This window comes from Pteronotus mesoamericanus, unplaced genomic scaffold, assembly GCF_021234165.1.
Source record: "Pteronotus mesoamericanus isolate MK-2021 breed Mesoamerican mustached bat unplaced genomic scaffold, CSHL_Meso_final scaffold_137, whole genome shotgun sequence".
Taxonomy (NCBI): Eukaryota; Metazoa; Chordata; class Mammalia; order Chiroptera; family Mormoopidae; genus Pteronotus; species Pteronotus mesoamericanus.
Window position 1 is genome coordinate 3,650,742 of NW_026555306.1, and position 60,948 is coordinate 3,711,689.

General features: G+C 51.7%; 2 protein-coding genes across 2 annotated transcripts; both read right to left on the bottom strand.

Annotated features, from left to right (window-relative positions):
- Nucleotides 1-13,707: 13,707 nt before the first annotated feature.
- Nucleotides 13,708-21,651, bottom strand: DACT3 (dishevelled binding antagonist of beta catenin 3). The gene is made up of 4 exons (XM_054588493.1): nucleotides 21,403-21,651; nucleotides 16,407-16,503; nucleotides 16,102-16,254; nucleotides 13,708-15,107 (listed from the first exon to the last, which is right to left on the bottom strand). Exons 1-4 carry the CDS (start codon nucleotides 21,649-21,651, stop codon nucleotides 13,708-13,710), a joined length of 1,899 nt encoding a protein of 632 aa, XP_054444468.1.
- Nucleotides 21,652-28,163: 6,512 nt separating this feature from the next.
- On the bottom strand, nucleotides 28,164-59,503 carry PRKD2 (protein kinase D2). Its single transcript, XM_054588638.1, has 19 exons — nucleotides 59,426-59,503; nucleotides 58,552-58,970; nucleotides 56,404-56,542; nucleotides 50,900-51,031; nucleotides 47,856-48,010; nucleotides 47,532-47,754; nucleotides 45,932-46,009; nucleotides 45,687-45,840; nucleotides 44,767-44,884; nucleotides 44,415-44,492; nucleotides 42,778-43,036; nucleotides 41,066-41,118; nucleotides 40,854-40,926; nucleotides 40,253-40,359; nucleotides 39,319-39,480; nucleotides 35,520-35,618; nucleotides 31,266-31,533; nucleotides 28,839-28,924; nucleotides 28,164-28,592 (listed from the first exon to the last, which is right to left on the bottom strand). The coding sequence occupies exons 2-19, from the start codon at nucleotides 58,795-58,797 to the stop codon at nucleotides 28,380-28,382; spliced, it is 2,643 nt and encodes an 880-aa protein (XP_054444613.1). The 5' UTR covers nucleotides 58,798-58,970; nucleotides 59,426-59,503; the 3' UTR covers nucleotides 28,164-28,379.
- Nucleotides 59,504-60,948: the final 1,445 nt, after the last annotated feature.

Consider the following 60,948-nt stretch of genomic DNA (forward strand, 5'->3'; position numbering starts at 1 on the left):
AAGGACAGGGCCACAGGTGCTGCAGCAGGATCCAGGTGTCCTCAGCCCCCAGGGACAGGGCATGAACCAGGAGGGGGGCCCTTCCCAGGCCAATTAGTGGCGGCTCCAGGGAGAACAAGGAATTAAGATCTCGGCGGGAGGGGCGCAGAGGGGGCCTCATTAGGGCCCTGGCAGCAGCTGCCCCCTCCGCTCTCCTCAGGGAGCTCCCCCACCCCACCCTCCACCTCAAAGGCTCCTCCGCTCATTAGCAGCTTGTGGGGGGGGCATCCAGACAGGACTGGGAGAGGGGCAGAGAGGATGGAGAGAAGCACAAATGGAGGGGCCGAGGGAGGGACAAAGTGGCTGAGGCGCAGGAGAAATGAAGAGACTGAGGGGAAAAAGAAAGAGATGGAGAGATGGGGGAGAGATGAAGTGATGGAGGGGGCGGGGGGCGCAGATAGAGGGTAAAGAAAGGGACAGAGTGATACGGGGAGAGAGGCACCGAGAGGACCAAGAGGCCGAGGGAGGGTTAGAGAGGGAGATGGAGGAGTCCAGGAGCGATGGAGCGACGGGAGTGGGAGAGGATAGAGATGGGGAGAGGATAGGATATCTAGGGAGGGGTATAGGAAGGGGAGGGAAGAGGCACAAAGGGGATAAGGGGACAGAGGACAGGGCGGGGGGTGGGCAGAAAGAGGGCGATGGAGGGGCTGGGGGAGAGACAGGCTGATGGAGACGCAGGAGTATAAAATCACTCATTCACTCACTCATTCATTTCTCCCCAGGGATGACTGGCCAGCGTGGGGCCGAGGGATGATCTGCTGGGGCCAGAACCGGAGCTTCCTACCTGTTGTTGCTCAGGGCTGGGATGGCGAGCTGGTGGCGGAGGCGGGGAGGCAGCTCTGGGTCCCCCTGCCCAGCCCAGCCCCTCCCCCAGGGCAGCCCCTGAGGACCCGCCTCCGCCTGCTGCCGCCGCCACCTGCACCCCACTGCTTTCTCAGGCTGCCTTAGGTCTGTCTGCCTGGGTCCTAGCTCTGCCTGTGCGCCCTTCGTCTCTGTTTCTGTGTCCCTGTCCCTCCTTCTGTCTCTCTCCCAGTCTCTCCTCTTAATCTCTGTCTCTGTCTCTCTCACACACACTCCCTCCCTCCCTCCCTCAAGGGAGAAGACAGCCTCTCAAGGTGTGCCCCTCGCCCTGCTGCATTTATTCCGGTCACGCTCTTCTCTCCCAGGTGTGCCGCACAGCCTGTGTTTCCACCACACACGCTCTCCCACCCTGTCACACCCACCACCTCAGTGTCACCTCATCACAGATGACCCCTCTCAGCACACAGCCTCACACTCACAGTCCCTCGCCCAGAGACCCACAGCATGTCACACAGGATTGCCACACATTCACACAAATGATCAGCGCTCAACACACAGTCTCCCACGATGCCATAGTCACATGGTGTCTCAAAATGTCACACACAGTCCCTCATGATCTCTCAGTGTGTGACACAACATCACCAATGACATCAGTCAGATATAGTTTCTCAGAGCATCAAATGTACAAACAGTTTCACACAGTGTCACGCAATATTTCAAGATGTCACACACATACCCACATGCAATAAAAACTTCTGTCTTGCGCCCTCTCTCCGTCTCACACTTTCTCAGTGTCTCACACAGTGACATGTAGTTACTCAGGCAACCTCTTTGTCAAGGACTATATACAATATTTTAGAGTGTTTCACAGTTACAGTCATACATCCCACATACATCACACACATTTTTGCACAATCTCTAAATGTCATACAATCTTACATTCCCTGACACATGGTTACACAGTCTGTCCCTCCACTGTCATGTACAGTCTCTTGCTGAGCCTCAGCCTGGATGACACACAGCTGTCACCCTCCCACAGAAATCCCCCAGCACCGCACACTCAGACACACGAGGTGTCTCGTGCACTCTAATCTCTGAGTGCCCCGCACAGCTACGCACAGGCACAACGCTGTGCCAGTCTCCCACATAATCTATGTCACACACTGTCACCCACCATACTCACAGCTCATCCGTGCGGCTGACACATACTGTCTCCCACTCACGTGGCCTCCATGACACACACCCTCTCCCCGCGGGCCTCTCACACGGCCCTGTCGCGCCATCTCTGGGTGGGTCACACTCATTCACTCTCACACAACACCTGCCCGTGGGACACACACAGAGCGCTCATGCTCTCCTCGTGTGCGCGCTGCCACAACCTCTCACTCTCACATATGATCTCACAAACAGCCCCCCCAGCGGTGCCTCAGCCACACGCACTCTCACGGGGAAAGACTCACTCAAGTGCCCCACGCCCTGCTGCATTTATTCCAGTCACACAAATCTCTCCTGGGTGTCCCACGCAGCCTCTTTCCCTCACACACGCTCTCCCACCCAGTCACACCCATCACCTCAGTGTCACCCAATCACACCCAACCTCGTGGTAGCCCATGCAGTCACGTACTAGTAATCTCTCTCATCTCACATGTACAGTCACATACAACCTCTAAGTGTAACACACAGTTTCACAGTCAGGCTCTGGTTGTCACACATCTTACAAGTTCACATTGCCACACACAACCTCTGGCTACAATCTCACGGTGGTGCACACTCACACAGTCTCTTGGCGTCACACACCGTCTCCCGGGGTCAACCACGGACACTCAGTGTCTCTCCTGCATTGAGCAGACCCCCGCGCACGGGCGCGCGCGCTCAGCCCTCCGTCTTCTCCGTACAGACCCCTTCGGACCACATGGGGGCGTCCGCGGCCCACCGAGCCGGCGCCGAAGCCGTGGGAGGAGGTGGAAATCCGGAGGGCAAGGCGCCCCTGTGGGCCGGTTGGGGTGCAGGCAGTGGAGAGCGAGAGGTATTAGAAGGTGGAGGGATCTAGAGGGAGAGAAAAGAAGATGGACTGGGACACCCGGAAACAGAGTGAGAGATGCAAGGAGACGCAGAGAGACGCAGAGAGGCACAGGGTCGGTCAGACAGAAATTTGGAGAGATAGAGACCTAGCGATTCCGAAAGACAGAGACAGGCAGAAGGTTGCAGAGACAGAGACACAGAAGCATGAAGGTGCAGGAGTGACACACAGACCGAAATGTAGAGTCGGAGACAGGGACAAGAAATACGGACACCCAGACCGAGTCAGATGCGGGCAGAGGAACGGCACTCAGACCACGCCTTGCACAGGGCGCGGTGTTGGCGGCCCAGCCTGCAGAGGTGTGTCTCGGGGGCGTGGCCTCGGCGGCCTAAGGGGCGTGGTCTGGAGGGGCGGGTAGTTGGGGCGTGGCCTGGGTGGGGCGTGCCCGACCACCCCAGACGGCTGCGGGAGGGGCAGAGGCGGGAGCCCTTGGAAGAGGCGGAGGTAGGGCAGGAGCGTCTTTTCCGCAGTCAGCTCATCCCAGTTCGGTTTTTCTGACCTCGTCTGAGAAGGGAGACCGGCAGGAGCGGGACACCGGCCCATATCCATAGTATAGCCATTTGATAGGAGGGTGTCGGACCCCGGCTCCCCTCCTCCCCTACTCTGCGGGAGCAACGGGGCCAGGTGGGGGAGGGGAATCAGACTCACATCTGGAAAGCATCAGGCGCGCCGGACGTGCCAGGGCCCCGGCCCACTGCGGATAGGGGGAGGGGAGCGAGGGCGCCCTAGTTTCCCCGCGCTTCGCGGGGTCTGCCGGCGCCGGGGAGGGGCCTGGGAGTGCGCCCAGCCTCCGAGCCTCCCGCAGCTGGTTTTCATCAGCAGTTCGGGCCCAGCAGCCCCCGCGAAGGAAACTCAGCTTGGAGCGCGGAAGACAGGGTGACGACCCAAACTCCCCTCCCCCTCCCCATGGCGGCCAAAGGCTGGGGGAGTGGGGGAGGCGGACACTGCCTGAACCTAGCGTGACCTCCATTTCTCTCCAGGGCTGCGGACCTCAGACCTCTTTCCACTCTACGCATGACCTTAGTTTCGAAGTGGGCAGCGCTGGTCTGTGCCGCCCCAGTCTCATGTCACTGGTATTGTTGTCCCCATTTTTGGGGGCGGGGAAACCGAGACCCTGGATTAAGATTCAATTCTGGCTTGAATTATTCAAGAAGCGTGCAGTGAAGGCCAACAGTAATGCTAGGATGAAATACCAATCGCCTCCTGTGTGTTCCCACCTGGATGGCTGGTGGGAATCTCAAACTCAGCGCATCCAAAATGGAGCTCCGTGTTCCAGCCGCCAAATCCACTCCCACCTCAGTCTTACCCATCTCTGTGGGTCATTCTCGACGCCGCTCCCTCTCTCGCACCCCACAAATGATCTTGCAACTACATCACGCAGCCATTAACTACATCTTCAGTGGCTCTCCACAATCTGGCCAATTCTACCCTCCTCTGCTGCCCCCACGCTGGTCCAGCCACTAAGTTCTCCCGCTTGGACTAGTACAGTGGACTCTTCACAGGGTGCCCAGCGTCTACCTCTGTCTCCCTCAGCCGGGCACCATCAGAGCAGCCAGAGGGACCCTGTTTCAACGGAAGTCCCCCCGCAGTGGCAAGTGTTAGGGAGGATGTGGAGACTCTAGAACCCTGGGGCACTGCTCGTGGGAATGTAAAGTGCAGTGCAGCCACTTTGGAATACCGTGTGGGCAGTTCCTCAAAAGGCTAAACAGGGTTACCACATGCCTCAGCAGTTCCACGCCTATGTGTCTCTCCAAGAGAAATGAGAACATACATCCACAAAAAATTGTCCAGGAATGTTCATAGCAGCATTATTCCTAACAGCCACAAAGTGAAATCAACTGAAATGTCCATCAGCTGATGAATGGACAAACTAAATGTGGTCTATCCAGACAGCGGTGTACCATGTGGCAATAAAAAAAACATGAAGTACTGATGCGTGATACATCATGGATGAACTTTGAAAGCATTATGCTGAGTGAAAGAAGCCAGTCATAAAAATTCATATTTCATTATTTCATTTATGTGTCCAGAATAAGCAGGTGTGTAATGACAAAAGTAGTGCTTGCCAAGGGACGGGGAGATTGGAGGATGACAGCTAAAGGGCGCCGAGTTTCTATTTGGGGTGACAAAAATGTTCTGAAATTTACTGTGGTAATAATTGCACAACTCCCGTGACTATACTAAAAGCCATTGATAGGACATTGATAAAAGAAATTGAAAAAGACATAAATAAATAGAAAGGTATCCAGTGATTCAAAAAATTAACATCGTTAAAGTGTCCATATATTCAAAACAATCTACATATTCAAAGCAATGCCTATTAAGTTCCAATGGCATATTTCACAGAAATAGAACAATTCTAAAATTTCTATGGAACCACAGAAGACTCCAAACAGCTAGAGCAACCTTGAGAAAAAAAGGACAAAGCTGGAGATATCACTCTCCCTGATTTCAAACTATATTTCAAAGCGATAGCATCAAAACAGTATGGTATTGGCATAAAAACAGACATATAGATCAATGGAACAGAATAGAGAACCCAGAAATAAACTCTCACATATGTGGTCAATTAAATTACAACAAAGGAGCCAAGAATATCCAATGGGGGAAAGACAGTCTCTCCAATAAATTGTGTTGGGAAAACTGGACAACCACACACAAAAGAATGAAACTGGACTTTCTGCAGCTGTGAAGCTGGGATGATCCTGGCTGGGCCAAGCACATCAGATTTCATCCTCCCAGCCCTTCGGCCCCTCCCCCCCCAAAAAAAAGAATGAAGCTGGACCACTGTTTTACAACATACACAAAAAATAACTCAAAATGGATTAAAGACATTAGTGTAAGACCTGAACCCATGAAACTCCTAGAAGAAAACATAGGTGGTAAGCTTCCGAACATCAGTCTTGGTAGTGATGTTTTGGATCTGACACCAAAAGCACAGGCAACAAAAGCAAAAATAAACAAGTGGGATTACATCATACCAATAAAAAGCTTCCTTACAGCAAAGGAAACCATCAACAAAATGAAAAGGCAACCTACCAAATGGGAGAAAATATTTGAAAATCATAAAGCTGATAATCGGTTAATATCCAAAATATTAAAAAATCTCATAAAACTCACTAGCAAAAAAAAAAAAACTGATTAAAAAACGGGCAGAGGATCTGAATAGACATTTTTCCAGCAAAAACATACAGATGGCCAATAGATACATGAAAAGGTGTTCAACATCACTAATCTTCAGGGAAATGCAAATCAAAATCACAGTGCTATGTCACCTCACACCTATTAGAAAGGCTATTATTAAAAAGACAAGAAATAACAAATGCTGATGGCATGGAGAAAAGAGAATCTTTGTACACTATCGGTGGGAATGTAAGTTGGTGCAGCCACTGTGGAAAACAGTATGGGGGTTCCGCAAAAAATTTAAAATAAAACTACTGTTGATCCAGCAGTTGGATATTTATCCAGAGAAAATGAAAACAGTAACTCAAAAAGATAGGGGCACCCCTATGTTCATTACAGCATCATTTTCGAGAGCCAAGATGTGGAAACAACCCAAATGTCCATTGGTGGATAAAGGGATAAAGAAAACATCATACACACAAGAGAATATTATTCAGCCATAAAAAGGAAGGAAACTTTGCCATTTGTGACAACATGGATAGACCTTTATGATATTATGCTAAGCCAAGTAAGTCAGACAGAGAAAGACAAACACTGTATATCACTTACGTGGAACTAAAAAAAACACCTCATAGATACAGAGAACAGACTGGTGGTTGCCAGAGGGTGAGGAGAGGGTGGGTGAAATAGGTGAAGGTGGTCAAAAGGCACAAACTTCCAGTAACAAAATAAATGGCATGAGGATATAAAGCACAGCATGGTGACTATAGTTAATAATACTGTTATCGTATGGCCTATTTGAAAATTGCTACAAGAGGAGATCTTAAAAGTTCCCATCACAAGAAAAGAATTTTTTGGAAAAAAAAGAAGCCATTGGATTTTATATTTTATGTGGATGAATTTCACGGTATGTAAATTATATTTCAGTAAAACAGTTAACCCCCTCACCCACCCCCGCCCCCAAGAAAAAAAAGCCCAAGTCCCTCTTCGGCTCAGAATTTTCCCATGGCTCCCACCTCTCTCAAAGTAAAAAGTAAAAACCTCACCATGGCCCGTGAGACCCCGTATGACAGGGTATTCCCTCCCGTTCTCTGCCCTCATGCACTGCTCTAGGCATGCTGGACTCTTACTACTTTGCCAACATGCCGAGCACTATTTTGGCCTCGGGATCTTTGCACTGGCAAACCCCTCTGCCTGGGATATTCACCCCCAAGATATCCAAAAGCCACACTCCCCCTTCAGGTCACCGTTCAAATGTCACCTTCTCACTTAGACCATCCCTGGTCACACTTAAAATTACAAGCTTGCCCTGATCAGTGTGGCTCAGTTGGTTGGACATCATCCTGCAAGGTGAGGGATCGCAGGTTCAATTCCAGGTCTGGACATGGGGCACGTACAAGAGGCAGCTGATGGATGTTTCTCTCTCACATTGATGTTGCTCTCCTCTTTTGCTCTCCCTTCCTCTCTCTAAAAATAAAATAAGTAAAACCTTTTAATAAATAAGAAATTATGCACTTCCACTCAAGATGGCGGCATAGGTAAACACAGCTCTCCTCCTCGCACAACCACATCAAAATTATAACTAAAACATAGAACAGCCATCAGAATTGTCAGAAATCAAATTGAATGGAAGTCTGACAACTGTGGAATTAAAGAAACCACATCCAACCCAGACTGGGAGGAGGGGGTGCAGACACGAAAACGGCTGGTCCCACATCGACATGTGGTGGACAAAAACTTGGGAGGGATATCTCAGGAGCGAGGAGTCCCAACCCCAAACCAGGCCCTGCAGCCCAGGGTCCTGGTGCTGGGAAGATCAGTCCCCACAACTTCTGACTGCAAAAACTAGCAAGGATTGAGTAGGTGGGAGAAATTCCTGGAGCCCCAAGCAGTTCCTCTTAAAGAACCTGCACACACAGGCTCACCTACTCAGACTCTCCCTCTGAGTGCCAGCACTGAGGTAGCACTTTGAAAGGCACCAGTGGCATACAGGGAGAAACTGAAGTGTCTGGTATCAAGGTGAGAGCTAGGGGACAGCTTTCTCCCAGACAGGAAGGCAGGAAGAGGCCATTATCCCTTTTCTGAACCCTCCCCCCACAGAGCCACAGAGCTGGCAGGCAGGTGCCATATCTGAGGCTCCATCAACCTGGCTAATGCCGTTTGCCTCACCCTGAAGATCCCCAGAGACTCTGTCCCACCCAACGTATGGGCCCACCCAAGTCGCTTTTCCATATGAATGGCTGGTCTTGGCTCATGCTTCACAATTTCCTAAATCCTCTCAAACAATCAAGAGCCAGCCTCAGTGAGCCCCGAATCCCTGTACCACTAGGTAAGTGGCCCCAGACCTGGCACCAGCAGCAGCCAGCCTAGATTTACAGCTTTACTTCACCTGGGAATCTCCAAGCCCAGCACAAGTAGCAGCCATCTCAGGTTGCTTTATAGCTCAGGCAGGGTGGTCCTGGGAAAAACACATGTAGGGGCTGACCTTGGCCTGCACCACCCAGGAAACCCCAGATCCTGCACTCCCAGCGCGCAGCTACAGACCACATCACAGAACCACCACTCTGCCCCTGCACAGCTGATCCTCCACAGAGGGTGGAGGCTGGGGGTCAGTGGTCACAGCCAGTCCTTGCAGCTGACTGGACTGGGTAAATCCCTCCCATTGACCTGCCAACAGTAATCAAGGTTCAACTACAAGAGGAGGGTGTACTCAGCACATGTGAAAAGTGTACCTCGAGGACCCAGCTTGGGTGATAGGGGAGGCTGTGCCACTGGACCCTACAGGACACCTACTACATTAAGCTACACTACCAAGACAGGGAGTCATAGCTGCTCTACTTAATACATAGAAACAGACATAGGAAAGCTGCCAAAATGAACAGAGGAAAAAACATGGCCCAAATGAAAGAACAGATCAAAACTCCAGAAAAAGAACTAAATAAAACAGAGATAAGGAACCTATCAGATGCAGAATTCAAAACACTGCTTGTAAGGATGCTCAAGGAACTTATTGAGGACCTCAATAGCATTAAAAATGATCCAGTCAGAAATTAAGGATACACTCATTAAAATAAAGAACAATTTACAGGGAAACAACAGTAGAATGGATGAAGTTGAGAATCAAATCAATGATTTGGAACATAAGGAAGCAAAAAACAACCAATCTGAACAACAAGAAGAAAAAAGAATCCAAATAAAATGAATATAGTATAAGCAGCCTCTGGGACAACTCCACATCATAGGGGATGTCAGAAGAAGAGAGAGAGCAAGAAACTGGAAATATATTTGAAAAAATAATGAAAGAAAACTTCCTTAATTTGGTGAAGAAAACAGACAAGCAAGTCCAGGAAGCATAGAGAATCCCAATTATGATGGCTGCAAAGAGGCCTGCTCCAAGACACACCATAATTAAAATCCGAAATGTTAAAGAGAGTCTTAAAATCGATGAGACAAAAGCAGTTAGTTACCCACAGGAGAATTCCCATAAGACTATCAGCTGACTTCTTAAAAGAAACTTGGCAGGCTAGAAGGGATTGGCAAGAAATACTCAGTCATGAAAAACAGGGACCTAGAGGCAACATTGATCTGCCCAGCAAAGCCATCATTTAGAATCAAAGGGCAGATAAAGAGCTTCGCAGACAAGAAAAAGCTGAAGAACTTTGTCATCACCAAACCATTATTATAGGAAATGTTAAAGGGACTTATTTAAGAAAAAGAAGAAGATCAAAACCATGAACAATAAAATGGCAATAAATACACATCTGTCAACAACGGAATCTAAAAAACAAACTAAACAAACCAGTAGAACAGAGACAGAATCGTGGATACGGAGAGTGTTTTGATAATTGTCAGGGAGGAGGTTGTGGGGGAAGTGGGTGAAGAGGTGATGGGATTAAGAAGCACAAATAGGGCCCTGGCTGGTGTGGCTCCGTGGGTTGAGTGCCAGCCTGATTCCCAGTCAGGGCACATGCCTGGGTTTCAGGCCAGGTTCCCAGTAGGGGGCGCTCAAGAGGCAACTGCACAACATCCATGTGCAGTTGCCTCTTGAGCGCCCCCTACCTTCCCTTCTCTAAAAATAAATAAATAAATAGCCTGAGCTCTTTGACAGCCCGAAGTTAAATTCTGGCTTTGCTTTTGAATAACTTCAGGTCAACTACTTAACCTCTCTGTGCAGATCCTCCTTCGTCTGTAAAATGGGCCTAATAATAGTATCTACCTCCCCCTGCCCCCGCCATGAGGTTGTGAGAATTAAATGAGTCAAAGCGCTGACAAAAGAGTCTGGCATGTGCTCAATGAATCTTAGCTGCTGTTTTTTTATGAGTAAGTCCTAGAATGTTAAACAGGAAGGAAGGTCATCCATATTTTGACCAGGAGGCAACCTGTGCAGACAAGTCCCCACCATGGCTTTTCCACTTTTTGGCTTCAGTTTTGGCCTCTTTTATGGAATGGAGATGGGGCAAATATTCCCGTGGGCCTCCCAAGCAATGGCTTTTCCTGGCAAACTTTTAAAAATAACTTTGATTTATTAATACTCTGTAAAGAAATATGTTTATCCACACACACGCTAAAATGGAAGCTCCACAGGACAGAAACTTTTTTTTCTGTTTGTTCCTTGCTGTGTCCACAGTGGTTACAGGGCACTGGAGATTCAGGCGAGCACAGCAGGTCTGGTCCCTGCTCTTTGAGCCCCACAGGGACAGACAGGTGCACCCACCCATATGGAGACAAAGGTCAAAGCAGCAACAAATACCATCCTTTCAGACGGTGAACTTGGTGGCTGCTGGGTCCTAGTCCTGGCTCCCTACTGCTGTGTGACCAGAGCAAGTGATGGCCTCTCTCTGAGCCTCTCTATTTATCCATCCTTGAAATTAGTATAATTATTGGGCTTACGCAATAGAAAAATGGGCAAAGGGTATGAACAGGCAATTCACAGAAGAAACATAAGTGGATCAATCAGCAAACAAAAAGGTGTATCGCTTCAAGGAAATAGGGAGGGAGATGTGCTCATTAAAATAAGTTCTCAAACCATTGTTTGGTAAAGGGGTGGAAAAGTAGCTTCTCAAAAATTGTGGTTGCAAATGTCAGTTAAAGGCAGCCTTCCTAGTGGAAGGAAGTGGGGCATTGTCAATTACAAGTTTTAAGATGAGCAATTCTATTTCTAGGAGTGGATCCCACAGTCACACGAGGGCTGCCCTGAGAAAGCCCAGCCATTGTTAATATAACGAGGATGGTTTGCATGACATTGATGCAACATGACAGCCAAGGAGAGTGGACTGGAATGCACATGCGTGAACAGTGATGACGTCACTGTACTCGTTGGTGAGGGCGGTAGATGGCATTGAATGAGCATGTGTACTGGGTGGCCATCACGTTCAAAATGACTGAGGGAGTAGAGCAACAAATCTGCATCAAATTTTGCGTTAAGCTTGAACACTCCACTGCAGAAACTATTTGCATGATCGAGAAGGCCACAGCTATGGGCAAGTGGTGACTGGCAGCTTCATCAGGACAACGCACCCACTCGTGCATCACGTCTCATGCAGAGTTTTTGGCCAGACATCAAATTACCCAGATGACTCAGCCCCCCTACAGCCCAGATTTGGCGCCCTGCGACTTCTGGCTTTTCTCAAAACTAAAATCACCTTTGAATGAGAAGAGATTTCAGACCATCAATGAGATTCCGGAAAACATGATGGGGCAGCTGATGGTGATCGGGAGAACTGTGTGAGGTCCCAAGGTGCCTACTTTGAAGGGGACTGAGGCATCATTGTCCTAGATACAATGTTTCTTGTATCTTGTATCTTCTTCAATAAATGTCTCTATTTTTCATAGTCCATGGCTGGATACCTTCTGGACACACCTCATGCATAAATACACAAGGACGTAACTGCAGCAAGGTCTATAATAGCAAAGGAAATAGTGAGCTGACAATAGGGTTAGATGATGAAACTTGCTACAGTGGAGTCTCATGCAGCTACTGCAGTAATAGAAATAGATGTCATCTAAATTTAGGTTAAGTGGCCAAATCCCTAGAACAAACACCACTTAGCAAAACTGACACAGGAAGAAGTAGAAAAGCTAAATACCACTATAACTATCAAAGAAATTCAATTCTTAATTAACATCTTTTCCATAAAGAAATCTCCAGACACAGATGGTTTAACCAAAAAAATTGATAAAGAATGCATAGTTCAAATCATGTAAATATAGTTTTACCTATATACTAGAATATGTATATGCATATGTAGTTATATATATTTATATAGTTATTAGATCCATATACATATGCAAACACATGAAGGATGCACATCAAACTGATTATGATGACCCGAGATAGGGGACTTGGGACTATCCCTTTATCTATATTGTTTCTGCTTTTATGAAACCACATTTGTGACCAAACAAAACTCCACCAAAGGTTAGATTCATTGAAGTAAAATAGCCAATGGTAGGAAAATAATATTGAGACCCACCCTGACATCTACCATCTGGTTCTGGACACTGCCGCACCCAAAGCCCTGGCTGGTGTGGCTCAGTGGACTGAGTGCAGGCCTGTAAACTGAAAGGTCATGGGTCGATTCCTGGTCAGGCCACAAGCCTGGGTTGCAGGCCAGGTCCCCAGTTGGGGGCCTGCAAGAGGCAACCAATTGATATTTCTATCGCTCTCTTTCTCCCTCCCTTCCCCTCTCTCTAAAAGTAAACAAAATCTTTAAAAAACAAAGCAAATTGCTCAATAAATGTTAGCCCAAAGGAAAAGCATTTCTCCCACTTTAACACAGAAGTAGACTCCACCATATATGTAACATTGTGCATTTATTTACAAAGAGGTTAGAGAAACACACAGAATCTGGCCCCCCTGTGCACCGGGGAGTCACCATCGTCATAATAAATACAGCAATTTTTAGAAAAGAAAAAAAAATGCTGGATTGGAATAGCTGAGGGTCATCCTGCGCTCCCCCCACTCCCTCTCATGGGGAGGGCGGGGGCCACAAGATAGAAACCACCTTCCTTCCCCTCTTCTCCTTCCCAACCCTCCATAACTGTCCATGGATAGAGGTAAAAGAGTTATTCTTTCCAGGTGTTATCAACTCCTACTTGACCCTCAAAATCCCAAAGTCAGGGCTCCTTCCCTTCCCAGGGCACTCTGCGGGCACCGTCGGGGAAAGACACAGCGTCTCCAGCCGAGTGCCAAGAGAATATCCTAGGGGGTCCAGAGACATGGATGGGGGCACTTTGTGTATGAGGGGGCCGTATCTGGGCACGGTGAGGAGGCCTAAGAGGGCTCGGGGAAAGAAGTGAAGGACATCAAACAGACTACGTGTCTACACTAAAATGGGGAAATTCCAACGGAATTGCCCCCTTCAGCATACCATAGTACACCCATAGTACAGAGGGGTAAAGTGAGGTCCAGAGGGAGGGGGCTTCCGTGCCCACCGGCCGCAGAGCCAGCCGCTGAGCTGGGTCAAGCGGGGCTCCTCCCCCATTCCTCCCTACGCTGGAGGGGGAGCCTTTTCAACCCAGACTGCAGTGAACGCGGGCAGTGAGGAAGGGTCTTTGGAAACCGAGAAAATGGAGGTCTTTGGAAGGGAGGTGTGGAAGGGCCAGTGATTGGGAGTGTGGTAGAACTGAGGCTATGAAGAGGGAGCCCAAGCAAACCCCCAAACTCACACTGTAGTCATGACCTTAAGAGAACCCGAACGGAAACGCAGTATCTTTTTCTTGAGCGCGTGGGAAGCCTTGATCTTCACAAAGACTTTGGCGGGGCCGGCGGGCGCCCCTCCACCCGCACCACCTCCTGGCCCGGAAGCCGCGGTGGCTGCCACCAGCTGCTGCGGCCACACGAGGCCACCGCTGCCGTCTGAGTCGCTGGATGCGGAGCTGAAGGCAGGCGACTCCCCCTCGCTGGCACTCGATTCACTCTCCCCGTAGCCGCCGCCGCCGCCGCCGCCCGCAGGGCCCCGGCGTCCAAGGGGCCCCAGGCGCCCCGTCGAGCACTCGGAGTCGCTGCCCGCACAGCCGTAGAGCAACCGGCGCTGAGGAGCAGACGGGGATGGGCCAGGACCTGGGCCACGGGCGGCGGGGGCGCGGGGACGGCCGCGGCGCCCGTCGGCTGCGTCGATCTCGGCCGTGGAGCGCCAGCGGCGGCAGGACCCCGCGGCCTGCGCGGCCAGGGTGGGTGCTGGGCCGCGGCGGGGCCGCGGAGGCCGCGGCTCTTCCCGCTCCGCCGTGGGGTACTTGGGAGGCCCCGGAGGCACCGCAGCGGCGCGGCCCAACAGACTGGTCTCGGACTGGGAGCGCGCGGCCTTTCGAGCCCTGGGCGAGCCTCGGCGGCCCGAAGCCTCTGTCATGCGTCCGCGGCGGCCCGCGGCCCTAGGACGCTCCCGGGGTGGGGACTGCTCCACGCTGCGGCCCCGGGTTAGTGGTGGCGCTTTGCGGCGGGCCGCGCGGCCAGGGAGGCCGCGGGTGGCCGCCTGGGCGCCTGGGATGTACTGCGCCTTCACCAGGCGGCCCTCGGCCGGGCTGTCCGGGGGCGAGGGGACAGCGGGCGACGCAGCGGGCTCTGGCGCCGCCTCCGACTCCCATGGCGAGGCCCAGGCCCGTCCCAAGGCGGCCGGACTCGAGGGACGGCCCCCCGCGCGCTCCACTGGGGGCTCAGGCGCGGGCCGCGCGCCTCCGGGGGGCGGGGACGCGTCGGGCGGCCGCTGGCGCACGCTGTTCTGGCGCCGCGGGACCCCGTCCGCGCCCCCGGGACTGGTCCGGGGCTGGCCCGCCCCCCGGCGGCGGCGCCTGCGCAGGAGCGCCGAGATGTAGCCGTCCAGGGGCCGCCCCGCGCCCGGTACGTCTGGCGAGTCTGCCGGAGGACGACCGCAAGGCCGCGGGCTGCGCAGTGCCACGGCGTGCAGGGGGCTGGGCGTCAGGAAGGGCCCTGCTCGGGCGCGCCGCTCCGCTGAGGAGCAGGCCTCCGGGCCCGCAGACCCCGCGCCCGTCGGATAAGGGGCGGAGAAGGACCGCGGCACTGGTGCCCGAGCTCCCACCGCCTCGGGAGCGCTGGGACTGGCGTCTCCTAGGGTAGAGAAGCAAAATTTAAAAAGGAAGAGTGGGAGAGGCTCTCAAAGCCCTTCCTCAAAGAGCCTAACGGGGACATTTACCCCGCTATTGTCCCACTCCCATTAAAAACAAAACAAAAAACCGTGCTCTCGCCCCTTACCTTACATCAGATTCATAACAAAAATCTTCACAGTAGCCTACAAAACCCTGATTGGTCTGTCCTGCCTCTGCCTCTCGGGCCTCCATTTCCGACCCCTCTGCAGTTTGTTTATAGGCCTTTATGTCTAGGGCGAGTGACCTGGATGCGCACGCCAGTCAAGCGCCGGTCTCGGGGCCTTGGCACTTGCTATTCCCGATTCCTGCAACGCTCTTCTCTCGGGATATGTGACTGGTCCTCTAACTTCAGGGCGCCCTGCCACTCACATGGCGCAGTCTCAGTGATGCCCCCTCTGACCGCATTTCGTAAGACTGCAACCCTTCCCCACCTCAAAGGGACGTGCGCTAGTCCCCTTCCCTAATTTTCTTGTCATTGCCCAAGTCAATATCTAACACCCTATATATTTTACTTATCTTGTGTGTTACCTATTTCACCCACCAGAACGTCAGTTCTGTGAGAAGAAGGACTGTTTTCACTGCTGTATCCCTCATGGTTAGGATGGTGCCAGGGTAGCACGCAGCGGGGGGTGAGGGGGGGCAGGAACGTACTTGCATAAGTGAGTAACAGCAGTTCCTGATTCCTGAGAGGCTCCCCTGCGCCAAGTCCAGGGCCTTAAGGCAGAGGCTCACTGAATACTCAAAACTTCCCTATGAGGTAGGTGCTGTTATTAACCCCATTTTAACAGACAGGGAAACAGAGGACCAGGAAGAAGTGACATGCTCAAAATCACATGAAAGGGAATGTCACAGCCAGGATTCAAATTCAGGTTGGCCTGACTCAGAAGTGTGTGCTCAAAACCATCTTCTCACGGTCAGTTCCCTGGCTCTCAGGGACCCCACCCCACCCACCTTACCTAGGGACTTGGGCCTCTCGCTGGCATAGATGCCCCGGGGTTCAGAGGGACCCAGGCGTCCATAGGAGCCAGATCCAGAGAAGCCACTGTCCCCGCAGAATGTCGATGGTGGCGAGTCGGGACCTACTGTGGAGCTGGGGTCTTCATAGAAGCCTGGAGTGGGGAGAAGCGGAGAGACAATCAGGGGGCCTGGCTGGGGGAAAAAAGGTGGCCAAGCAACAGAGACAGGGGAGTCTGAGAGATGGGGGACAGTGGGAAACACTGGGGTGTCCCGGGCCGACCCCGGACCCTTCACCAATGCTCACCCGAGCTGCGCCCGCTCTCCTGTTCCAGGCCCCCAGACTCCAGGCTCAGGTCTCCCAGCTGCTGGCCCAGGTCCCAGATGAGCCCGGGCAAGGCCTCCTGAAGGCATGGCGAGAGCAGGACGGTCAGAGCCCAGGCTGCTCCCAGTCCTCTGCAGGCTGGTCCCCCATCCCAGGAGCTCATAGGCAGAGTTTCACTTCGACAATGAGGCTCTGTCTTCAAAAACTGTAAAAGCAGGACCTACATCCCAGGATTCCAACCCCCGCCCCCCTTAAGATCTCTGCACCTTCATCCCATGAAAAAGTCCTTCTGGCGGACTCCAGTCCTTCCAGCTGCAACCACGTCATTTCCTTTAAGGTGTGATGAGGCCTCAGAAGGTCCCATTCCCTCCCCCTCCCCTTCTCCCATCTGTGCTCATGGCCCCTCGACCCCTATTAAAATGTCCCTCATTGAGACTAACTCTGCTTCTTGCTGCTTCACTTCACTGCTAAAAGCTGGTGTCCAGGGCCTAGCGGGTCCCTTCGCCACCATTCTGCCTTCTCCCAGTCCTGGGCTTTTCCTTCTCGGATGCTCCCACCTTCCCCCATGGCCCCTTAGCCAGCAGGAGAGAGGTCTTTTGCAAACCTTCCTGAGTCCTTCCTGGTGCAGGCTGACCCCTTCCCTCACTTGGATAAAATAGACTGGCTAAGACTCCTATGTCTTTGCTCCTCACTTCAGAAAGGACACCCATGCCTACTGGGAAGTCCTTCCGTGAGTCTAGCCTCAGTACAATGAGCCCTGGCAGCTTCCATTGCTCCCGGGACCACATCGGCCTCCTGCTCTTGCTTCGTTAAGCCCCCAGGGCCCACCCACTGCTCCTCATCCTCATGAGAAACTTGTTGCATCTACCCTGGCTCCTTCTTGCTGGGGGGGTGAGGGGGAGACCATTCCTTATCAGGTGTGAATAAATGAAGGTGAAAACGCTTTGAGGGGAGTGTGACAGTGAGTTGGGTGGGACTAGGAGCTGAAACAACCAGACAGGGTCTTTGAGACACTAGACCTTAACCCCATTTTAGAAAACAGAGCCAGAGCCAGGAAGAGTCTCACACGGGTCTGGGTGAGGCCAGAGGTGGCGGCAGCCAGAGCTGACGGTTGACCCTCAGACAAAAGCGGCTTGTCTGGCCGGCGGGAGAGAGGGGAGGAGGGAGGAGGGGCGGGGAGGGCAGGCGCCCGGCCCTGCCTATTTAAGGCAGAAAGACTGGCCGACTCCCTCGCAGACCCCGCCCCCCCCCAGCTTCCCACTCCGTGTCTGCTCTCCCGGGCCCCATCCTCCCCTCCCCCCAGAACAGAAGCCCCCATCTGGGCTTGTTTATGGCAGGAAAGTCAACAAGACAGTCCACTTTGGGCTCCTGCTCTGAGTGTGCAGAGGTGCTCAGGATGGCGTCATCTTTGAGCAAAACCGGGCAAAGCAGCCGACTTGTGCAGCATCAGGGGTGGCTAAGAAAAAAAAATCAGAGTCGCCCAGATACCCAGTGTCACGCCCCCCACTAATCGCCCCCTTGCTCACTGCGCTAGCCACGCTAGCCTCTTCGCTGTTCCCTGCACATGTTCCAACCTCAGTGGCGTGGGTCCCCGCACCCCCGCTCCTGGCTCACTCCAGTGCTTCATTGAGAAACTTTGCTTCCCGATCCCTTCTTTGCAACCCTCTTTCCAAAATAGCCTCCCTGTCATTCTGCACCCCTGTACTCTGCCTTTTTTCCTCCATAGCAGAAATGCCCTCCTGGCTTAAAGTCACGTGGCAGGTTGTCGTTCGCTTACTGTCTCTGTCACTGGAATGTCAGCCATCCCCCCGGAAGGCAGGGGTGCCTGTCCGTTTTGTTCACTGCCGCATCCTCCCCACCTCCAGTGCCTAGAACGGTGCCTGGCACACAGTAGGTGCTCAGGAAATGTTCACTGAAGGAACGAGTATCTACAGTGGAATACTATACAACTGTTCAAATGGACAGAGGCAGTTTCTATATAGAAGCATCACCAAGACAGGGCGCTGAGTGGAGAAAGGCAAGCGCGGGAAGTGCATTATGAGAGTGGGTTGGCATTAGCTGGAGGGCATATTAAATCCTGAAATTCTGGATCCGCCCAGAGGTCCTGATTCCAATCCAGAGCCCCCCAAATTGCATTCCTAACAGACCTCCGTGCGACGCTCTAGTCCAGTGGGCCCACATTTCAAGAACCACTGGCCTAGTCTCTGGAACCTCACCCAGGAAATTGGAATTTGTGAAAAGCAAAGCAAAACTTTATGCTTTTGGTATGTAAACTGTTTCTCTCAGCAGCTGCACCAAGAGAGATCTGGAGGAACTCACGAGGTGACAGAGGCAACTTCAGGGGAGAGGGTGCCTTTAGGAAGTCAAGTGAGGGATAAGGGGGCTGGATGATAGAATGAAGTAGTTAAGGAGGCATAGCTGGGAGCCTAATCACCAGGGTTCAAATTCAGCTCTGGTGCTTCCCAGCTGTGTGGCCTTGAGCAGGTTACTTCACCTCTCTGAGCCTTGGTTTCGTCATCTGCAACAGGGAAACCTTCAGCTCCCTCTCTCATGGGGTTGTTGTGAGGATCCAATGAGTTAAAAACAACAGTTCCTTTTAAGCACTTAATAAATGCCAGCTTTTATTATTACATGAAAACTCTGAATTTCTAACAAGGAAAATATTAAATCATGTTTTACTTGTGTAATTCAAATTAAATGTTAAATTCTTCAGGTCGAATTTCAATTCTCTCACTGCAGGGAAGGCAGGAGTGAGGGGGACAAAGGGAGAGGCCTCCTCCGCCCTTGTGCCTGGACCCCCGAACACTCCTTCCCCCAGTCTATTCTAAGTCTGACCTCATTCTTTCCAGCTGCAAAAGGATGAATCTTTCAAAGACCAGAAGGTCTTTGGTCTGAATCTGGCTCCCTGTTTGTTTGCCCACAATGCTCGGTGCACTTGAGGTCAGCGAGCTAAGGCAGGTTTAACATGAGTATGGTTGAGGCTCCCCTCACATGCCCCTAGTCTGCGTCCAACTCCCTTTGTTTCTGAGGAAGTCCTTCTACAAGTCTAACTTAAGTTCTTGCTGGAAGGGGAAATTTTTCCTTGGTGGGAGAGAACAGGACCCCAACCTCCTTCCAGAATTCTTGCCTGTTTTCTCTGCGATACCCTCTTCCTGCATCCCCATCATTCTTACTGGAAACTAATGAAGTCTGGTTCAGTGTTCTTGCTGCAAAGGGAGTATGTTCCTGGGTGGGGGTGGGTGGAAGGGGTGAGCATCCCCCTCCTAAGATAGAGGCTCAGGAAGGAGTAGAGGCCTCCACCCCTCTTCAGAAGGGCCCAGGAACCCCCAACACCAGAGGGGTTTATATTTAGCGCGTCTCAGCTCCTCACTCAGTGCCGCTGTCTCCTCCTGCTGCCTGCCACCGCCTCCTCCCTGACGCTGGGACGGAGCTTTGCCTGGAGACTGTAGGGGGAAGAGGCCTCTCTACTACCACCTCATGGTTGGGGGGGGGCTGAGGGGCAGAGATGGGGAAGCTGAAGGGGGAAGGGAGAGGAGACTGAGGCAGACATCAGGAGAGACTGAGGGGCAGGGAGTAAGGACACAGCTTGCCCATCCCCATGCCTTCTCCCGCTCCTCTTAAAGGTGGGAGGTGTCTCCCCAAGCCCAGCCTGCAGGGTGTGAGGTGGGGGGGAGCTGGTGTAGGCCCCCACAATGCGTCTCTAACTTTGGGAGGGGGTGGGGCCTCCCACAGCTGTTTCTGTTTCCAGAGAAGAATGTGCAGGGTCCCACTCCCGGGCCGGGGGAGGGGCTGGGCGTGCAGCCTAGGAGTCTGGCTTCAGTCCCCTCCCCAGTCCCCATCCGAGGTGGGGGCAGTCGAGGTCAGCAGCAGAGAGAGCCCCCTCCCCCGCCACCTCGGCTCAGGTTTCCCCAAACGGGAAGCTCTGACCACCCACAGGCTTGGGGATGGGATCTGCACTAGGAGCTGGGGTCTGGGGCCTGGCGGGCTGGGGGGAGGGGAAGAGAGAGACAGGGACCCGGACATAGGGCAGGAAGAGAGAGGTGCAAATGTGCAAGAAGAGAAGAGCAGGGAGACAGAGAGAGTGAAACAGAGACACTTTTTAAGAGAGAGAAACACACAGCGAGTCACAGAGATGTGGCGGGGGAGTGTGAGGATCCCAGGTAGAGGTCGGGAGGATCAAGAGATGACAAGAGAGGGAGGGTGAAAGATGACAAGAGTAATTCTGGAGAGTTCTGCCTCATCTTCCCCCATTAGAGCACCCAGAGAGTCCAGAGGTCAGAGCCCCCAAGCTGCCTCAACCTGCCTCCTCTTGGGTTAACCAGGGTTGGGACCAGGTAGGAAAGGAGGGAAAGTGTCACAGGAGGGTCAAGATTACCGTGGGGTCCTCAGAAACTGGGAGCTTCCTCTCAGCAGTCACCCCTCCCTCTGGAGGCCGTAAGATTCCCACCTTCCATCTGGCCCCCTCCAGAGATCTCCAAGCTCACCAGGACTTCGGGGAGATGGAGCCCTGGTAGCCAGGGCCCAGGGTGGGGCATGCTTGGATCCCAGCTGTGTGACCTTGGGTGAGTCGTTTGCCCTCCCTGAGCCTCAGTTTCTTTCTCTGTAAAATGGGGACTGTCACCCCTTACCACCCAAGCTACAAGAAGACAACGCATACGGAACACTGGTCCCCGGGCTTGACACATACTTGGTGCTCAGAAGGATTTTCTTTGGGGAAGGGGTGGAGGGGACGGGGCCTTGTGCATCTCCAGAGGCTCCAGCGGAGGCAATGCAGTCCCCCCTTTCCCAGTTTGCGGGGTGGGGAGGCCACATCCCTCCCGCCACCCAGACTCCAAGGTCTGCAGCCCCACCCCCTGCCCTTCGCCCCTCCCTTCCCCCCACCGGGACGGGTGTATGAACGTCTAACCCAAACGGACAGACAGACAGACAGACAGACACAGATGGGTGCGGAGGGACGGACGGACAGGCGGTCCCTCACCAGCTGCTCTTCCAGGGCCGCTGCGGCCCGCCGCGCCGCCGCCGCATCTTCATCCTCGTCGGCGTCCTCCTCGTCCTCGGCCTCGGCGCCCCCCATTCCGGGCTGGGCCAGCCGCAGCGCCTGCTGCACGCGGTACTCCTGCCTCTCCCGTAACCAGTGCAACTCACAGAGCCCAGCCAGGCTGCCCTCCAGCCAGCCCCGCAGCCGGCCCCGCTCGGGGCTCACCGGGAACGAGAAGGCCCGGATCATGGCTGCGGCCCCCCGCCCCAGCCCAGCCGGGCCCCGCGGCCACCCCTCTCCGGGTCCCACCTCCCCGCCCCAACAGCCCGCCTGCCCGCCCGCCCGCTGGCCCGGCTGTCACCGTCTCATCTGCATAGACGCCCGCCCATTGGGCCGCCCACCCGCGCCTTATCTGCATGGCCACGCCTCCGGCCACACAGCAACGGTCGCCTATTGCTCGGCCATGCACCCGCCCCTCCAACACGACGCATGCTCGCAGCTGCCTACTCGCTGTGCTCTCAGGCGGCCTTGACACGCCCCCCGCTAGCCTGCCACTGGCCCATGGCCACGCCCCCCAGGCGTCACAATGAAATAAGCCTGGACTTGCTCCATTGCCATTGGTGCGTGCTTCCCCAGATCCCGCAGCTGGTTCCGCCCCCTTGTGGGCGAGCTCTGGCAACCATTGGACCGTCTATCAAGAGGGGAGGAGGTGTTCTATAAATACAGAATGGGTCCAGGAGGCAGCTGGGAGATGTCCCTCTTCCCTCAACCCCTCGAAGCCCTGAACAGGGAGAGGAACGGGTTAGAGCATCGAACCTTGATTTTGCCTCCTCTTCCAGGAAGCCTTCCGAAACATTCAGCTGTAAAACTAGAGGGCCAAGCTAGCTAAGATAAACAACCTCCCATAAAATTATACTTATAAGCAGGTCCGGCTTCAACTGAGTGCAACCAGCTTGGTTTTGATGTTTTGCTGTTACTATCTTGAAATTCTTAATTTTTGAACAAGGGGCCTCGCGTTTTCATTTCACATTGGGCCTCGCAAATTATGTAGTCAGTCGTGCTCCTCAGAGTTTAAGATCAGTTATAACTCAAATTCTGGAATTGTAAGACCCTGGGTGGAAGATCCTATGATTCAACCAGAACAGAATCTAAGCGTCTTTTGTCTCCCAGACGCTGAGAGGCTCTGCGCTCGCCATTCTGCGATTCCAGGGGTCTTTGTTCTACGTTCTAAGAGGCTTTGTTCTCAGCCTTCTAAGATGCTGTGTTCTCAACGTTCCATGCTCCTAAGAGCCTGAGCCTGATACGCGTTTCCAAGGTTCCCTCCTCCCTCTCTGGGCTCCGCGAGTGGGACTGGCGCCCCCTCAGGCGGCCAGCCTGTGTCACTACACGGAGTGTGCAACCTTCAGTGAGATCTAGCTCCAATATTCATAACCATTTCTCAGACAGTCCTTGACTGCTTAAAAGCCAGCGCTCAGAAGGTCACGTGAGAACCTCCCTCTTTTATGAGCTGAGCTGGAGGGATAGTGAGAATGAGAGAATGAGAGCAAAGAACGACAAGAATTAGCCCCAACTCTGCCACTTTCCAGCTGTGTGACCTTAGGAAACTTGCTTGACCTCTCTGTGCTTCAATTTCCTCATCTGTATAATGGAGGTCAGAATACTGCCTACCTCAGAGAGTTGTTATGGGGATTAAGTGAGATATTTGTCAAATGCTTGGAGTGTTGTCTTCCTTGTAAAAAGAGCCACAGAAGGATCTGATAAGCAAGTGAGAAAGCAAGCAAGCAAACAAACAAATAATCTAGAGTACAAAGGAGAAAAATAAGTCTGGACTTCAGTAGAGACAAACTTTATTCAATCACCCTCTTGTTTAAGACAGACCTAGACTGTGCCTAATGACCTTAATTTTCCAACATGGGAAGACAATTGGGATGGATGGAAGGGAGACCTGGGGAGCTTGCTCTCAAACCAGGTTGTCTCAGTAGTTAGTGTCTGGGGCGATGTCAAGATTGGTTTTTCATCCCTGCTGTTCGTGCAAGACCAGTTGAACCATTTGCTGTGTAAAATATTGGATCTCAAGCTGATACAGGGGTCCGGTCCACAGGCATTTGAAGATGAATATTCCTGGAAGATAAATTAAAATGGTTTGAATAAAGGAGTAAAATCAAGATTTGAGGCCAGAGGGCAGCCAGCTGAGAGGGTTCTGAGAAGGTGAAGAGAGGTCCTTGGTTGGTAGAGCCAGAACAGCAATTCTGCAGATTTCTTTGTTGTTCCTATCGATGTTCTTATCGATAATTACAATACCTGCAGAGTTCCTGGAAATGATCATGCTGCATTGCTTCCAACCAGAGCCCAAAAGTCCCTTCCCTGGCAGCTCCTAACCTGTTGTCCAAATATGGTTGGAGGCCATATTGAATCCTCGGAGTCCACCTCCAAGCATCTAGTTTCTTGTTCCAAGGCTTCATTGGATCCGAATGAATAAGGAGATCACAGTCATCCTGGATCTTGTGCTTGTGTGGCAATTTTCAGCTTCCTTAGGATTCAACAGATCTCTTATATTTGTGAGGAGTTGGGGGTTTCAGAGGAGAAAGAGCGAAACGTGGGTTTGGATTGAATTCGAGGGAACCAAGCTCTGATAAAGACTTTCAGGACTGGCCAGAGCGCAGGAGTCAGCCCCGGGGGCAGGTAGATATGAGCCAGTGAAATCCACACACGGAAAATAATGCATCATTGGCGGGGGGCTGGGGAGGGCAGGGTGGTGAGCCAAGTCTCATGGAGAAAATGGTCTTACCTATTTGAGTGGTCAGAAAGCAAATGGTGATTAAAGGTGGAAAACCAAGGAGAAGATGCAGGGACAAGACTGGGACCAGGAGATGAGTCACAAGAAGAACAGCGCCACTGACACCAAGAGAGAGTGTTGGCAGCATCGGCTGACTTGGGATGGTTAATATTTTGATAGCTGGAAACCTGGGCGAGTTCAGTGAGGAGGTGGTTCCTGCCATTCAGGTTGTTACAGTGTCATTTACTACATAAAAGGTTCGGTGATGAACAGAGACCGTGTCCCGCGAAGGGGCCGTTAGGGAGGCAGTGGAAGAAGCACAGAAACCCTGATTCATAGACGGTGGGAATAGGAAGAGGCTCTGGTAACACTCTAGCGGTGAGTTGGGAGGGGTTTTTGAGGAGGCACATGAGACAATGCTCAAGCCATCTGCAAGGATCCTATTTCCAAATTAGGTCACATTCTGAGATATTGGGGACGACTTCAACGTCTTTTTGGGGGAGACACAATTCAACTCATGTCAGGCCCAGAAACCATTGAAGTTGCATTTTAGTCTTGGGTAAGGATAAAATTAATGATGGGATAAATGCGTTCTGTGGATAAGGCTGCTGCTTCGGGTGCAAGGTCATGTCCTAAATTGTGTACTTCGGACTGACATAGTTGTAATTTGTCCCTGGATACTGTGTGTCCTTATGAGCAAGGGCTTGGGCGTAGATATTGAGTGTCAGTGAGTGAGCTGTTGAAATGAACTGAGCAGATAAGAAGACCACCCACATCTCGGATTAGAGAGGAATTGCAAGGGAAAACCAAATCTTTCAAATTAGCATTTAGAGTCCTAGGAAACTGGGCTTCAGTGGGATGCGGAGGCATAACCATCTGTCCGTGGGTATTGTTGACTTTCCCAGGTGAAATCAAGAAAAGGTTGTGAATGGAGATGAAGAGATATGTGAAAGAAAGCAAAGGATGCCCTAATGGATGTGGCTCAGTTGGTTGGGCGTCCTCCTGCAAAGCAAAAGTTCACGGGTTCAATTCCTGGTCAGGGCATATGCCTAAGTTGTGGGTTCGGTCCCCAGCTGGGGCATATGTTGGCTAATTACATTAGAGTTTATTTGGGTAGGAAATGGTGAGGAAGAGCTGAAGATACCAATAACAGAAGATGCTCTGAGTGACAGCATTAAATGAAAAAACAAACAACAGTTTGCAACAGTATCTACTGTGCACTCTCGTTTGTGTTTTTATTTTTTTCTATTTTTTTGAGGAAGAAATATAACTTCAGTGAAGTTTATTATATGGTAGCATACAATAGCCTATGAGAGCCAGGACACTGCAAAAAGTAGAAAGCTTACATTTTAAATATTATTTCACCTTTAAAATGGCATTTTATTTCCTTGTGGACAAAGACACTTAACATGAGACCTTCCTTCTTTTTTGTAAAATCCTCACCGAGGATATGCTCATCGATTTTGTTTTTTTAAAAAATCTTATTTTATTAATTTTAAAAAGAGGGGATAAGAGGGAGAAAGAAAGGGAGAGAAACATTGATGTGAGAGAGAAACATCACTCATTTGCCTCCTGTCTGCGCCCCAGTGGATGTTTTCTCGTTCTCTCTTTCTCCCTCCCTTCCCCTCTCTAAAAATAAATAAATAAAAGAAAGCAAAATGTTAACCCAGTAAAGGTGGCAGCATCAGAAGGCATAGAGAGAGGCTTAGGCTTGACCATTTTATTTAGGACCTAGAGGTCTGGGACTAACCACATGCCAATGGTAACATCGGGGTTTTTGATGGGGAAGACGGGCGTGTTGCAGGGGCTGCAGGCGGTGTCAGGAGGCCCTGAGTGGAAGGCCGGAGGCCCTGGGAGCCTCTGGTGTCAGTACGTGGTAAAGCAGTTTCAGGAGAGGCGTGAAAGGATCTATTGCCCCAGCAAGAGGTTCAGCCTCCGAGATACACCCTAGGTCTGCTGAGTTGGAGGCCCAAAGGGAATCAGGTGGGTTGCGTAGCTTAACTTTGTGGGCCTGAGGGAGAGGTCGATGGGTTATTTGCGGGGGGAGGCAGGGGTTGGTAAGGAAGGGTAGTGGACCAAGATGAACGGGGCAGTCAGGGACCGGGAGAAATAAACGTTCTCGTAAACATGAAAGGCTAACATTCCTGATTGATAGGACATCCCCTCTGAAAAGCAGTTTGAGTAAGAAGCTGTGCTGGGTAGTAAGGGACCCAACGAGACAGAGTGTCTTAGACAAGGGCAAAACGCATGGCAAATAGTGGCATCTCATCACAGCCATCGCGGCATACTTGGGGGGAGGGCCGCGAGATACCACCAGGGTCGGGTGGCCCCTGTATCTACTAAAACGGTGGCAGCAAGCCCATTAATGGGGATGGTCATTTCCCTGTGAGGGCTGAGGGGTGTTTAGGGACAAGAGAAGAAACTCTGCTGGGAGTCATCAGCGAGACAATTTTAGGCTCAAATTCCTTTTTTTATTATAAAACTGGACAGCCTCAAATCCAGTGTTCCGTTACCCTATCTACACGTCTCTGTCAAGATTAAGTTTTGTGGTATGCATTGGTCCTGAAAAAATGGATATTTTAAATCTCAATTTCGTTTAAGATATAGGACCTTACATTGTGTTGTGTGGATTTGATTTTATCTGCCATGACATCCTCATGATGTTGGGCTACCTCACGGAATTCTGTAATTGAGGCGCTTTCTTTTTTCCAGGTAACTTTATATTTCTGATCACTTCCCTAATTTCTGGTCTCAGGACAGTAAACCTAGAGGCCAAGACAACTGTCAAGGACCAGGCCTAAGTAGCCTTTCCATACATGTTCTAGCCCCGGTATGCCCTTGGAGATGGATTTGTCCCTCTGTCGTCTGGATCTTAGATCAGTTTTAGAGAGGAATTTAGGATGGAGTCTGCAAGACATTGCCCCCTAGTATTAGTTTGGGTTACGCCTCGGGGGTGTTCTGGTTCATTTGGAGAGACCCTCATTTGGCTGAGGCTCATTTAGCTTTTTCAAATCAAAGAGCTGCAGTTCCAGGATCTACCAACAGATGGACTCATTGATATAAATTGGGAAAACACGAAGAACAAGCTCCAGGTACTAACTAAACGAAGACACGTAAGTCTGAGTGCGACCAAGGTGTAAAGAGAATGTATCCTGGTGCACGCTCCCACATCCCTCGCCCTCATCTGTGGGACTGAGAGTCTGGCTGACAATGGGGAACTGGAGGGCAGGACTCAAACGCAAAAAGAGGCTCCCTCTGTCCCCAACCTCAAGGATTGGAAGTCAGCTCAGACTAGCTCTCCCTGACCCCCAAGCTCGCTGTCGGCTGCCCTGTCCTCCTGGGCTCCCCTTCCCAGCCCTGCCCACTCTGGGTCATCACTATCCAGGGACAAGCCTGTCTCTCTATGAAATGGTGGGCCACCTGAGGGCAGGGCCTGGGGTGTTTTGGTCACCACCGTGTTCCTAGCATCATCCAGCACGGTGTGGCAAATGGATAAACCAGTGAATGAGCACATTTAGTGTGTAGAAGTCATCACATCAATTTAAAATCACAAATATGATGTGTCAGGTTTATGCTATAGACCAGACCTCTGCCAATTGCATTGTCGTTATTAATAGTTGTGATTAGTAATAAAAACACCAAATATAAAATGCATCAAACCGGCCATGAGATTACTTTTCTCTGAGTCCTCCATTTCTCCTCCCCCTCCAGCCATATTTCTTCCAGCTCTCCTCCAGGCCTAACTCTTCGTCCGCGACTCTTCCCTCTCCTCCTTATGCCACCTCCATAGCTTCTCCACTTCTACTCTCCCTTTCTGGCAATCCTCACCATATCATCCACCCATTAGTCCTCTTTCCAAAACTCTTTCCGCTCGCTCCCTCTCCCCCATGTTTCCCACCTCCCCTCCATCCCGCCTCCTTTTTAGGCCGCCCTCCTTCCAGGTGAACAATCTGACGATACAAGAGGTGTGGCCAGAGACCGTGGCCAAAGGGACAGAGATGAGTCCGTTTTAATAGGTGGGGAATTCACTTTGGAAATGACTCCCAGCATCCCCCGCATGCTCCTCCCCCGGGGCGTATCCCACTCAGTTTGGGCAGAAAGTCGCTTCCTCTAGAGCAGTTCATCGCTGGGATGGTGTAGAGGGTCGCTTCCCGAGGCGAGAGGACAGCATTACGGACAGCCCGGGTGAGAGCAAGGAGCCTCAGAGGACACTGATGCGTTGAGCCAGCCCCTGCATCTCGTGGTCCTGCGGTGGGAGGGCCCCCCTGAGCTCCCTGTCGGCGGGCAGCCCCGGCCCGGGCAGGGGGTGCTCCGCCACGAACTGCTCCCAGCGCGCGTCGTCACTCTCGTGAGTTATGTACCGCTCGCCCATCTTCCCCTCCAGCTCTCGGAGGTCCAGCCAGGTCTGGTACTCCTAGGCCCGGAAAAACGCGGGTGAGCTTGAGGGCTGCACCGACGGCAGCCAATAGCGACTCAGCGCTAGGTACCAATGAAGGTGAAGACTTCACAACGGGACCAGCCAATAGAGATGTAGCTCCGCCCCCTTCCGCAGCCCAGCCAATGGGAGACTCAGCCGCGTTCCCCATCCACCGAAACGTACCACACCCTTCACTACTGTGCGGCCAATGAGCTCTAGTTCCAGCTCCGCCCCCTGCATCACCTGTAACCACGGGTGGCTGAGAGACTTGTCCACGCTGTAGCGCTTGCGCATCTTCACCTGCAGCAGGTTGTTGATGAGGTCTATGGCTGCGTGGGGAGAAAGACAGCTCAAGCCCTGCGGGGTGAGGGCCAACAGGCCGCCCCGGCTTACTTGCTGCCCATCCAGGCCTTCCTTTTGCACTGACCCAGGTGGCTCAGAAGCCTCACCTGCATCACTCACTCACCCACCCGTTTCCACATTAAATCACAAATGTTTCCCCCGTACACACGTGGCACATATACTAACTCCTATCTCTCTTCAAGCCTCTACCTCAGTTTCCCCATTCTTATGTCACATTCATAAGTTTGTCATATACTGGTACACACCGGCACATCTGTACTATTTTTCACTTAACACTTTTCTTTAAGCCAACTCATCTGCCCAAGTGTGAAGTGGAGAAAGCAAGATGAAAAACAGCATGTCTGGTATGCTACCATTTGTGTAAAAGGGACATGAGAGAATACGTGTCCACATGTTGCTTCCATGCATACAGAGTGGGGCAAAGGTAGTTTTACAGCTGTTCATATGAAAAACAATACAAGAGTTAACAAATAATACAAGAATAAACTGTTTTGCATGCTCGCAACGGTAAGCCTACTTTGGCCCACCCCTGTCTAAAAGAGATTTGTCATAGCCACTTGCCTTTGGGAAGAATGGCAGACATGCGAGTGAGAAAGAATTTTCACGGTGGGCCCTTTTGTGTATTTACAAATTTAAACCATGTGAATATTTAACCTAAGTAAAAGTCAATATAATTTTGTGAATCACTTCACTTTTTAAGGTGAAAAAGAATTTATGTAAAATGAAAACTTCACATCATTCTGAACAATGGAAATCCAAAGATCACGTGCCATGTCCACAATAAGAAAATGAAAATAAACAACGTGAGTAGGTGGTAGCCAGTCACCGGTTTCCTGCAGAATGCCAGAGACCAAGGCCCGTTCTTTACGAAAAGGATTAGCGAGTCTCAGACATTCAGGACCAGCCAGCACACTTGCCCGGGGCTCTCTCCTCGATCAGGAGCCTTGAAGGACAAAGGCCTCACTGTGTGAACCCCTCCGAGTGTGGGCCTTGTCTACATGGGCGCTCTGTTCTGGTCAACACCCCCAGGCTCCCTCCTGCACACCCATCCACTCTCAACTCCACTCACGCACGCTTGACAAACTTACTGAGCAACCTCTGAGCAGGTCTGAAGGCAACCTGAGGACCTCCAGGATTAACCCCAGTCAGTCCACATTCTCAGTGCTTACCGCTCTTAGGCCCACCACCAACTCTTCTCCTGCCCTGAGTAACCCTCATGTCAGCCCCCCACCCCGGCCTGTTCCATGAGGTCACACCCTTCTAGGGCCCTTACCCCTCACCCTGCTCACAGACCACTCAACAACCTCCCCTTCCCATGATCCCTTCTCTCCAACTTATCTCAGTATTCCCCGAATCTAGGACAGTCCAGACGGGGCACAGAGTAGGAACTCAGCATGTCCTTGTTGAATAAAGTCCTGTACTCCTCGTCCTGAGCTCCTGGCTACAGGCCCTACCCCTTGTTCTAACTTATTTAGAGCTTCTTATCCTAGCCTCACCCTGGGCCCACCCTGACAGACACCTAGCTCTGATCCAAGCAGGAGGACTTAAGTTTCCCAGGCAAGTGCCGAAGGCAGAGGTCCAAGTCACAAGGCCAAGTGCCACAGCGTGGCTGCAACAGCAAAGCCCCTTCCTGCAGACATCCTAGACTGCGCCTTGGTCCTCCCTCCCCTCTCCTTGCAGCCCACGCTTCTCCGCACCCTGGGTTTCCAGGTGTGACTTTGGTCTCTGGGCTTGCAGTGCTTTTCCCAGACAGCTTCGGAAACCCTCCAGGGCCCTGCCCCTCCGCTAGCCACGCCCCTAAACCAGCCCCCTCTGTCAAGGAACCCACCTCCCAGGCCCCAGTCCCTAGTCTACCCCAGCACCCAGCAAATTCATCAAGCCCTTTCGGGGTCATAATCCCAAAGACTACAGGCCGTAGCTAACACCTTGGGAATATCTTCCCCTGCTCCTGGCACCCCAGGTGTTTGGCTTCCTCAGGTCTAATCCCTCTTCTGATCTGATCCTAGACAGGCCACGCCCAGTTTAGCCCTCAAGACGCCAACCAAGAGTCTGTCTTAGAGCTTCTGGGCACACCGTTTCCAACCTACAAAACCTGGTCTAGGCCTGAGTTTGGGGCCCTGGTTCCATACACGCCCCCTGCAGTTTAAAAAATTTACCTTCCCCGTGGCCCCGCCCCATAGCTAGGCTCCGCCCATAGAAAAGCTCCACCCCGATTACACCAGGCTGTTTCAGGGCCCACCCCTCTCGTGGCCCTGCCTGCTCTTCCCTTCCAGCCCACCACAGGCCTTGCCCCAGGTCCCCGCACACCTCCTGCAGAGATGCAGCTCCAGGGACAAGCCGGGTACATGAAGGCGGCGTTCTGGATCTGGTCGTTGATGTCCTCATCCTCATTGAAGGGGAATGTTCCACTGAGGCTGACATACATGATCACGCCCACTGACCACATGTCCAGCGAGCGGTTGTAGCCCTGGTTGAGCAGCACCTCCGGCGCCAGGTAGGCCGGCGTGCCCACCACCGAGCGCCGGAATGACTTCTCCCCGATGATGCGGGCGAAGCCGAAGTCGCAGAGCTTCACCTGCCAAGGTGAGGGATAGAGAGTCTGAAAGGGTGTTGGGGCTGCATACCCTACCCAGTGTCACCTCTCATCACAGTTTTCTATTCGAACCAATATCAAATATCGGTTCGAATCCAAGCTCCTCCACTCACTAGCCAAGTGACCCTGGGCAAGTGACTTCTGCTCTCTGTGCCTCAGCTTTCTCATCTGTATGTGGAGGAGGAGGGTCACACCAGCGCCTGCCTCAAGGGTTGTCATGATGGGCAAGCTTACAGGACAATAAATGCCCAGCATGCTCCCTGCCACCATACCTGTCACATGGAACAGGTCTTACTCAACCTCCACATGCCTGTTTCTCTTTTGCTCAATGGAGGCGCTAAGAGCCCCTACCTGAAAGGGTGGCTGTATGGACTGAAAGAGTAAACCTGCGCCAAGGGTTAGGTGCGGTGACTGGCAGAGTGAGCCTCCGTGATCTCGGGCGAGGGACCTAACTTCTCCCAGCCTGTTTTGTCATCTGTACTGAGGATGTTAATAGCAGCTTCCCCTTGAGCTTCCCTGGCGATTAATGGGACTAGGCAGGGACACTGCTGACCGGGGTACCCAGGCAGTAACAGGTGTGTGTCTAGCACTCCCTGGTTGGTGGTGGCAGTCTAGAGTCATGGACAGGCTCCAGAGCCAGCAAGACCTGGCTTCAAGGTCCTGCCGGCTGCCCGCCGATCCTTGGCAGCACTTCCTCCGTGCAGCCACCTCTGCGTGTATCGTACCTCCCCTGCTCAAAATCCTTCCCTGGCTCACTACTGCTCTCCAGCTAAAGCCCAGAATCCTTGAAGCCCCAAGCCGCTGCTGCCTTCAAAAGCATCCACACCCCAAGCCTGACCTGCATCTCAACATGACAGCCATACCACTCTTTCCTAAGATCCTTTTCCTTTAAAAAAAAAAATGTATTTATTTAGAGAGAAGGGAATGGAGGGAGAAAGAGAGGGAGAGAAACATCATTTGGGTTGTCCTCTGTATACTCCCTAACTAGGGACTGAACTGGCACACTAGGCATATGCCCTGACCGGGAATCAAACCCGCAACATTTTGGTTTGCGGGATGACACTCAACCAGCTGAGTGGCACTGGCTAAAACAAATTCTTTTCCTTTTTGACAGGTCTTTGGGATCTTGTCCTTTTCTAAGATCCACAGTTTTCCACAGATCTTACAATGGAATATTATTCGGCCATAAAAATAAATAACCTTGCAAATATTTTTAAAAGGATTTTATTTATTCTTTTTGATTTAAAAAAAAATTATTTATTTATTCTTAGAGAGGCGAAGGGAGGGAGAAAGAGAGGGAGAGAAACATCAATGTGTGGTTGCTTCTTGCACGCTCCCTACTGGGGCCCTGGCCCACAACCCAGGCCTGTGCCCTGACTGGGAATGGAACCAGCAACCCCTTGACTTGCAGGGAGGCACTCAATCCATGGAGCCATTCCAGCCAGGGTAAACATGCAAATATTAACTAAGTGAAAGAAACCAGTTACAAAGGACCACATATTATTCTATTGTATATTTCATTTATATGAAATGTCCCGAATGGGCAAATCCACTGATGAAAATGTTGTAAAATTGATTGTGGTGATGGTTGTACAACTCCGTGAATGCACTAAAAGCCATTGAATTGTACACTTTAAAACAGCAGTTGTGCCCTGATTGGTGTGGTTCAGTTGGTTGGGCAATGTCCCACAAAGTGAAAGGTCGCCAGTTCAATTCCTGCTCAGGGCACACGCCTAAGTTGCGGGTTTGGTCCCCAGTCATGGCGGGTATGAGAGACTACCAATCAATGTTTCTCTCTCACAACAATGTTTCTCTCTTTCTCCCTCCCTTCCCTCCTCTCTAATAAATTAATGAATGAATAAATAAATATTTTTTAAAAATTTTATTCTACCAGTTTCTTTTTAATTCTTCTTTCTGTTTATTTTTTAACATTCTTTACTAGAAAATGTAAAGTGATAAATATGGTTCATATTATATTCCTAGTGGATACTATTATTCCAAATCAGGGGTTCTCAAGCTCAGCAATATGGACATTTAGGACAACCCAGTCCTTTGTTAGGGGACTGTGCTATGCTCTGCCAGATGTTTAGCAGCATCCCTAGTTGCCCGTAGCAACCCTCCCCTCCAACAGTTGTGCAACCAAAAATGTCTCTAAGATTGTCAAATGTCCCCGGTGCGGTGCAGGGCGGGGGGTACGACAAAATTGCCCCAAGATGTAAACCACTGCTATAGATGAACGTTTTTTGGGCACAGAGGTGGGGATATCTTTGTTTATGACAGACCCTCAGGCTCCAGCACGGAACCTGGCACCTAGCATGTGCACAATAAGTTTTAACTGACTAAAATGAACCTCTGGCTTTTGAAATGAAATGAACTAAATGATTGTAAAGTGAAGATAACAAATCAAGAAAACTCCACAGGGATGCGGCAGGGCTAAATGAGAAACTGTAACTAAAGGCCCTTAATTATAGTAGGCACTCAGTACTCTACAGCTGTGACAACCGTCACCCCGGCCCTGCCCCTAAGGTGGTCTCATCACCTGGTCAGAAGGTTCTCACGCTGTTTTCTCAACAGACTCACAGGAGACATTACCAGTCATCCTCCAATATTTGTTCTCTGCTTCTCCCCTTCACAATAAAATCCTGGGTGAAGGGAGTCCAAGGGTACAAACTTCCAGTTATAAGATAAGTAAGTCCCGAGGATGCCATGTACGGCATGGTGACGATAGTTAATAACATGCTGTCGCATATTTGAAAGTTGTTAAGAGAGTAGATCTTAAAAATTCTCATCACATGAAAAAGAATTCTGTAACTACGTATGGTGACTGATGTTAACTAGACCTATGGTGAACATTTCACAATATATAAAAATATTGAATTATTATGTTGTACACCTGAAACCAACATAATGTATGTCAATTATACCTCAATAAAAAGAACTGTTTTAAAAGAGAAAAACAATAAAAACAAAATATTTGGAAACCAATTTAAAAATAATAATAATACAAATCTTAAATTGAGCTCTGGTCGGGTGGCTCAGTTGGTTGGAGCATTGTCCTGTGCACCAAAAGTTTGCAGGTTCGATCCTTAGTCACAGCACATACCTAGGTTGCAGTTTCCATCCCTAGTCAGGGCACATACGGGAGGAAACTGATCAGTGTTTCTCTCTTACATCCATGTCTCTCTAGGTCTCTCTCTTTCTCTCTCCCCCTTTCTCCCTCTCTAAAATCAATAAACAGCCCTGGCTGGCGTGGCTCAGTGGATTGAGCACAGGGCTACAAAGCAAGGGGTCACCAGTTCAATTCCCAGTCTGGGCACATGCCTGGGTTGTGGGGCCAGGCCCCCAGCAGGGAGTGTGCGAGAGGCAACCGCACATTGATGTTTCTCTCCTTCTCTTTCTCCCTCCCTTCCCCTCTCTCTTAAAGGAAATAAATAAAATCTTTTTAAAAAGTAAATAAATAAATAAAATCAATAAACAAGTCCTCAGGTGGGGATTTTTTAAAAAAACCTTAAACTGAATGCACCACATGATCACCCAGAATAGACTATATTTCCCAGCCTCCCTTGTATCCTGCCATGTTCATGTGATCAAGTTCTAGCCAATGGGATGTGAGAAGAGAGATCTGTGCAATTCCAAAGTATTGCGTTAGAGAAGGCAAGGTGTATGTCCATTTCCTCTACCCTGTTTCTTTCCTCCTTCCCCCACTGTTATCTTTTCACATGGTGGGCAGCTATCATGAACCATGAAGACCAGGCAACACCACAGAGATGCCAGAACAAGATAGCAGAAGCCATCGTCCCCAACACCATGTGACTTACTTTTCCAGCTCCAGAATGCTTACGCTGGATGCTACGTGAGTGGAAAACAAGCCTCTATCTTAGCCGTTGTTGTTATGATTAATATGACACATCCCCACCTGCCACCAGGGTTGGTTGAACTTCCCAAATTCAAGAGAAGATGTAACTGACCTGGGGAAACGGGTCGGCTGATGCCAGCAACACGTTCTCTGGTTTCAGGTCGCAGTGGACAATGTTCTTGAAGTGCAGATGTCTCAAAGCCACCAGGATCTGAGGAGAGGGGATGGAGCCGGTCAGGAAGGTGGAAAGGTGTCTGCTGCAGGTCCTGCCTTCAGCAGCCAGCCCTCCACACCCCATCCATGCCCTTGTCCGCACCCCCAAAGTGCCCTCTGGGGCCAACAGAGGCATTGGAACACCAAAGGGAAATCTCAAAACCCTAAACTATGCCTGAGACAGGGGTTGGCATATAGTTCTAGAAAGGCTGAGCTGGAGCAGTGGGCTTGAAGAGATCTGGAGAGCCTGTGCAAATCTTTTGCCTTCTCATTGTGTTCGCTGGATGACTTTCGAGGACAAAAAAGCCAAGTGGTAAGCTCTTGCTAAAAAAGAGCTATTAAGCCCTGGCCATGTGGCTCAGTTGGTCGGAGCATCATCTTGTGCACGAAAAGGCTGCGGGTTCAATCCCTTGTCGGGACGCATATGGGAGGCAACCAACTGGTTTCTCACATTGATGCCTCTCTCTCTCTCTCTCTCTCTCAAAAAAAAAAAAAAAAAAAAAAAAAATCAATAAACAATCCTCAGGTCAAGGATTTAAAAAAAAACTATTAGTACAGCAGCAGCTTTTAAGGAGGTACTATTGTGTGACAATTCCTAATACGATTTTTAAAATTTTTTTATTTTTAGAGAGAGGGGAAGGGAGGGAGAAAGAGAGGGAGAGAAACATCAATGTGTGAGAGAAACATGGATCAGTTGCCTCTCATACACCCCCCCAACTGGGGATGGAACCCACAGCCCAGGTGTGTGTCCTGACCAGGAACTGAACCAGTGACCTTTTGCTTTGCAGTAAGATGCCCAACCAACCGAGCCACGGTCTGAGACTCAATTTTTTAAAAAATATTTTTTTATCCATTAAAAAATTAGTACAAAACAATACCAACAATGCCAATATGATGTGTTATATAGCATATGTAATACTCTTCAGAGGCAGGGGGTATTCTAGAGCCAGTCTACCCTAGTGGAAAACCTGGTTCTACACTTACTAGCCTGTGGCCTTGAGCAAGTCCCTTTACCTCTCTGGGTCTCAGTTTTCCCATCTGTAAAATGGGGTGGATGAGTGTAGCCATCCTCATGGGTTGCTGTGAGGCTTAAACAAGGACATGCCTATGAAGTGCTTAGGACAATGTCTGGCACAGAACAAGCAGTATATGGTAGCTACTGTTATTGTTGTTATTGGTTATTTTTTGGGGTGATGTCCTGTTGGTGAACATATTTCTCTGTGTTTCAAATAAAGCCTCTCTTGCTGTCCTCTGTTAATTCAAGTATACTCTATGATGGCAAAATGAGATGATATAAAAAGAAACAACAACCCACAAAAACCAATACCATTTGTAAGCATTTATCTGGAGGAACCACAATTTTCCTTGATTCTGTAAAACTCAAACACAATACCAAATACACTGGAAGTAGAGAGACGTTAGCATGAAGCTGCAATTTCTATCTTAAAATGCAAATCTTTTGCCTTCTCATTGTGTTCGCTGGATGACTTTCGAGGACAAAAAAGCCACTGCTGACGTCCAGCCTCCTCATTCTCTGACAGGGAGACCGAGATCCCAGGATGTATTTGTGTATCTGCCGATTTCCCCTGGTAAGCGTGGTCAGTAAGGAGGGCATATTGGAAGCTGGACAGATCCAGGTTCAAATCTCACCAGACCATTGCCTTGCTGTGCGACCTTGGGCAAGACCCAGGGTCTCACCTGCACCTCAGTTTCCTCACCTGTAAGATGGGGTTATAGTAATACCTACCTCCATAGGAAGGGTGGTTGTGAGGCCTAAGCAAGTGAAGGGCTGAGCCCAGGACTTGGGGTGGGACAGGCAAGAGGCAGAAAGGAGAAATCTGCAGGGAGAGACAAAGAGAGAGAAGAGTGCAGGAAAAAAGAGAGGAAGAGAGGGAGGACCAGAGAGAAAGAGACGCTGCCTCAGCTGCTGAAAGCAGGCAGTTGCCCCTCCCCGCCTACAGCCTGGATGAGCCCGCCTCCGTGGGCTTCAGTCCCCACCTACAAGCCAGCCTGACAAAGCCTCGCAGCTTGGGCGAGTGAGGGTACTGAGCCCGGACGAAGGAGCACATAGCACCAGGGACTAGGATCAGGTGAGCGACCTGCCAGATGGGAAGGCCTTTCCAGGAAGGATGTGAAATGCAGAAGCCACGAAAGGCAGCATTTAATATTGTAAAAGTTACACTCTCCGTGGCAAATAAAAGGCACGAATGAAATGAAGAGGGAAACAGATCTGGAATAAAAGAATTGAACACAGTGACAAGGATCCAAAGCCCCTCATATGCAAAGAATGCTTAGAACTCAATCAGAATAATCCGTTTGAAAAAAGGGTACATAGAGCACAGGCCAGTAAACAGGAAAACATGGTCAAGCTCACTCATAATTTTTTAAACTGCCAAATGAAGCCGCATGAGGTACTATTTCCCCACCTATAAGACTGGTGTTTATTTTTTCCAGAGTTAGTAGAGTGAGAAAATAGACACTTTCAAACTCTGTCGGTCAGAGCAAAGATTGAAAGGGATTTTGGAGAAAAACTAGGCAACATGTTTAAGGAAATCTAAAGCACATTTCCCTGGACTCAGGAGTCTACTGTATTAACGTATTCTATTGAAATTCTCCCACCAGAATCCGGTAATGTTTGTACACGGATGTTTGCAGACGATTGTCTGTCATAGTGGAAAAGTGAAAACAACAGACATGCTCAAAACAATTGGGAGATCTGGCGAAATCCAACATGAGATACAACTCAGAAAAAGAGGTAGTCCTGCTGCTAACTGTGTACTGAAATAGAATACAGTCATGCTCGGCTTCACGACAGCGGTACATTCTGAGAAATGCGTCGTCAGGCATTTCCGTTGCTGTGCGAACACGGCGGAGCGCGCTGACGCCGCCCCAGACGGGGCAGCCTACGACACGCGACACGCGTAGGTGGTATGGCACAGCCTGTCGCTCCCCGGCTACACACCTGGACAGCATGTTACTGTACAAAACAACAGGCGATCACATCAATCACAAGACAAAACGATGGGCTGAAAAGACGTGGTAAACATTAAATGTACATGGCTGTTGCTAGTGGAACGTGACGTACCGTTTTACAGCACACTTTTTTTGTAAGTAGAAAGACTACACTCTAAAATAATGATAAAACCTGCAGCGAACACATAAAACACAGTAGTTGTTCATTATCATTATTGTCTTGTGTCCTGTACATAATTGTATGTGCTGTACCTTTACATGTCTAGCGGTGTACAAACATGCAGGCAATGCATTGCGCTAGAACATTAGGAAGGCGACAATGTTACTAGGCGACAGGAATTTTTCAGCTCCATTGTATAATATTATGGGACCACCATCATATATATATATGGCCCATCGTTGACTGACACGTCGTTATGTGGCACATGACTGTAATAATAACTAGTATTATTATTAACCTATTATTTTCTACTTATTACCCTATTATTTTTCTACTGTTATTACTCTATAATCTGTCCTATTATTACTCTATTACTTTTAATTTACTGATCACCCTTCTATTATTTTTCTCTGTTGTTAGTATTAGTCTATTGTTGTTTTCTCTTATCTACGATGGTGACTCCCACCCAGTGTCTGCCTGACCTTCTGGGCCGCACGCGGGGCCGCTCCAAGGGGACGGGTGGGGAGCCGGCCAGGGAGGGTGGCAGCGGGGAGGGCGGGCGCACCTGGGTGATGAGGAACTTGGTGAGGCGCTCGGGCAGCCGGCCCTTCTCGCTGGAGAGGATCATCTCCAGCATGTCGCCGTGCAGCTTCTCCATCACCACAAACACCTTCTCGGGCGTCTCGAACATGCACTCCAGGTTCACGATCCCTGGGTGCCGCAGACTCTGCAGTGGGGCGGGGGGAGGCGTAGCGGTCAGGGCCCGGGTCACCCACCAACGTGGGACCCCAGAGGGCAAGCCCTGGGAGCAGGAGGACAACAGACAAGAGGAAGGGTGTTCCCTGAACGAGCGGCCCGTTCCCTGGGGGGCGGGTCCCTGGGGGCGGGGGCGGGGGGGGGGGCGGGCGTTCCCACAGGCCGCAGCCGGAAGATCTTTACGTCAGGAAATTCTGGTTGAAGGCCCAGGGTTGTGGGAGGGAGGGAGGCAGAGGGCGGAGAAATGGGAAGAGTCTTTGTATATCTGTCTTTTAAACCTGTGTTTCCTCCCTCTTCCCCCAGCCATGGTCTGGCCTGACCCCCAGTTACCTCCCCACCCCAGGGGCGGGTTAAGGGATCTTTCTAAAGTACACCCCTGACTCCATCCCTTCCTTGCTAAAAATCCTTTCTTGGCTCCCCAGTATCCTCAGGAGAAAGTCCACAGTGTGTAACCCCAGCTTCCTCCCTGGCCTCCTGCGACCTGACCCATCTAATAACCCTGAACTCCTTCCCGTTCCTAGAAGATGTGACGTTCCCTGTCACCTCCAGACCTTTGCACAGGTCAGTCCCTCTGCTCAGAACACCTTCTCCACCCCTTCAGTCTCAACATGGATATTCCCTCTTCCAAGAAGCCTTCCCTGACTACCCTTAGACTGGGTCGGTTGGCCCCTGAAAGAAGGAAGTGAAAAGGAACGGCCCTTCCTGAGTGAGGGGAGAGCCGGGCCCCAGGCCCCAGCGGTCACCTGCAGAATGGCCACTTCATTCCGGAGCTGGCTCTCCTGCTTGGTGGGGAAACGCAGCTTGTCGATGACCTTTACCGCCACATCCCGGCCCGTCTTCCGGTGCTTTCCTGGGTAGGGGTGGGGGGTGCGGGATGAGGGGAGCAGGACCTTCTGGTCCTGGCAGGAGGGACTCCGCCCCCCACCCACAGAGACCAGGCAGCACTGGGTGAAGGTGGGAGGAAGGCCGTCAAAGTGGTTCTTAGGGTCCCCCAGGAGAGACATAAGGGGCAGGGGCCCTGGGAATAAAAGTGGAATGAAGGAAGGTAAAGACAGAGCTCCACAGAGGGGACTCTCCTACATGGGAAACTAGATGGTCCAGCCAATCAGAATCGAGGCTCTAGCTCTGTGGCCAATCGGACTACAGAATTATTCTCCCTGTTCACACTGGGAGAAAGTCCATTGGCTTTTCCCAGTGAGAAAAGGAGACCCTACGACTATCTGCCGCCAGGATCTAGCTTTCTAAGTAACCAGAACAAGAGGTGACATGTGGCCAATCGGAAGGGAAGGTCTGGAGCCCAGGAACCCCAAGAAACCTCTCGGGTTAGCTCAGAAGTGTCCTTACCACCATAGACCACTCCAAATTGCCCTGAGCCCAGCACCTCATCCGGGAAGATCTGGTAGACAGTGGCAATGTCCTGCAGGGTGGGGACAGGGAGGGTCAGGGTGCAAAAGGAGATGGGGGGTTAAGGAGACTGGGGAGGGCGGGAGAACTGGGAGAGTGTGGGGGCGGGGGAGGATGTCCTTGGGGCCACGGGGCGCGGGCAGGGGTCTCACCACATTCTCTTGGATCTGGCTGTTAGACACGGAGATGCTCAGAGAAGCTTGTCCTGCGGAGAGGGGAGAGGCGGAGGTGAGGGGCCCCCAGGCTCAGGATGACGTTCATCCATCACTCCAGAGGCGGCCTCTGGAGCCAGACCACCCGGGTCCAAAACGGGTATCCAAGGTGCAACTTCTGGCCACTGACTTGTCTACTGTGAACCTCAGTTTCCTCATCTGGAGAATGGGCATAAGACAGACCTCCCTCTCAGGGCCAGAGAGGGGAGTAAATGAGGTGGGCTGCGCGGCTTGAGAAGTGATGTCACGAGTGACCTCGCGGAGCATTTCACCCAGTGGTCTCGGCGCCAAGCAAGGCGCGCCAATCCCGTTTTATAGAGGAGAAAACGGAGGCTCAGGGGGAAAGTCCAAACTGACTCCAGCGTCTTCCCTGGAGCTTGTCCCTCGGCCAGCCCGATCAGCACCCGATATTTCCAAAGTCCTGGCTTCCGCCATTTAAAAGGCCCTCCCCTCTCCAGCCCAGACCCGAGCCCTCAGCCTTTTCCCTCAGCTCCCGGCCCCAGTCCTGCACTCTCCTATTCGCCGCCCCTGGGGAAGCCAGAGGGATCTCGCTGAGGCACAAACCGCACGAGGTCTGTGGCCTGCTGCGCAGACCCTGCCCCGGCTGCCCAGCGCCCTCAGGAGGAAGCCCAAGCCCCTTTCATGGCCTGTCAGGCAGGGTCTGGTAACCACATCAGCCTTTTTGACTTGAAGCCCTACTATGCTGTCCCCTGTCCCCAAAACACTGGTCTCCTTGCCGGGCCTCAGACATAGCAAGTTCTCTCCTGCCTCCGGGCCTTTGCGCCTGGTGTTCCCTCTGCCAGGAATGTCCTGTTCCCTTCGTTCTGGACTTAATTTAAAAATCCTCCTGGGCTGTCTTGGTCACAGCTCTCCCCCGCACTATTCAGCAGAGGTCAGGCGCAGAGGAAGCAATCAGTAAATGCACGAATTAAAAAGTCTTTCGGTCTCAGCTCGAATGTCACTCCTAGGAACAGGTCAGATTACTTTAGCACATGTTCTACATCTCAGCTATCATCATACCGGATGATCTGATTAGTGTTTGTCACCCACACTGGATTATAAACTCCAGAGGGCAGGGAACCTGGCACTCTCTGATCGTCCTTTGCTTCTGCCTGACATCATTTCCCATTTGCTCTCTCCAATTTCATTCCTCCTCGGCTTCCAGGTCTCAACTCAGATGCTTCCTCCTCCAGGAAGCCCTCCTGGATACTCAGTCTGGGTCAGGCACCTCCTCTGTCCCTCTCCAACCCTCTGGTTCCCATGTCTCAGCCCTGCTGCTCACTATGAGGCATCGTGTGACAGTTCCACCTGCCCCACTGGACTGTGAGCCCCATGAGGGCAGGTCCTGGGCTGTCCTGGTCATAGTTTTGCTCCCAGCACTATTCAGCAGAGGTTAGGCACAGGGGGAGCATTCTGTAAATGCATGAATGAAAAAGTCTAAACTCACAATTTGGAGAAGTCATCAACGCCCAGACAAAACTCAGAAAGGGAGCGTGACATACCCGAGGCCACACATCAAGTCCAGGGCTTCATAAAGATTTGGACCCAGGCCTGCTGAGTTCAGAAGCCACATCCGCCAGGGTGCCGTTCCTTCCCTGCCCCAGGACGCCCCCCGGACCCATCCTCTCAGGAACGCAGGTTGGGGGACTTACGGTGGGGCGCGCGGCCTGGGGCGCTGGGTGCGTCCTGGAGGATGACGGGCATCAGGGCCTGGCGGATGGCCGCTTCCCAGCCCCGGGCCGCCTCGGCCCCCTGCCCACTGGGCCCCCCGGGGGCCCCGCCAGGCGTCTCGCCCACGAAGTAGGTGGCGTTGGCAGTGACAATCTCGAAGCAGTGTGGGTTGGTGCCTGGGGGCACGAGGCTGAAGTTCTGGGCGGGCTCCACGGTGAGGATTTCTGACAGTGGAATTTCCTGGCGGGACACAGAGCCAGCGCAGGTGAGGACGCCAGGCGGCCCCGGCGCTCCACTGACTCCGAAGAGCACACAGAAGCCAGCGTCCGAGGGGACGTGGTTTGCATGGAATGGTCAGGAAAGGCCTCCTGGCGGAACTTACACTGAAGCAGAGACCAGAAAGGTAAGAAGAAGCTGGCTGGTGGAGAAGCGGTGAAACAGCATGTGCTAAGGCCCTACGGCGGGAAAGGCTTGTGTTCAAGGGACACGCCACATTCCCAGCGCATGGATGGGGCTTGGCACACAGTAGGGGTCCATGTATGATAAGTAAATGAAAGAAATGAGGCCAGGGCCAGGCCATGCAGGGCCTCATGGGTCACAGGGAGGAGCCTAAACTCTGCCTCCAGGGCCCTGGGGAGCTATGGAAGGGTTTAGGGCAAGGGCGGGGCAGGTCTCTCTGGCTGTGTCTCAGGAGTGGATGGGAGAGAATGGGACTGAGACTGGACACCAGGAAGGAGGTTGAGGGAGTCGGGGTAGGAGAGAAAGTGCAGGATCTCTGGGGAGGGGGAAGGGGCTGCTTTGAAAAGTATTGAAAGAGAAAGGAAGGAGGGAGGAAGAAAAGAGTGAAAGAGTGAGAACAGAGAGGCAGACTTATGCAGCCAATAAAACCAGGAGCAGAGAGGTGACGGGGTGAGGGGGTGCCTTTCAGAGGCGGGACGGCACTGTAGATGGCATGGTTTGAGCCAAGGTGGGGAGATGAGCAGGGCCCCACCAGGGAAGCGGCCGGAAGGTGCTCTAGAGCAGGCCCCAGCCCACAGCGGGGTTCACTCTAAGGGCCGCGGAAGCCCTCAGGCGGTTCTGACCGTTTTCACCAACTCCTCTGGCTGCCATGTGGGAAGAGGCTGCCAGGTTAGGGCAGAAGCAAGAGGCCAGGGAGGGGATTCCTCCAACCATCCCAGTGGGAGGCTGGCTGGAGCGCAGTGCTGACCTGGGAGGTGGTGATGAGTCCCAATAAATAATTCTATAAATTAATTATAAAGTAATAACAAGTTTGTAATTACTGGGAGCTTAACGCATGCCTGCCCCTAAGCTAATTGCTTCCTGTAGATTATCTCCGAATTCTGGCTACAGCTCGGAGGTGATAGCTACTCGTTGAGGACTTTTACAGGCGAGAGCAGGCAGGTAAGCTAAGTCACCCTGGGTCCCGCAGCTGGAAAGTGACGGGGCTGGGATCAAACCCACGGGCGCAGTGGCACTTGCTGATGGGCTGTAAGTGGGCAAGTAGTGGGCAGGGAGAGGGTATGATTCGTGGGCATCTGGCTAGAGCAACTGGGAGAGGCACAGAGAAGGTGGTGGGCAAAGAGGGGAAGTCCGAGGGAGCTGGGAGCCTGAGACCCACCTTGTAGTATCTGTTGGTTGTGTTGTTCTGGAAGAGTGTGATGCACTTGCAGTCCAGGCGCCAGTAGTGCCGCTTCCTCTGTTGGGCGAGGTGTTTGAGAGGTGACGTCGCCCGCCGTGCTGCTTGGGGTGCCTACCCTCTCCTCCGGCCAAAACCCGCCACTAACTTTAGCTCCGCCCCACGGGCTCCGCCCACCCGGGAAACTCACCCTTAGCCCCGCCTTCCTAACTCCTGCCCCGCCCCTCGTCCCAGCTCTAACTGGCCTCCAGCACAGCCCTGCCTACCCGGCCCAGCCCCACCTCCTCAAAAAGATCCCCGTCCCTCCGCAAAGGGCCCCACCCTGCCCACTCACCAGCGTGTCCTTGTTGCTGTAATGGACCACCCAACCTTCGTGCAGCGTGGTGCTGGATTTCCGTGTGGTGTGTCGCACTGACTGCACCACCCTCATCAGGGGGATGTACCCTAGGGAGCTAAAAAGGGGAGAAGAGGGGGCGAGAGGTTACTACGGCAGAAAATAGCCCTAGCGCCTCGGGCAGTAGGGGGCATTTCTGGGCAGCCTGGGAGTTGCGTTTGGGGAGCACACTTTTCCCCTCATTTTGCAGATTTCCCGTATGATGAGGAAGGGGACTCTTGCTTGAAAGACTGGGTTCCAAAGTCAGGCTGCCTGGCACACTGCCCAACCTCTTCGTGCCTCCGTTTCTTCACCCAAAGGGGTTGCTGTGAGGAGCGAAAACCTTTCTAAGGAGCTTAGCACAGTGCTTGGCACACAGCGGGCCTCTAATAAGTTCTAATGACTATTGAGCCCAGTGATTGTACAGCCAGGTGTGCGACACTGGGCAAATGACTCAGCCTCTCTGATGAGGAAACTGAGGCTCAGAGAGGTTAATCTCTTGCCCAAGGCCACACAGCAGTCTGGCTCCAGAGCCCATGTTCTTACCCACACTGTCCTGTCAGGCTGCAATACAGATTGTTTCTGGAAGGACCCACGAGAAATGGCTCCCGCCGGCATCCTCCAGGGAGGGGAACTGGGAGGCGGCAAGCAGGAGGATCTGAATGGCTGTATTATCAGTCCCTCCCTCCCCCGCAAAAAATGCAATGTAAATTAAAATATGCTTCTCTGAAAATGTTTTAAAATGTACACCAGGGGAAAAAGCTGCAGTTAAAAAATAAAGTGTGGGCGCTTAAGATTTGTCTCAGGAACCTGGGGAATTTTCAAGTAGAGGGTGACGCCAACCATTGTAAAGAGGGGCAAGGGCATCCCCAGAGGGGTACCTCTGAGCCTTGTCTCCCTCCACTTCTTCCTCCTCACTGGCGTGGAGGGCGTTTTCCGAGTGGGAGCCTGGGATGATACCGGAGTCGTCCGATTCATCCATGAGGGTGCTCTTGTCAGCCTCGCTGAAATCGGCGGCCTCCTCCATCGGCACATCTGAGGGGGACAGGGCATCAGAGTGGCCCCACCCAGTCTGCCCCTCCGTCCCCTGCCCCCCGCTCCTTTGACCCAGCCCACGGCCTCTTACCTCCATTGATAAGCACCTCTCCCAAACAGTCGTTAGGGACACGAGTGGCGCAGCGTTTGTGGCAGTTAAACTTGCAGTCTGGGGGGATGAGGACAGGGAACAAGGAGACAGGAGGCAAGGGAAAGAGCGGTCACCTGTAAGGGTTGAACCTTGAGCCCCAACCACCAGGTTCAGAAGAGTCTGCTCTTGCTGTTTGGGGCGGGAAGCCAGGCTGACTCTTCCATGGCTGTCCCCTTTGGAGCCCGCTTCCCTCCCAGGTAGGGGGCGACATCATTAAAGAGGAGGGCCAGGTTACCTGTCTATGGCTCTAAAGCGCTATGGCTCTAAGTGTCTGAAGTTCAGTGTAAATATCTATTACCCTAGACTTCTAAACTTCTAGAATGTGAAAAGGTCTAACAGTCTACGATTCTAGACTTTGAATGCTCAAGGGCAGGGTTTCTCAGCCTTTGGCACTTGAACATTTGGGGCTGGCTAATTCCTTGTTGTGAGGGCTGTTCTGTGTATCATAGGATGTTTAGCAGCGTCCCTGACCTCTACCCGCTAGGTAGACAGTTGCACCAACCTCATATGAACAACAAAATGTCTCCCAGCATCCTCTGGGGGGCCAAATCGGCCCTGGTTGAGAACCATGGCTCTAGAGTGTGATTATTATAAGGTTCTAGGATTATCATAAGATTCTAGAATTGGATGTAAACCTGTTTTTTCCTAAGGTTCTATGAGTCTAGATTTCTAAGACTCCAGAATTCAATGTCCAAGTTTCTAAAATTCTACACACATCTCTGATTCTACGGTTCTATGATTCTAGCCTGTTAAGATTCCTTGAGTCCAAAGTTTTATGATTTTATATATCTAAACCCCAGAATTTGGTGCCTTGAGTTCTACAATCCTGGATATCTAAGTCCCCAGAAGCTGACGATTCCCCGGTTCTAGGGTCTGGTACATCCAAAATTCTAGAGCTTAATGTTACCATTGTTCTTTAGCTCTAGACATCTGAAACTCTAGAATGATTACTCCAATAAATTTTAGGATTGGATGGCTCTAAGTTTTTATTGATCTAGACTTCTGGAATTCTAAAATTTTGTCATTCAACATTCTACACTTCTAGATTTCTAGAACTCTAAGCTTTCACGGTTCCATGATTCCACGCTTCTAAGACTCAAATTTGATGCTTCTAGGCTTCTATTATTCTCAATCCTGTGTCTCTAAAGTTCTAACATCCTGAGAATCTATAATTTGGTCATTCTAAGATTTATGAGTCTAAAGTTCTGTGGTTCTTTTAGTTGAATCCTATGATCCAGAATTCTTGAATCCTGTGTTTCCAAGCATCTCTGGTTCTAGAATTCTCAAGTTCTACAGTTTTAGAATTCCATGCTGTCTTATGGATCTAGATTTCTAAGGTTCTAGGGTTCCAGAATTCCCAAAGTTCTAGAAGACCCGGAATCAGGGCACACCCCCGGTAAAGCTCTGTGCCTTAAGGGTTGAATGCTGCGATTCGTGTGTTCTGCCACAAGCCCAGCTGAGGTCCTAAGCCTCTGACTGTGTGTATATGTGGGGGATGGGGCGCCCGACCCCGTTTCCCCCCACTTCCCAACCCGCTGACCTTTGCACTGCAGGCCCTGGCGGAAGAGGCCCTTCAGAAGTTTCTTGCAAGCCTGGCAGACGGTGGGCCGCGTGTAGCTATGGATGAGGAAGGTATGTGGCACCTTGACCTTGGAGAGCAGCATCTTGTCCAGCTCAATGGGGCGGCCCGTGTAGGATGAGGCCGACGAGGAGGAGGAGGACGAGGGGGGGCGGCGAGGCAGGAGCTCGGTGGTGCTGCGGCTCTGTCAGTCAGTGAGAGTGGGGAGGGCACATTAGTGCATTGCCCCACGTGTGGGTGTCGTCACCCTCCACCCGACAACCTGCCCGCTCCCAAACCCCTCACCAGCTCATCGGCCGTGCAGGGCAAGGAGTCCGAGGTACTGAGGCGCACCGAATGGCCACTGGCCAGAGACGTGGACGACAGGCGCCGCTTGCGGGCCCCGCTGCAGTTGTTAGGGATGCTGAAGGCGCAGCGCTTGTGGTAGTTCAGCCCGCAGCCTGCAGAGGGCGCCAGACGGTCAAAGAAACAGCCTCCACTGCCCTGGGTTCCACCCCCTTCTTTTTCCCTGCAGATCTGGAGTACTGTAGATCCCTGAGGACATCTTAGTGTGTAATTAAAGTCAATGGAAATCTACTAAAACTCAATTCAGACAGTACTGCTTCTGGCCCAGAAATGAAGGTTGGGGCCACCCCACAAGGCAAAGCATCATGAGCAGGTGAGGTGCTTGCTGAGGACAAAGGGAAAAAGGGCTGGGGAGTGGAAGAGGGAAGCCACCACCATGTGACAAGCTGCGTAAGTGAGGACTATAATCGCTAGGAGTGGTTCTTCCTTATTTTATGAGTATGCATGTGTATACCAAATACTTTTTTTCCCTTCCCTCATCTAACATAAGATATTGATAATAATTAATTTCATATCATGGTTATTTAAATTGCAGGATATCAAAGGAGAAGAATGAACACCATGCAAGGACATATCATCATCTTCTGGGGGAAGAAAGGGATAGCATGCTTCTGGTTGTACTCAAGATGGTTGTATCATATCAGGTGGAAGCATCATGTAGTTATTGTTTTTTCTTTTCTTTAAAAATCCTCGCCCGTGAAAGAATCAGACTCAGCTCGCAGGTCCCACTGGGCTTTCCGAGCCCTCGCTCCAATTCATCTCTGATGCTTCCAATGTGATCCCAGGATCACTGTCCATTCTGAAGAATGTTTCTCCAGCCACTGGAATTTTCTTTCAGAATGCTTTGTGAAGCCCGTCTTCTGGAAGGCTGCCTGTTATAGACTTTCCAGCTCAGTAATTCTCCGTCACAGCCACTGTCTTGGGTGTGCGATGTCACACTGCAGAAGCACACTTGAGGGATGCTGCTAGAATCACGAGAACTTCAGGACGGCAAATGGCCTTGGCCTATGGGAACCGCTTCCTAGGGTTGGTCTTTCGTGTGCTTCACGGGATTTCAGAATCTCACCCATGATCCTTAGTATGAGTACCAAGGTAGAGTCAAACTCCTATGGGAAGGTGTCCATGGCATTAAGTATGGTCATTTGGGCCTCTTTTGGAACATATTAACTTGGACCACCGTCTGTGAAGCGGGGCCAAGGAAGTCCATGCTAAGACTGCCCATGAGGATCTGATGACACCAGGGCTGTGCCATGACAAAGGTTACATATGCCGAGACATTAAGAGTTGGATATGGCCCTGGCCAGGTGGCTCAGTTGGTTGGAACATCATCCCGTGCACCAAAAGGCTGCGGGTTCGAGTCCCGGTCAGGGCACATACATAGGTTGCGGGTTTGATCCCCAGCTGGGGCGTGTATGGGAGGCAATTGATCAGTATTTCTCTTTCTCTCCCTACCTCTCTCTCTGAGATCAATAAAATATCCTTGGGTGAGGATTAAAAAAAAAAAAAAAAAAGAGCCGGATGTGATGTGTGGATGACAGCAATATTGACAGCAGCTTTGAATGCACCGAGTCAGTTTTCTGCAGGCCTGATAAGGCTCTTATCCCGGGTCCTTATTTAATGCTGCAAAATATTTAGGGCTGCATGATGACAATGGTAACAGATGAGGTAGGTCATCTGGAACACAGGTTATCAAAGACTCTGGATTTCCATATGAGGTGGCCACCACGAAGCTGGCACACTGAACAATGGGGGTGCAGATTGTCATCGCAGAAGGGACGGGCCCCGTCTTCTGTGTGTAAAGCAGAGCCAAGGCGGGTGTTGTGGGCTTCAGCTGCAAGCAGGCGAGATCTCAACATTCTCAACATTCAGAGGCATCAAAGATGGAAGGGACCTGCTGATCCTGACACTTGGGCTTAACTTTGAGGCACCTTGGCTAAGGAACGCAATGTGTGCCTTTAATTTTTTCCAAGTATGGTTTAAGGAGATATGTACGGGTACTTGTTGTAAGCTGAAAATTTGTGTTCCTCCCCTCAAATTTATACATTGAAACTCTGACCTGCAATGCATTCAGGATGGGGCCTTTAAGGAGGTAAATAGGGTTAAATGAGGTCATAAGGGTGGGGCCCCATCCAAGGAGCCTGGGGTCCTTAAAGAGAAAGACTCTTCAGGAATTGCCCTCTTCACATGCTCTGTGAGCACATCATTTGCAGGATAGGAAGAGGGTCCTCACCAGGAACCAAACCCTGTCGGAACCTTGATCTTAAACTTTCCAGCCTCTGGAATTGTGAAAAATAAATGTCTGTTGTTTAAGCCGCCCAGCCTGAGGTATTTTGTTATGGCCACCCTAGCAGACCAAGGTGCCAAGCTGACAAGGGGTGGACAATGACAGCTTTATGTGTCAACTTGGCTAGGGTGGCATCCCCAGTATTCAAACACTAATCTTGCTATATAGGGATTTTGTAGATGGGATTCAAGTCCACAGTCAGCTGGCTTTAAATGAGATAGATTATCCTAGTTAATCTGAATGGGCCCGTTTCCATCTGTTGAAAGGTTTAAAAAGCAGAGCTGAGACTTCCCAGATAAAGAAATTCTATCTGTGGACAGCAGCTCCTGCCCTTGCTGATCGGCTGCCTTATGGATTAAGAGCTGGCTAGCCAGCCCCACAATCCTGTTAACCATTTCTTTCCAAAAATCTCTTAACATATACCTCCTACTGGCTGTTTTCTGGTTGATCCCTCTTCCCAGTGAACAACCCGCCTTCTCCCCAAGCTCTGCCCTTTACCTCTTCCTCAGAGCTCCACCTCCCAGGCTCCACCCCCAGACCTGAGTCCCACCCTCGACCCCGCCTCTTGGCTCCACCTCCAGCTCCTCCCCGAAGCTCTGTCTCTGGGCACTCACCCCTCCCTCCCAGCCCTGCCTCCTAGACTCCGCCTCCTGGCCCTGAGCTCTACCCAAGGCCCCGCCTCCAGCCCGTCTCCTCTCACCATCACACTTGAGGCCCTGTCGCACAAGACCGAAGAGCATCTCCCCGCAGTGGTCGCAGAAGGCAGGAGCTCGGTAGGAGTGCACCGTGAGTGCATGCGGGCGGATCTGGAAGTCCTCGAAGGTGGCCGAAGCTGCAGGCAGCAGGGAGAGGCGGGTGATTGAGCTGGGGCCAGCAGAGGCTCTTCCAGCCTCCTCATTCCCGGGGTTTCTTACTATCCTTCCAGCTGCAAGGTTTCACTGTTCCTTCCTTCATTCATTTACTCACATACCACTTTCTACCTGGATTCAAATCCCAGCTCCAGCACTGGGCAAAACACCTACGTGCTTACGCCAGGGGCTGGTAGGAGGGGGAGCAGTTGAATGGGCTCTGCAAGATGAAGACATTTCTGGGGACTGGTTGCACAACAATGTGAGTGTAATTAACACGGCCGAACAGTAGACTTAAAATGGTACATTTTCCTTTATGTATAGTTCACCACAATTGAAAGTTTTTCAAGATTTTATTTATTTATTTTTAGAGAGAGGGGAAGGGAGAAAGAGAGTGAGAGAAACATGTGCGAGAGCAACATCGATCGGTTGCCTCTCACACACCCTCAACTGGGAACCTGGCCTGCAACCCAGGCCTGTGCCCTGGCAGGGAATTGAATCTGCAACCTTCCAGTTCACAGGTCGGTGTTCAATCCACTGAGCCACACCAGCCAGGACACAATTAAAAAATTTTTAATGAAAAAAATGCAGATGCCTGGGCCCCACCCTCACCAAGCAGAATTTTGGATCTGCTTGGTCTGGGGTAGAGCCTGAGCATCAAAAGGAAAAAACCAAACACCTGTGTACCTCAGTTTTTTCATCTTTAAATTGGAAATCCAACAAAGACTTATTGAGCATAGCTCTAAGAGGGAGGAATAGCACGTAGAATAAAACAAAGAAAATCCCTGCCTCGCCTCTAGTGAGGGAGACAGATAAAGTAAATAAGATAAATATTCTCATTTAACAATCACCCAGTCTGGCAGTTATCTGTGCCAGGCACTGCTCTAAGTACTTTTAAAAACTAACAAATTTAGACTTCCGGTCAAGATGGAGGCGTAGCTAGACACGCTTCTTCGCTCCTTGGCAACCACAGAGAGAATTACAACCACATCTCAAAACAAATAACAACCACAACTGTCAGAAAATCGAGCTGAACGGAAGTGCGGCAACCAAAGATTTAAAGAAGCCACATTCGTCCAGATGGGTAGGAGGGGCGGAGCGGCTTGAGAGGCGGAGGAAGGGGTGGTCCCACTCACATGTGGTGGATTAAAATCAGCAGGGATGCCTTGGAAAGCAACAATCCCAGCCCCTGGGAAAGCTAGACTGCACAGCGCCAAGAAGGTAAATCCCCCTAACTTCTGGGTGTAAAAACCAGTGAGGGCTGGGGCGGCAGAAGAAATGCCTGGACTTTCAGAAGAGTCTATTTAAAGGGCTCGCAAGGACTTAGAAGTTATGCAAACCCATCCACTCCTGGGCAACAGCTGCAAGGGCACCAGTTGCATATAGGAAATGGGTGAAGAGACTGGAAACTGGGCAAGTGCCAGGCAAACCTCCAGAAGCCAGGCAGTGGTAAGGTCTCACCTCCAGTCCTTCCCCCACACAGAGCCACGAAGCCGCCAAGTGGGTCGCCCGCCCTGGCGATTACCAAAGGCTCTGTCCCACACAATTTTCGGGTGCCTTTTCTAAGACAGGGAGTCAAAGCAGCTCTACCTAATACACAGAAACAAATACAGGGAGGCTGCCCAATTGAGACAAATATGGCCCAAATGAAAGAAAAGAACAAAACTCCAGAAAAAGAACTAAACAAAACGGAGATAACCAACCTATCAGAGGCAGAGTTCAAAACACTGGTGATCAGGATGCTCAAAGAACTCACTGAGTATGGCAAGAACATAAGAGAAGAAGTGAAGGTTACACTAAGTGAAATAAAGAAAAATCTACAGGGAACCAACAGTGGAGAGGATGAAGCCAAGAATCAAATCAATGATTTGGAACACAAGGGAGGAAAAAGCATTCAATCAGGACAGCAGGAAGGAAAAACAATTCCAATAAATGAGGACAGGCTTCGGAACTTCTGGGACAACTTTAAACGTACCAACAACTGAATCATAGGGATGCCAGAAGGAGAAGAGGAAGAGCAAGACATTGAAACTTATTTGAAAAAATAATGAAAGAAACTTCCCTAATTTGGCAAAGGAAATAGACAAAGAAGTCCAGGAAGCACAGAGAGTCCCAAACAGGTTGGGCTGAAAGAGGACCACACCAAGACACATCATAAGTAAAATGCCAAACATTAAAGATAAAAGAGAGCCCTAGCTGGTGTGGCTCCGTGGATTGATTGCCAGCCTGCGAACCAAAGGGTCGCCGGTTCAATTCCCAGTGTAGGGCACATGCCTGGGTTGTGGTCCAGATCCCCAGTAGAGGGTGTGTGAGAGGCAACCACACACTGATGTTTCTCTTCTTCTCTTTCTCCTTTCCTTCCCCTCTGTCTAAAAATAAATAAATAAAATCTTTAAAAAAAGATAAAACTAAGCAGACAACCACAGGACAGGAACAGAATCACAGATATGAAGATCATTTGGAGGCTCACCAGCTGGGAGGGGGAAGAGGGAGAATGGAGGAAAGGGTGCAGGGATTAAGAGGCATGATTGGTAGGTATAAAATAGACTGGGGGAGGTTAAGAATAGTATAGGAAATGGAGAAGCCAAAGAACTTATGTGCACGACCAGCGGCCCTGAACTAAGGCGGCGGGGGATGGGGGGGCGGCGGTTGGTGGAATTGCCGAAGGGAAGGCAGGTACTGGGTGGAGGGGGGCAAATGGGTAAAAATTGGGACAACCATAATGGTATAATCAATAAAATACATTTTAAAAAAACTAATGAATTTAGTCCTCTCAAGAGCTGTGTCAGGCACATCTTGTTACAGTCCCCATTTTCTGTAGGAGGAGGCTGGAGCACAGATATGTTAGGCAACTTGCCCAAACTCACATAGCTAGCAAGTCGCAGAACTTATGTCCAAACCCCTGCTAGTGTGTGTGGCTCTAGAATTCATGCTTTCGGCACCATACTTCCTGCCTCTCTGAAATTTTTAAGTAATGGAATTTACAGTCAGTTTGAAGTCAATAAGTGCTTAGGGGAAAATATTAAACAAGGAATGAGACTGGGAAGATTCAAGAGGTCCAATTTGAGACAGGTGGCCAGGGAAGGCCTCCACGAGGTGACAGTAAGGCAAGGCCTGAAGGAGGCAGGATATGAGCCATGCAGGTGTCTAGAAAAGAACATGCTGGAATCATAATAGTAGCTCTTTATAGGTTCTTTAAGGTTTAAAGGAATAAATGGAAAGCTCTTAAAACAGTGCCTGGCATGTAGAAAGTACTCAATAAATGTGAGCTATTATTTTAGAATTTTTATGTTTGGACTGCCTCATTCCTCGTCCCCCTCCCCCACGTTTCAGTCTGATATTAAGCTAATTTCTTTGTATTATACAACAAAAAGGCGACTCTCTTCTGTGAACCAAGCACTGTTTACACACTCAAGATAAAGCTGTTAATAAGACAGCTTACACCCCATTCTCAGGGAACCGACGCTCTTTTGGGGAGACAGACACAAAACAAAAACACATAAATAAACCAAGAAATTTCAGACAACGCAGGAAATGGCATTTAAGCTGGGTGCCAAATAACAAGAAGGGCCTAGCTATGAGACGACTGGATGCAGGCAGCATTCCAGACACCGAGAACCGCAAGTGCAAAGGCCCTGAGGGAGGAGCGAGCTCGGTTTGTTCAAGGGACAGAGGGCAGGCGAGCATGGCTGGAACAAAGTAAGAAGAACAGTGTTAAGAGATGAATTCAGGGAACTGGCAGGGGCCAGATCATGGGCAGTCTTGAGGCCATGTTGAAGAGCTTGAATTTTATTCCGTGGGTCATGCGGAGCTATGGGAGGATTCTGAGCAGTGGAGTGTCATGATCTGACTTAGGTGCCACTGAAACAGTCTAGGCAGGAAGTGACGGCAGCTTGGACCAGAGGAGGCAGTCCGGAATGTATGTTTAAAGGCAGGACCAGTAGGTTTGACGATGGGTGAAGCGAAGGGGTGGGAGGGAAAAAGGGGTCAATGATGCCCCCGGGTTTGGGGCATGAGCTCCTGAGTGAGTGGTGGTACTACTACCTTTCCCCAAGATGTTCAAGAGCAGGTTTAGAAGAGAAAACTAAAATTTCTGTCTTGGACAGCCCAAATCTGAGATGCCTAGAGATGCCAAGCAAACATGTCAGGGAGCCCTGGCTGGGTGGCTCAGCTGGTCGGAGCGTCATCCCATAACCAAAAGATTGCAGGTTGGATTCCCCATCAGGACACAGGCCTCGGCTGAGGGTTCAATCCCCAGTCCGGGCGTGTACAGGAGGCAACCAATTGATGTTTCTCTTTTAACATCGGTGTTTCTTTCTCTCCCTTCCTCTCTCTGTAAAAGCAATGACAAAATGTCCTTCGGTGAGGATTTTAAAAAAAGCATCAGGGGGACAGCTACGTGGACCAAAAGACCGGGTTGTAGGGGAGAGACCAGGGTGAAGAGAAAAGTCTAAGAGTCGCCAGACCGTTTGAGGGTATTGAAAACCTGAATAAGGTCACAAGGGAATTGAATCAAAACTTCTGTCATCCATCCACTCAACAAATTTAACTGAGGACTGTAGTCGGTGAGGGTTGCTTGGGGGCAGGGGGCAGGAAATACGGCCGTGAATAAGGCAGATAACCCCCACCCCCTCCCTCCTGAAGGGACCAAGGCAGTGTAGGGTACTGAGCGCTTGCCCATCTATAACGTGGGACTGGCCAGTGGGCGGGCTAGATTCTGGCTGAAAATACAGGGGCCAGGCGTCATCTCATCTTGCAGAGTCAGATTTCATTTGGCATTTCAGAGGGACGGAGGCATGGGCATGAGAACACTTTAAACTTCATATCAAACTCTAACGTACATCTAGAAAAGGACACAGCAGTGCCCAACTGCACACACCATGTCACCAGCAACCTGCTGGACCAATGGAAGTTTTAAGGCAGTCCCCGGAACGCTCCCTTGTGTCCCCCACCCCACTCTATCTTCCCCAAAGGCACCCACTCTCCTGGCTTCTAACACTGTAGAGTAATTGTATCCATCTTTGTGCTTCATAAATGGAATCGTACAGAATGTAGCCTGATGTCTGGCTTCTGTCTCTCAGCATTAGGTTTGGGAAATTCCTGTTGCTGTGGACGGGTTACGTTCAGCGCTGTGCCAGTTCCAGCGTGCTTGCACAACAATGAATGTACCCATTCCAGAAAAGGGGAGCAGTCGTTTGTAAAAGCGCCCCAGGTGATTCTAATTCGCAGCCAGATCTAAGAACCACTGGCTCCTAACTTGAAGAAGCAAGTTTCTGGGCCCACCTCCCCTTCCACTCCTTCAGATGCCCCGCCCGCGCGCGCGCGGCTCCGCCCCTAGGTGGGCCTGGCGGCTCACCGGACAGCACCACCTCCACCAGGTCGCCTTCCTGGATGTCTCCGGCTGAGCGCACCAGCTGCAGGAGGTTAGCAGACGTGGGGTCATGTTTGAAGAGCAGGATCTTGTCGTAAAGGCCATAGAAGCCACACTCGGGGAACTGAGGGGAGGGAGAAGGAGGTGGTGACGGAAGAGCAGCGGTCTGGAACCCTCCCAGGGCAGGGCCGCCTGTTTCCCCCGGAAACTCAGAGACCCCACAGCCCCTCGCTTCCTGCCGCCTCCCTGTCAGGCCCAGCTTGAGCTGGGCAAGATGCCAGGGCCCCAGGTGTGCTGGGAGAGAGCGCCGGCCAGAGTTCGGTGGCTGGATTGGCACACTGGGGCAGGGGGGAGAATGGCTCTAGGAGCCTGGGCACCTAGAATTTCCCGGAGATGGGGGGGAGGGGTCTGAGCGAGCACCCCTTTGCTTATGCCCCCCCCCCCCATCTTCCTTCCTGGAGCTATTGTCCCTGTTACCTGGCTCCAGGCCCAGCACTGGGGCAGGGCGAGCAGAAAGGAGGGGCTTTAAGACTCTTGGAGCGGGGCGGGCGGGGCGGGGGCGGTGAGGGCTATGGGAAGGCTGGAGTTTAAGGGAGCTGAAGGTGGAAGGTGCCCTGCACCCAAGACCCAAAGGACCCAGGTGTTCGGATCCCCAGTGTTCGATCAGGGTGGGGGCAGGAAACGAAACCTGGTAGAACAGAAAGTGAAACAGCCCAGGTGGGGCTGCTGGAAGGAAAGAAAGGGGCCCTACCACACCTGGATGGAGAAGGCAGAAAGTAAAACTGGGGTGAGGCCTGAGGAGGTGGGCTGAAGACTTGAGCATTGAGCAAAGAATTTCACCCAGGGGACCATCTGCCCTCCCCCCAGCCTGTTTTCCCAAGGAGCAGGTTCAGTTGGGCGTGTGAGCTGGGCCTGCTAGTTTCGGGATGGGGGGCGGGGTGGGAGAGGCAAAGGAAGCCCTATGTGTTCTTGCCCATGGGGAGAGGGTCCACGGGTGGCCAGGACCACCTGGGCCCTCACCGCCTGGGAGGTCTTTCTCTAAGCTCTTGTCTGTAAAATGGGGCAGCTGGCCCAGTTCCCGATGTTTCTCAGAAGCCTAAAAAATTCACTTCCAGGAGTCTGAGAAGATTCTGAAATTTGGAGACTTGAGGATTCCAACTTGCATACGTTATAGAATCAGACATTCTAGAGTTCAAGATAGTCTCATATGTTTTAGGATTTTCAATAACCTAGATTAGCGGTAGTCTAGTGTTTTAATGTTCTTAGGAGTCTGCTGTTCTAGGCTTCCGACAAACTAGGATTCCAATGTGGTATTTGACTATCTTAGCATTAAAGGATTCCTGCAACCCAGGAATCTAATGTTCCAACATTTTAACATTTTAGTATTTCAACAACCCAGGATTCTAATGTTTGAACACGTCACATCAGAGGATTTCTGACCCCCAGCCCCCCACCCTGATAACGCTGGTGTTTGAAGCTAAAAGTGGGATGGGGCCGGAGAGAGGCTGGCTTTAATAGGCCAGCATCAGACCCAGGGGTGGTGGGGAGGTGGGGTGCATGAACCAAGTCCCCAGAGCCTCAGAACTTTGGGAAAAGGTGCCTGCCCATCCACACACATCTCAGCCCTGCACACACGCGTCAGGCCTGGGGGAGGGCAGAGACTGGGCTCTGAGACCTCGCCTGCCCTTGATAGCAGCACAAGCACCCACACCTACGCCTGCCACCCGATCGCCACGGCTTCAATTTCTACTGTTTCCACCAAATGGGAGGTCAGGGATGGGCCTGGGCAGGGAGGTGTTCCCCCACCCCATCTGCTGTCAGCACCTGCCCCTTCCTCCTCCCTCCTTCTACACCTGATGGGCCCCTCCCTTCCTCCCTGCCGGCTGCAGAAAACAACATGCAGGGACTCGCAATCTGGAGAGGCCCCTGGGGCACCGCACCCCTGCCCAGGTCTCCCTCAAACGGGTAGTGGGGTAAGGAGGCAACTGGAGACCAAAGCCCCACCTCCATTCCTCAGTCTCCCAAAGCTTAGACTCCCTTCCTCCCGCTCCCCTACACCAGCCTCCAGGTCGCCTCTGTTAAGGCTTCCCTCCTTCAGACCCAAGCTGGATGGGGGAAAGGCTGCGCCCTTACCTTCTGGTCCACGATGGAGCAAGCCAGCTGCTTCACGTGGGCCAGCTCCGAGGCGGCGGGCAACAGCACGAATTCTCGGGTTAGCCCGATCTGGATGTGGAAGGAGACCCCGGGGCCCGGGGCCGGGACCGTAATCTGGGGCAGCAGCGGTGGCGGCGACTGCAGGTCCAAGCCGCCTGGGGGCGGAGGAGACCCCGGCCCGGGGGAGCCCGGGAGGCCAGCAGGATGGGAAGGGGCGGCAGCCATGGGGGAGGCCCGGGACGGGCCGCCCGGCGCCCACCCGGGATCCGGCTGGAGGAGCTTGGAGAAATCCGGATCACTGTATCCAAGGGTTCTCGTAAACTGGTAGTGGAAACGCGGGATCCCGGGGATCCGCGAAGAGATCTGGCAGGTTGAGGGGACTCGAGGATGGCGTGACTCTGGGAAATTAAGAGAAAAGAAATCTAATGGATCAGACGCCCGGGAATCAAGGGATCACAGACGATCAGAAAAAGAAATGGTTTGGGGGGGACCCAGCGATTGAGAGACTTCAAAAAATCAAAGAAGAAAAACTTGTAAGTCGGGGTCGCAGAGATCAGCAAAGTCCCAGGATCCAAAGGCCCCTGGAAAGAGAAAGGTCTGAAAAAGGAGAGGGGGACCCCAGAATCCAGTGGCTCTAAGAAAAGGATCCAATTAAAGGGGGCCGAGAGATTCACCAGACCTTGGTGATGAAGGGCCAGAGTCTGAATCGGGGATCGAGTGGATCCCAGAGTTCAGACGGGCCCGGGGATGGGCAGAGGGATCCCGAGGGCCGAGGTGCTAAGGAGGGAATCTCACGGATCTCGGAAGTTGGAAAAAAGTTCAGTCGGGGGCCCCGCGAGGAAGGGGGCGTTACCGGCCGCGGTGGAGGTGGGGCAAGGGAGGGTCGCCCGGCGCCGGTGGCTCTTTCTCCTTCGCCAAGTTTAACTCGGCTGCGACGGCCCAGGAGGAAGTGTCCGGAGCGACGGCTCAGTCAGCCAATCGAGGCCGGCCTCGATGACGTCACCGAGGGGGCGGAGTGTGCCAAGGGGGCGGAAGGGGAGGGCGGGCCCAGCACCTCACAGTCAGGGGCCGCGTCTCTCTTGCCCTGCTAAGGGAGCGGGGCACGGGAGCGGGGCACGAGAGATTCTGGGTGGGAAGGTAGGACCGATCCCTCCTGTCAACACTTCCGAATCGACAAAGTTAACTTTGCCCTGAGCTGGACAGGGAGGGGCGAGCCAGCCTCTTCGCCACCACAGGTCGCCGGGGCGGGTGCGGAGAAGGCGCCTGCCCCTTTAAGGAAGGAAGGGGGACGTCTCGCCTGGTCTGCATCCGGCGCCCACCGCAGGGGAAAGGGTGGGAAATGGGGTGTCAGGTCCGGTTGGCTCTCTGGGCCCTGCCTCCCCCTTCCCAGACCGCCTGTCCCTTCCGCCCCTCAGCCCCAGTGAACGGCTGTTGCAGAGTTCCCCCTAGCCCGTTAGTCCCACAGGTGGGGAGACCGAGGCCTCCAGATGGGCAGAGGTCGTGGCCTCAGGCCTGTCTCCAGCAAGCTCGGGCAGGGCGTGCACCACACCTGGGCTACCTGTGTGGGAGAGTCAGGCCGAGGGGGGCGGGTGGGGAAGCTGTCGTTTCCTTCCCTCAGCTCCCCTCTCCACCCCAGCCCTCTGGAAGGTGAAGAACCTGAGACTTGGGGTGCCTGGAAGGGCCATAACGACCAGGGAAGGGCCACACACGCACACCGTTTCACAGAGGGAGAACGAAATGTTCTGGGGAAAGCATTTGTCTTTCTTTGTGACTTTAGGTGGGTGACTTCCCCTCTCCGAGCCTGTTTCTTCATCTGTTAATAGGATTTGACCCCAAAGGGTCTTTGTGGGGACTGAGATTGTGTAATGGTGCCCGGAACACAGCAGTTCAGTAAATGGTGGCTGTCACTGTCATTGCAGGGGTACCGGGGGCGGTCCCCCCAAGCACTCAGGTAGGCATGTTCAGCCATCTAACGGGCATCAATTGACAGCCTACTGTGTGCCAGGCCTGTCATAAAACACCTCTTTCAGCCCTTTCAGAAGCAATTTGGACTTGATTTCTTCCCCCAGATAATAATAAAAGAGTGGCTACTGTATAATTTACATACAGGAAGCTAAATCCTCAGGGGCAAAATGCCTTCTCCGACATCAAGCTCGTTGCTACCACCCTACCCCAATCGTCCTGGTTTGAGCTCCAAAGGCATGCGGAGAGTTAAGGCATGCAAAGGGCCCTCCGCCTGACTGGGTTCCGGACCAGCAGGCCTGGTTGGGGATGGGGGCCATGAGATGGGCCCCCCTTCTTGGTAAAGGGCTGCTGGGGGCAGCTGAGGGAGGTGCAGTACTGATTCTGTCACCACATCCGGGGCTGGCTAGGGCT

What these genes read in the sequence shown, in the direction of transcription:
- PRKD2 (XM_054588638.1), bottom strand. Translation starts at nt 58,797, where the DNA reads ATGGCTGCCGCCCCTTCCCATCCTGCTGGCCTCCCGGGCTCCCCCGGG. An exon ending in CCTGCACGGCCGATGAGCTG is followed by an intron (nt 47,755 to 47,855) that starts GTGAGGGGTTTG and finishes ACTGACTGACAG; the next exon opens with AGCCGCAGCACCACCGAGCT. An exon ending in AGAGGTGCTTATCAATGGAG is followed by an intron (nt 45,841 to 45,931) that starts GTAAGAGGCCGT and finishes TGTCCCCCTCAG; the next exon opens with ATGTGCCGATGGAGGAGGCC.
- DACT3 (XM_054588493.1), bottom strand. Translation starts at nt 21,651, where the DNA reads ATGATCCGGGCCTTCTCGTTCCCGGTGAGCCCCGAGCGGGGCCGGCTG. An exon ending in GGAGAGCGGGCGCAGCTCGG is followed by an intron (nt 16,255 to 16,406) that starts GTGAGCATTGGT and finishes TCCCCACTCCAG; the next exon opens with GCTTCTATGAAGACCCCAGC. An exon ending in CGAGAGGCCCAAGTCCCTAG is followed by an intron (nt 15,108 to 16,101) that starts GTAAGGTGGGTG and finishes TCTCTACCCTAG; the next exon opens with GAGACGCCAGTCCCAGCGCT.